Below are 72089 nucleotides of genomic sequence, written 5' to 3'. Positions count from 1 at the left end.
TATGGCTCTAAAGCAGCTCTGCTGACCTGGTTCTCTGACTCTAGAGCAGCTCTGCTGACCTGTTTCTCTCCCTCTTAAGCAGCTCTGCTGACCTAGTTTCTTTGGCTCTAGAGCAGCTCTGCTGACCTGGTTCTCTGACTCTACAGCAGCTCTACAGACCTGGCTCTCTGGCTCTAAAGCAGATCTGCTGACCTGGTTCTATGGCTCTAAAGCAGCTCTGGTGACCTGGTTCTCTGGCTCTAAAGCGCTCTGCTGACCTGGTTCTATGGCTCTAAAGCAGCTCTGCTGACCTGGTTCTCTGGCTCTAGAGCAGCTCTGCTGACCTGGTTCTCTGGCGCTAAAACAGCTCTGCTGACCTGGTTCTCTCCATCTAAATCAGCTCTACTGACCTGGTTCTCTGCCTCTAGAGCAGCTCTGCTGACCTGCTTCTATGGCTCTAAAGCAGCTCTGCTGACCTGGTTCTCTCTCTCTAAAGCAGCTCTGCTGACCTGGTTTCTCTGGCTCTAGAGCAGCTCTGCTGACCTGGTTCTCTGGCTCTAAAGCAGCTCTGCTGACCTGGTTCTCTCCCTCTAAAGCAGTGCTGCTGACCTGGTTCTCTGCCTCTAGAGCAGCTCTACAGACCTGGTTCTCTGGCTCTAAAGCAGATCTGCTGACCTGGTTCTATGGCTCTAAAGCAGCTCTGGTGACCTGGTTCTCTGGCTCTAAAGCAGCTCTGCTGACCTGGTTCTCTCCCTCTAAAGCAGCTCTGCTGACCTGGTTTCTCTGGCTGTACAGCAGCTCTTCTGACCATGTTCTCAGCCTCTAAAGCAGCTCTGCTGAACTGGGTCTCTGGCTCTAGAGCAGCTCTGCTGACCTGGGTCTCTGGTTCTAGAGCAGCTCTGCTGACCTGCTTCTTAGGCTCTAGAACAGCTCTGCGGACCTGGTTCTCTGGTTCTACAACGGCTCTGCTGACCGGGTTTCTCTGGCTCTACAGCAGCTCTGCTGACCTGGTTCTCAGCCTCTAAAGCAGCTCTGCTGAACTGGGTCTCTGGCTCTAGAGCAGCTCTGCTGACCTGGGTCTCTGGTTCTAGAGCAGCTCTGCTGACCTGCTTCTTAGGCTCTAGAGCAGCTCTGCTGACCTGGTTCTCTGGCTCTACAACGGCTCTGCTGACCGGGTTTCTCTGCCTCTACAGCAGCTCTGCTGACCTGGTTCTCTGCACTCACGATGCACGTACCCAACTTCGCGAAAATATATTTAAAAATAATACACGTTTATTATAAGTACAAATATATTATTTTTATGAATATCTTAGATAATCTCTTGCCCTAATATGTATATTAAAGACACATACATATAATTTTGGAACATAATTTATTTTTGTGGTAGTCGCGCACCAAGCACGCCCCAGCACGTATATGACATCACGCGGGACCCGCAACCGCGCAAGCATCTCATACTGTAATGCGCATGTGTCGCGAATGCACGGGAGCAGGAGTCACGGACTGGTCGCATACCAATCGCGCACATCACGTAATATTAAATGTATATGATGTAACTGAAAAACTTGCAGCCGTCACACACCGTACGCGGATCCTTTACGACTTTTCAAAAATGGCGGCTAGAATGCGCGCACCCACTGTGATGTGTACGCTTTGAGTGCGCGACTCCGAAAAAAAATGTAATTTTTCTTTTTTTTTAAAGAAAATAATATAAATATATTAAAATAAAAAATGAAAAGAAGAACATGAATCAATATTTCAGTTTGAATTTTTTTTGTTGTTGCAGTTTTCAGAAAAATATATAATGTTATTTAATGAATAAAATATTTATAAATAAACAGTTAAAAAAACTGTAGTAGAAAATCAGTAAAAAAAAATAGGTATAACTACTATCACACTTAAAAATTTGTATTTAAAAAAGCTTTGAAATTCACTGAAAAAAAACATAGGTTTCAGAGACGTTATAGTTAGAAATTAGCATTTAAAAAAGCTTTGAAATTCACTGAAAAAACCGTAGGTTTCAGAGACGTTATAGTTAGAAATTAGCATTTAAAAAACCTTAGAAATTCACAGAAAAAAACATAGGTTTCAGGGGTGTTATAGTTAGCTGGCTATTTCACTCGTACAAAACCATAGAAATTCCTCCGTTATAGTTAGTTCTGCTAACTATAACTTGCGTGCCCGCAATGCACTGCTGATGATGTCACATATTGCATCATTCATGACATGGTCAGTGACATCACTGATGGCATCTCAAATGACGTCACTGATGACATCACTGATGACATCATTCAGTGAATGTGGTTCACGTGATCAAGCTCCCTGGGAGGAGCGAAACGCTTCATGGCAGGCACTGGTCCTGTGAATTTCATGGTTTGAATTCGTCAATGAATCGTCACTGCTTCACCCACCTCCGTGTTGTGGGATTCCGTAATTTATCTCTGGAGTTGGGAGGTCCGTGCCTGTGGTTCCGCTGAAAGAAGAGGGCGGACAGGACTATATATATATATACATATATATATATTCAGCATAAGGTTAAGGTCGATTTCAACAGCAACCACACTGCACTCCCAGGGGATTGTTTCATTCGGCTTTTCTTTATTGATGATATATATATATATATATATATATATATATCTATTTTATCTACTGGCGGTCGCCAGTAGATAGTTATAGTTAGGACCGTGTTTCCATAGGAAATCTGAAAATTCTATTTTGAATAACTTTGGCGCCGGTTGCGGAATCCTCGCGAATTTTTCAAAATAGGTGGGGCGCTCCGCTCCTACCCTGAAAGTCTCGGGGTGATTAGTCAAGCAGGGGCCGAGAAAAAATGGGGGTCCCAAATCGCGTTTTCCCCATGCATTTTTCCATAGGGACCTTTAGTCCAAGGTACAGCCCGAACGGCTGAACAGAATTACTTGGCAGAGAGGTAGTCCTCAGGTCAGGGATGTGCCTTTTGAATATCTGGAGTCAATCTGTTCAGTAGTTCCTGAGAAAATTTCTGTTAAAAGTACATATATATCTATAGACGCGCACCGTGCTCGCACGGTGCACGCACGGTGACGTGCGCGAGCGCAATTCTGGTTGGTTGTTAGATGTCAGTAAACATTCGAATCAGTCAAAATCAGGAAGTGTCGGCCGCCATTTTGTCTCTCGCAGTCTGAGGCAGTGAAAAACAAAGGTGGAAAACGTGAAAAGGGAGCAGGGTGGACAGTTCCTGACCCCCTAGCCTTTGTCAGGGGATCACTGAAGGACCCCCAAGGGTGAAAAAAACATTTATTTTTTTGACGAAAAAGTGCGGGGTGCGCGCACGGCACGCACAACGCATCGAGTGCCCACAGCGCGCGCACGGTGAAAAACCTGAAAAAAAAATATTAATAAATACATAACTTAACATTTAAAAAACCGTACAAATTCACTTAAAAAGCCATAGGTTTCACACACGTTATAGTTAGCAATTAGCATTTAAAAAACCTTGCAAATTCACTTAAAAAGCCATAGGTTTCACGCATGTTATAGTTAGCTGGACATTTCCCTTGTAAAAAACCAATGAAATTCCCCCGTTATAGTTAGTGCAGGCAACTATAACTCACGCGACCGCAATCCTCTGCTGATGACGTCAGATATTACATCACTGTATTTAGACACCTATTTACCCATGTCTTCTTCCATTAATCTTTAGCTATACATATATTACAAATATTTATTTTTCAGAAAGACACATATGTAATCAGTGATGTAATATCTGACGTCATCAGCAGAGGATTGCGGTCGCGTGAGTTATAGTTGCCTGCACTAACTATAACGGGGGAATTTCATTGGTTTTTTACGAGGGAAATGTCCAGCTAACTATAACATGTGTGAAACCTATGGTTTTTTAAGTGAATTTGCAAGGTTTTTTAAATGCTAATTCCTAACTATAACGTGTGTGAAACCTATGGTTTTTTAAGTGAATATATATATATATATATATATATATATATATATATATATATATATATATATATATATATATATATATATATATATAATGATCCTGACTCTCTGCACTTCCAAGCAACTGGCGAAGAGAGACACAAACCCAGCGATGTGAGCCCAGATGATAATTTGCTCACAAGTCATTTGAAACACGTAAGTCGCCATTTTTAAATGCAAAACAGTGTTCAAGTGCCAACACCATGTGATTAAACAACATGGAAAAATACTACTAAGCTGTTGTAAGGCATTCGCGTGTCTGTTTTTCAAACATTACATAAAACAGCCGACAAAGAATTCATAGTCTGACAAAAGACATACAATTGCTGCTTGAATGCATAAAATATAATGTTAAAAGTAATGCAGTTTCTTTTCCAGGAAATAAATATATATTTTAAATGTATAAATACATGTATAAATAAAATATATATATAAAAACATATATACCTGAGCCATAATAAATGCTTAAAAAATCCACATTATAAAAGTGCCAATAAAGCAAACAGGAATCATGTACCCCATATTTAAATCTCAATAGAGACATGAAGCTCCTTATTTTTCATACAAATTATGGCTATGCAAAAAGCTACAATTGTTGTGTAAACATTATATTTAATATCCTCGTATTGCAATTTTGTATAGACCTGAGTTATCTTCAAATTGCAGCTTAAATGCTGGATAATGCCAAGTCTAATAATAGGGCTGGAATGTGCAAAACTCACAAAAGTAGTGCCTAAGTATTCTAAAGTGCAAAGAAAAGATCCTAATAGATCCCCAGAAAGTACTGGTGCTTATAACTATATGTTAAAATGTGTTGCGGCTAAAAACACGTAAGTAAAAAAGGTTAAAACCCTATTCAACAAAGTTAAAAACATGGCTAAAGCCATAAAAACTAAAGGTGTTTTTAATTCAGTCCTAATTCAAGAAACACAATCTAGCCATTCATATCTTAGGTGGTTCCTATGTCCATAAGAATGTTTTATAGGAAATGATACAGATCCTCTGTGTTATTGAGGCCATTCTGCGTTTTACTGTCCAGCTCTAAAATCATTCTAGAGTCTAACTTTCTCAACATCTTTTCCCTATTCCCTCCCCGACGGGGTTTGGGAATGGCTGCCACGACAAAATATTGCAAGCAACTGAGATCATTGTTGTGCATAGATTTGAAATGCCGGGCCACTGGATACGTGGAATCGTTATTAACAATGGCCCGCAAATGCTGCAAAATGATGACGTGCACCTGCAGCTTGGTAATACCCACATATCTTAAGCCACAGGTGCACGTCAGAACATAAACCGCAAACTCAGTTTTGCAATTGAAACTGCCCCGAATCATAACCAAGTCTGGACTGAAAGGAGTGGAATATGAGGCAGTATTGACACCGAACCAGCATGCTCTGCAGGAGGAACCCTTAGTGAACCCCTGCTTTGGTTGTAACCATTTTCTTGCTGTAGCAAGTTCGGGAAAGGTCTTCACAATTTGTGTTGTCATGGAAGGTCCCTTCCTATGTGTGATCGTGGGTTGAGATGGTAGAATAGAAGCCAGAACTCCATCTGTCATGATGATGGGCCAATTACGTCTGACAATAGATCTGATTTTTCTCTCCTGTTTATTAAAGGCAGTAATGAGTCTTTGTGTACTAATAGTGGTATCACTCTGTTCCACTTGGTCATATATATATATATATATATATAGTAGGTAGTTATAGTTAGAACCTAGTTTCCATAGTAAAAGCTTTTTTTGATTTGCCAATAACTTTGGCACCGTTTGACGAATCTTCACAAAATTTTCAAAACTAATTGTTCACTCAGGTCAGCTCCTGTCTTGATAGTTTTGGGGTGATTCATCAAGGGGGGGCCTAGAAAAAGGAGGGTCTCAAAACCTGTTTTCTCCATGTTAATTTCCATAGGAAACTTTAGACACAGCTACAGCCTGAACTGCTGAACGGAATTACAAAAAATTTGGCACAGAGATAGCTCTTGGTCCAGAATGCACGCTTCTTGTTAATGGTGTAAATCCGTTCAGTAGTTTTTGAGTTATTTAAAGATTTACAGATATATATATATTTGAGAATTCTGAGATCTGATTGGCTGAGCCCTTCAAAGCACGAGCTTGGCTCTGATTGGCTGCCAACACTTCAAACCAGGAAGTGTTGGCAGCCATCTTATACCTCGTACCGCGTGAGAGGGGAAAAAGGTTAGAGAAACGATAAAAAACAAAAGAAGGGGCAGGGTAGGAACACCATAACCCCCCACGCCTGCTCAGGGGGTCCCACAGGGAGCCCCAGGCCCAAAAAAAGCATTTTTAAAAAAATATTTTCAGCCGGGTTGCACTGGGTGCGCAAACCCCGTTGAAAATGAAAAAAAAACAAAGCGCGGACTCCCGTGCTTTGCTTTTTAAAGCCCCCGGGTGGGCCAGGTCCTGGGGGCATTCCTTAATTGTGAAGCAGGGGCCCACGTGGGCCCCTGTAGCCCCGGGGATGGCCGCCTCCTGGGGCTTTATAATATATGCGCAGGGGGCACACCCCCCCGCTGCCCCGGGGACTGCCACCTCCCCGGAGCAATGTTTATTAATGTACGGTGGCCTCGCGGGCCCCCCAAGCCCCGGGGACATCAGTGATGTCATTTGAGATGTCATCCGTGATGTCACTGAGCATGCCATGAGTGATGTAATATGTGATGTCATCAGCAGTGCATTGCGGGGGCGCGAGTTATATTTATCTCTACTAACTATAACAGCTGAATTTCTCTGGTTTTGTACGAGTGAAATGTCCAACTAACTATAACTTTCCTGCAACCTATGTCTTTTGTGTGAATTTTTAAGTTTTTTTAAATGCTAATTTCTAACTATAATGCCCCTGAAACTTATGTTTTTTTCAGTGAATATATATATATATATATATATATTCACTGAAAAAACCATAGGTTTCAGGCACGTTATAGTTAGGAATTAGCATTTAAAAAACCTTAGAAATTCACTGAAAAAACCATAGGTTTCAGGGGCGTTATAGTTAGCTGGACTTTTCACTTGTACAAAACCATTGAAATTCCCCCGTTATAGTTAGTTCAGCTAACAAAACTGGCGCGCCCGCAACGCACTGCTGATGACGTCACATATTACATCACTCATGACATGATTAGTGACATCACTCATGACATCACTGATGACATCTCAAATGACATCACTGATGACATCACTGATGACATCATCCAGTGAATGTGTGTTTTTCTGAAAATTACATATGTTTTATATATGTATATCTCAAGGTCGATGGAAGAATAAATGGGTATATAAGTGTCTAAATGGATGATTTGATTTTGAAAAATTGATTGTATAACTGACTGATTAAGTGTATCTTAGTGAATACATGGCTCAGTGAGTAATGTTTAAATATGTAAATATCTGTATCAGTCTCTCACTTTGTATATAAGTGGCCGCATGGGTTGGTGAGTAGCTACATGAGTGTCTATATAGGTTATTAGTTGTTTTTTTGAGTATCAGTATGAGTGTCTGAGTGTCTGTAGGGCTCGGTGGGGGGTATTACGTAGTGCATAGGTGCATGAATGAGTGACTCACTGTTTGTATGTGTTGAAGACAGCATGTGTGCAGGACTGTATGGGTGGATGAGTGTGTGCATGGGTGTGTTAGTGAGTAAATGACTGTCTCAATAGTGTCTTTATGAGTAACTACATATGTTTTAAACTAGTATATGTGACTATTGGTGTATATAAGTAAGTATATGTGAGAGTGAGAGATTGAAAGAGTTCCTGTATGAATAAGTATGTGTTTCTATAAGTGATTGTTTAAAAGACTAAGTATGTGTAAGTTTCTGTAGAAGTAAGTGTGGTGGTGTGTGTATAACTGTATATGCAAGTAAATGGATGTTTGATTCCTTATTAGCATGAGTGACTATGTGTGTGAGTAACTCTATGGATGAGTGGCGATGTAAAACAGGATGTATAGGTGTATGAGTACATATGATGAGTGAGTACATGTATGAGTGACTGTATAGGACTGTTGGTGAATGAGTGGATGTGTATGTGGATCTTAGAATTACTGAATAGGTTGTTGTAACTGGTATTGGTATGTCCATTGTTTTGAAAATTTTAGTTTCTATTTTTGAATGTGTGTATCAAAGGTTATATTAGGGGGAGAGGAGGTCTGCCACTCTATCACAAGGATGATGTCATGAGTGATGAAACTGACCATGTCATGAGTGATGTAATATGTGACGTCATCATCAGTGCATTGCGGGCGCGCGAGTTATAGTTAGCTGAACTAACTATAACGGGGGAATTTCAATGGTTTTGTACAAGTGAAAAGTCCAGCTAACTATAACGCCCCTGAAACCTATGGTTTTTTCAGTGAATTTCTAAGGTTTTTTAAATGCTGATTTCTAACTATGTCTACAGAGATAGGACATGTGAAGAAAGACAAAAAAGCACACAGAAAGAAAAAAAAGAAATGCAGAAAGAAGCAACAGAAGTCCTCAAAGACGAAGAAAAGTGCAGTAAGAAGGATAACGTGCAGAAAGAACAAACAGAAGAGCAGAAAGAAGCCTTGTTGCAAAATCATCCTGTACCCTCAACTTTTTCAGACGGATACTGGTGGTAACTGAGTCTGACTAACCAGTCCTAGAGCCAGTGCTATGTTAAAAGACACTCAGAATACAGTGAAAACACCTACATACACTAGGGAACACTATGCGTTGGGGTCCCCCTGTGATTAGCATGACCTCCTCTGTAAGCCCCTAGTATATAATAGGGCAGGGGATTAAAGCTACCTCTTAAAATGCGCCACAGGGCGTGTTTGCACACGTCACCTCCGGCCCCGTCCCCTCCCTTCCCCACTGTGTAAACACGCCCTGTGGCCATTTTAAGTTGGGAGATTAAGTCCTGTTGGATCCTGAGGGTCCCTAGGGTCCAACTAGACCACTAGGTACCTCCAGTAAGCGCCACAGAGCTGCGTTGCAGAGAGATGTAAAAAGGGGCACGGCCTAGACCACCTCTCTGCAGCGCCGCGCAGTGGCACTTACTGGAAGCACCTAGTGGGCTAGTTGGCCCCCAGGGTCCCTCAGGATTGAAGGGGAATTATTTCCCCAACTTAAAACGCACCACAGGGCTTGTTTGCACATGTTAACTGAGGCCCCGTCCCCTCCCTGCACCACTGTGTAAACATGCCCTGTGGCCGTATTTAGTTGGGAGATTAAGTTCATTTGAATCCTGAGGGTCCCTAGGGTCCAACTAGCCCACTGGGTACCTCCAGTCAGTGCCATAGAGCTGCGTTGCAGAGAGGTGTAAAAAGTGGCACGGCCTGGACCACCTTTCTGCAACGCAGCTCAGTGGCGCTTACTGGAAGCACCTGGTGGGCTAGTTAGCCCCCAGGGGCCCTCAGGATTGAAGGGGAATTATTTCCCCAACTTAAAACGTGCCATAGGGTGTGTTTGCACACGTCACCTCAAGCCCCGTCCCCTTCCATTCCCCACTGTGTAAACATGCCCTGTGGCCGTTTTTTAAGTTGGGAGATTAAGTACCCTTGAATCCTGAGGGTCCCTAGGGTCAAACTAGCCCACTAGGTACCTCCAGTAAGTGCCACAGAGCTGCGTTGCATAGAGGTGTAAGAAGGGGCGTGGCCTCAGAACACCTGTCTGCAACGCAGCTCCCTGGTGCATACTGGAGATACCTGTTGGGCTAGTTGACCCTCAGTATTGAAGGGGAATTAATTCCCCAACTTACAACTGGCCAGGGGGCGCATTTGCAGAGTGCTGCAAGGAGGGGACGTGGCCTCCGGCGCGATGCCGGTCTTTTATTTATTTTATTTTTTTAAGAAGGAGGGCTGTGTGGCCCCCTTCTTTTTCTAATTTATTGGCCCTGGGATGCCATCCCCCAGGGCCTGCACCCTAATTTGTTTTGTTGAAAAAAATTAATTTGGCCCTCCCAAGGCCTTAATCGGCCCCGGGGACCCCAACCCCCGGGTCATGGGCTTTTTTTTTTTTAATACTTTAGGAGGGGGGCTGCATTGCCCCCCTCCTCAGGCCACTTATGGCCCCGGGGACCCCATCCCCAGGGGCCGGCCTTTGTTTTTTTTTATTTAAAAAAAATATATATATTTATAGAAACACCTAGGACATGCTGGACAAACCGTATGTACCTATCACCATGACGATTTGCGTGATATTCATTAATAGGCGACTATGCATACAATGAATCCACGTGGAATGTATTTACACCGCTAGTGAAGCTCTGACGTGTCTGACACCCTACCATGCCTAATCCCGGGGCCCCCGCCGATGGGTACTCTCCAAGTAGACACCTTTGTTGTTAATTTATAAAAACATGGGTAGCTATTGACGGGCACATTTAATACACACGCACGTCAAGCCATTCAAAGGAGATTCTACAAAAATTTGACCAAACTACGCAAGAAACCCCCCTCATGGTTAATAAAGCACACATCCACCGCCGGATGTGTAATACTTTTTATTTTACTCTCTGGAAAGGAGACGAACCTCACTTGAGAGTCACAGCGTGCTCCTAGCTGAGCCCAATGCTGTGCTACACCCACCAGTGCCCGCCGAGTGCCACACACCTCTGTGTTGTATTCCACCAGCTAGTGTGTATGCTATGACACTCTCTAGCCCATGTGCACTGTAACACCACCCCGTGAATATGTCATGCTACACTTGCCTTCACACGGGTTATATTGCCCCATCTAACGTGCCTTCTTCGATGCCTATGTTATAACGCACAGCGCTATGCCATACATATTACAATCTGGGATCCATATCTTTGTCACAGTGCATCTGCAACGTTACACTCCCCAGCACATATTTTATATTACAACTTTAGAGACTAGTTAGGTTACACAACACTGCCCTGTGCATATTACACTCCAAGGCGCATATTGCATAGCACACGCTAGTGCCTGTGCTATCTCGCGCTCTCCAATGAATCTGTCATTGCGTACAATGTATTGCATATTATATTTCACGCCCGGTTTATCTTATATCACACTTTTTGGTGCATAGTTTATACCATATACTATATCTAGTTTTCATTTTCAATCGTGCTCTCAGGACTATGTTCTATATAACACTGCGTCAACCTACCCTTTTCATGGGCATTACATTTTGCGATGGGGGGTGGAGGGTCAGGGGGTGTTTCTGCCAAGTGAGCCCGGAGTCACAGTCACAAACATCCTCTTCTTCCTGAATAAAAGTGAGATTATGCTGCATACTTGTTCATATTTTAAGTAGTTCGCACAGACACACATTTTAAAAACAATAAAGTTCCTAATACTCACCTTCTCTGAACAGTTAGCTTGCTGCCCCATCCACCTCCTCCCTATCCTCTGTTGTCTAAATCCATGGACTAGCCTCCTCCCTCCTGCCATGCATGGTCTGATGTGCTGCCACTGCCCTCCATTTAGCATGATGTACCAGTCCACTCTTCCTGCCCTCCATTGCCCAATTCTATGGCCCATCATTGACCGCCTGCTTAGCCTCTGTGCTTAGCTTGCTGCCCCTATTCTCCTTCCCCCTGCCCTCCGATGTCTTTGTGCATGCCCCTGCTCCATCCTTTTTGCCCACCATGTTCCATGGACCTGCCACTCCTATCTACTCTGAGTGTTCTGTTGAGCTGCCACTCCCCTCCCACCTGCCTAGCATTGACTGTAACGTGTCCCTGCCACCTCCACCCTGCCTGTCCACATGCCATGCCCCTATCCCCTTCCTCCTGTCCTCCATGGTCCATTTTACTGCCATAACCCTTCTGCCCTCCCTGGTCTGTTGTGCTGCAACTGCTCCTCCTGCATGCCCCGCACGGTCTGTTGTGAGGCCCCTTCCCCTGAACTCTCTTGTCTGTGCCCAGGTCCTGACCCTCCCTTCTATCCTCCATGGTCCTTTGTGCATGCCCCTGCACCCTCCTTCTTGCCCATCATAGCCATTGTGCTGCCACTAACCCTCCCGCTTGCCATGCATGGTCTTCTGTGCTGCCATGGCCCCTCCCACCTTCCCTGTCTGGTCAGCTAGCTGCCCCTGACCCCCTCCCACCTTCCCGGCATGGTCTGTGTGTATGCCATCATAGTCTCATTGTTGTTCTCCATGGTGTGTCTTGTTTCTAGTGCCCATCCTGCCTGACCTCCATGGTCATCTAGCTGCTCCTGCCCTGCCCCCTCTGTTTCCATGTGCAGACCCCTATACCCTCCCTCCTGGCTTGTCTGTTCCATTGTAATGCCCCTTATCCGTCCCTCCTGCCCTTTATGGTCTGTTATGCTGCAGCTTTCTCTCCTGTCTGTCCATTATGGTCAGCTAGCTACCATTGCCTCTTTTCCCTCTGTTCTCTGTTGTCCATGTGCATGGTCCTGTCCCCTCCCTATTGCTTTCTATGGATTGTTGTGCTGCACTCCCGTCCCGCATGCCCTGTGTGGTGTATTGTGCTGCTGCAAACCCTGATGCCTGCCCTGTAGGGTCAGTTTGGTGCACCTCTCCATGTCCCTCCTGTCCTCTGTTATCCGAGTCCATGTCCCTACCCCAATTCCTCCTACCTACCATGATCCAATGTACCATATTTGCGAACATTTTGAACTTGGTAAGAGGGAGATTTTGGAAAAAAACTGGGGTATTGATTTTCCGCTTTGAGTTACATTGAAAAAGAGGACATTGTAGACAGGAGACAGATCAAATAAAGCCCATTTGAGCTTAAAAACATTGGACGTTTTCTGGCTGAAACGGGTCTGTTGGCATGTATGGTTGTACTACCACTACCTCTTTCTTCTGCCCACAATGGTCTATTATATTGCCACAGCCTCTCTTGCCAGTCCTGTATTGTTGGTTTGTTGCCCCTGCCCCCCCTTTCCACTGCCCTCCATAGTCTGTTGTGCTGCCACTGCCCTTCCTGCCTGCCCAGTGTGGTCAAATTGTTGCCTCTGCACTCTCCTACCTTCCTTCAATTTTCAGAGTCCGCGCCCCTGGCCTCTGCCTCTCAACAGATCCCAATGAACAACTAGATTGCTAACATTCTATATTTATTACAAAAGTGTGGAACGCCTGACGTCATCTTGATGTAAGCAAAACTGTAATACCTAGAGCATTTCCTTTAGAAATTACATATATGAGAGGGTCTTATTTGCATCAAAATTATGGTTAGTGGTCTAAAAAACTAAAATGAGGACATATTTTCTGAGTTTTCAAATAGCGCCAAAGAACTTTTAAATTATTTGTAATCTTTATGTTTTTTTATCCAGTTGACCACTTGATTAAATGTTGCACCTAGGGGAGAGGATGTGGTGTTACTTCCAGAGCTGCAGACTTTGCAACTGGGGAACCAGGTTGGAGTTTCTGCTTCAGCTCAACATTCTGTGATTCTGGTCAAATCACTTAATCTCCCCATGTCTACAACTAAAATGAATTTGATCTTGTGTGATGTAACCAATGCTCATGTAAAGCACTCCAAAACCTGACAAGTCTGCACTATATAAAACTGCAAATACACAAAAAATAAGTGTTTTGCACACTTCTGTCGTTGGGCTACATGTGGGCTACATCTGGGTGATATTTGTGCTGCATTTGGGCTCTTTTGTCTCTGGTGGCCATCTTGGGAGATTTATTTGTTATGAAGTTTCCTAATTTCCTCATTTACTGCAGTCTCCTCCGTAGGAAATACTTTCAGTTTTTTATTTTGGTTCCATCAAGAAGGCATTCAGATGTGTCACATATTTGCCATAAATTCTGAATGTTAGCACTCTAGTTGCTCATTAGATCACTGTAGTAAAGCTACTGCTCACCAGGGAAGTCTGCTGCTGGTATTCAAAGTGCATGTTTCAGTCTGCATGTCAGAATTTTTTTATGAAATAGAAGAGGATTTGAGAAGTCAAAATGTGCCCTAATTTTTCTTTCTGGAGCACTAATCATAATTTCTATGGCAAAATGAACCCCCTCATTTTGTTCCTTTGTAAATTAAATGTTTTAAGTGTTACCACTTTATTCCAATCAAGATGGCTTCAGGTGTGCCATACTTTTGTCATAAGTAAGACTGTTAGCGCTCTAGTTGTTCGTTAGAACACTCTGGGACATTCTGTCATTGGGCTATACTTGGGCTACATCTGGGTGATATTTGGGCTATATCTGGGCTCTTTGGTCTCTGGTGGCCATCTTGGGAGATTTATTTTGTTATGAAGTTTCCTAATTTCCTCATTTACTGCAGTCTCCTCAGTAGGAAATACTTTCAGTTTTAGCTATTTTGACCTGCATTTGCGTAATGTCTCTACCTTCTCTTACAGCTTCAATTAGTTCTGTCTCTACTGTACTTAACACTGCCAAGCGCTCGTAAATTTGTTGCTGGGCTGCTTTTCGACGGAAGAAGGAAAAACTCCTGGTCTCACCCCTCATGGCCTCCTTGAATGAGTCCCACACCGCATTCTCAGAGGCTGTGCCAACATTAAAATCAAAGAATTCGCTGATCCAGCACTTCATATGATCTATATAGGCCTGTTCTGTCAGCAGTTTCCTTTCGAACGTCCAAGCCCTAAATTCTAGTGCCCTCTGTGGCAGAGTATATTCTACAATAAGAAAATTGTGATCAGATAATACCCTTGGATGCAGTGCAATGGACCATGACATAACCAGCTGTTCGGACATAAAAAAATAATCTAGCCGGGACATTTTATTATGTGGGACCGAATAATATGTAAATCCGTCTAATAATTGATTATGGAACTGCCAACAATCTAGCAAGAAATGCTCTTGTACCAAAGCTTGTAATGCCCGAAACACCCTGGGCTTTTTCCCAAGATAAGATTCGTCCGTAAATAAATTAACACTAACCGCTAAATTGATATTGAAATCTCCACAGAGAAAGGTAGGATTTGGATACAAAGCTAATTCGGTATTCAGGTGGTGCAGGACTGCCGGGTCATCTAAATTTGCCCCATATACTGTACAAATTGTATAAGACCTAAGATTTATAATTACCTCCACAATCGCCCGCCTGCCTGCACTATCTTGGCTGGACCTTCTACAAGTACAAAGACCTCGTCGTGCCAAGACCGCCACCCCCCTGATCTTAGAAGTTTGACGAGAGCAACCAATTAGTTCAAATCCAGGTATCCGTAGCATACCTCGCTCATTCCAGGCAATGTGGGTCTCTTGAATACAGATCAGATCCAGCCGTAAGACTGCCAGCAACTTTGAAAACAGAGCCCTTTTCCTCCCATTATTTAGCCCACAGATATTCCAGGAAGCTATCCTAATTTTTGCTTGCGCCATTCAATGTATATACAAATACCTGCACTATGATAATGGACATCTGACTTTACACGACTGCCAACAAATATCTTTTCTGTATCAAATCCATCATAAAATACTGAACTACACATAATTAAGTTGAACCACAAGCTTTTTTTAATACTCTATATGACCCCCCTCCACCCAAAACACCCCCCCACCCCACCACCCCCACCCTGACCAACCCCTGCAAAGGGCAACAGGGCCTAAGCCCTTGCGATGGAAGAGCCGGCAAGACTCATGCTCCTGAAAGCCATCGCCACACTATATAAAGAAAAATACCCCTATAGTTTACTTTCTCCTGGCTTCCACGACAACATTTCAAAGCCAGTGAAAGCCAGTAATAGGCCAAATAAGAAAAGCAATCAGAAACATTATCGGGCTTTTAAATGAGGGTTCGAGAAGGGGAGACAGATAGAAAGACAAGTGTTGTTCAGATTATAATGTGCACCAGCTGAAAATCACCCCAAATCAAACCATGCTTTTCCCTTATAATGAATCCAAATAATCCTTAGCTTTCACTTCGGATTGGAAAAATTTAACTTGGCCCTTAAAAATGACCTTAAGCTTTGAAGGGAAAAGCAAAAACGCCTGAACCCCCTTTGACTGAAAGGAGGTGATTAGTTGGCGGAGGTGTCACCTTCGCTCAACGGTAGCAGGGCAGAAATCGGGGCGCACAAAAAATTGACACCCCTTAGCAGACCTTTTTCTATTTGGCCGCGCCAAGTCAAAAAGTTTCTCTCTGGCCAAGAAGTTATTTAAACAAATGAGGATAGCTCTCGGCTTATCCAAAGCTTGGTTAGAGACCCCATTCTGCTTAAATGGAGAACGATGAGCACGTAGCACCTCTGTCCCCCAATCCCACTGCTGAATCTCTGGGAATGCTTCTGTGAATAGTTCCCCAATGAATTTCCGAGTGTCTGATCCTTCTATCCCTTCAGGAACACCAAGGACCCAGAGGTTGTTCCGACGTGCCCTATTTTCAAGGTCCGTAAGTTTCCATATAATGTCATCCCTTTGTGACTGGATAGTCGCGGTTAATTTCTTTTGTGAGCTTAAATCGTCCTCCAGCGTAGAAATTCTCTCTTCGGCCTCGCCTACTCGCGTGGCGATTTCGGTGCAGGTTTTTGCGACCCGCCGTATGGAGTTCTGGAGACGACGACAAGCCCCTTGTGTCCGAGCGCTTTCCTGCCTTGACTCTTCCCTGTGATCCATAATAGATTGATAGATCACTGCCAATGTAATTTCCGTTGAGGGGGAGCCTGAGACTGATCCACGGTTAACAACGTCTATAGAAGGCAGCCCAGGCACAGGAGGATCTTCAAAGGGGGTCTGTCCAGAGAACGAGTAATCCCAGGTTAGGGAGCCTGCTTCCGGGCGCTCCTGATCTGGGGCTCTTACAAATTTCCGAACTGTTCCACTAACTGTATGTACAGGTTCGCTACTGTCCCAATCCCCCGGGTCGCTGGCCTCAGACCACTCCTTGCCTTCTAAAGGATCATCCTCCGAGGACATAGTATGGTCCGAAAGAGAATAGAATTTATCTGCTGCATCGGCATCGTTCCTTACAGCCTGGGGTACATATTGTGAAGGTCCATCCAAGTTTGAGATTACCTCCCCAGTACCGCTGGCCGAAATGCCATCCGCTGGAACTACAACACCCAGAATGCCTTCTGGTTGAGTGGGTCCCGCTGAAACCAGAGCTGGAGCAGAACTAGCCGCTGAAATAGCCACAACTAAATGATTAGAAACTATATCCTCTGGGGCTGAAGAGACCACGGGGGCAATAGAAGCATTAGGACCATTTGCGGTGGATTTCTTAGTGGTTTTAGTGATCAGCGCTGTTGCCGCCATAGCAGCTGCTCTCTCCCGTCTCCCCCCAACAGTTTGCGGTGTTTTTGACTGCTCGCCCGCCTTGCAGAACATAATGGGAATCGTCTGACCTGTTTTCCGAGTGCTGGTGCTGTCAGTAGAAGCTGCACCCGCCCCTGCTCCCTCAGCCGAAAGATCACCTCCGGCTGCGTCTGATAACTCCGAGGCTCCGTCAGCTACAGGCACCGGCATAGGCATCTTTGTGGTACGGGTTGCTGCTCCGCGACCAGCGCCACCTCCCGCGAGTGAGGTGGAGGCCAGGGCAGTCCGAGCCTGTGCCTGTGTCCTTGGGGCTTTCGGGGGCATTCCTGACGATCTCCGCACGAAAATCCCACCAAATGGAGAGACAGAGCAGCGCACCAGGGACGCAAGGTGAAGCAGCTAACAAAAGCGTCTATCAAAAAACGTCAGGAGCCGCCACAGCATACCGTTGCAACACAAAAGGGATCCGAGTCGATATACGCTGCAAAATGGGTAAGTTACAGCAAAAATTCAGGTAAACATCCCAGTGTGGCGAAGCTCAACAGGAGAGAATCTTAGCCCAGCTCAGCTGGCCATAGACATCTCTGCTGCAGTATTTTGGTCAGGATCTAGCCGCTAAATTCTGGCAATATCGCTCCGAGATGTTCAAAATGGGAGAGCGGTCAGGCAGGGTTCTGGCAAAGAGACTTCAGCAGAAGGGGCTGGCCAATTATGTCACCAAGATACAGAACTCACATGGTCAGCTTCTTGAAACTCCAGAAGGGATCCTTGAGGTATTTCAGCAGTTTTATAAAAACGTATACAATGAAGCCAGTAATGGCGTCGTAAACTCAGACCAGCACGCTGCAACCTTCTTGGCAAGTATCCCAACTACCCAACCTACCGATCAACAGAAAAGTGCTCTTTCGGCCCCCCATTGAATGGGAGGAGGTTGAGACAGCAATCGGAGCATTGGCCAATGGCAGGGCAGCAGGTCCTGATGCAGTCCCATTAGAGTTTTATAAAGTGTTTACTCAGGAGACCCGTCGGGTTCTTCTCTCAGTTCTTAGGGCTGCACAATTGGGAAGCATTCCTGAGTCCTGGACCCTGACCAATATTATTCTTTTTAAGAAAAAAGACAAACCCGAATTGAATCCTGCCTCATTTAGGCCTATTTCACTCATAAATTCTGATAATAAAATCTTTGCCAAGATCTTGTCATCTAGATTAGCAGCTGTAATCACCCCTTTGGTCTCGCTACGCCAGCATGGTTTTATCCCAGGCAGAGATACAGCAAATCATGTATCTCGAGTAGTGGCTTTATTGGACTGGGTCCAGGCAACATCATCACCTATAGGGGCGATCCTGCTGGACGCTGAAAAAGCGTTCGACAGGGTCGCCTGGCCATTTCTCTGGGCGGTTCTTGGTTGGAAGGGCCTTGGCCCTGAATTTATCCACGCAGTCCAATCTTTGTATATTACCCCTAAAGCCACTGTCTCGGTTTCTGGGCTAGTTTCTAAGCCATTTACAGTAGGAAGGGGCACTCGTCAGGGTTGCCCGTGTTCCCCTCTGCTCTTTGCGCTGTATATATTTATTTATTTATTTATGGTTTTTTATAGAGCGCAACACTCATCCCATGGGATATCACGCCGCTATATACCAAAGAAACTACCGCTGACGTGTGCTGAGATCATTGAGGGTTGGGGAAGAGATAGGTTTTTAATTTTCTTCGAAACTGGAGATAGTTAGTGGTATGTCTTAGGTCAGAAGGTAGTTCGTTCCATCTTTTTGCCGCTAGATATGAAAAGGAGCGACCACCTGTTCTGACCTTGTAGATACGTTTCGTTTTAGCCAGGGCCAATTGGCAGGAGCGTAAGTTCCTGTTGGGTACGTAGAATTCAATTTTTCCATGAAGAATTGAGGGGCCGATCTTGTGTAAGGTCCGATAGGCATGGTTAAGCAGCTTAAAAGCAGCCCGCTGACGCATCGGAAGCCAATGAAGTTTGATTAGGCATTCTGATGCTGAGTCGCGATAGCCTTTATTGCAGATGAGTTTAGCCGCCAGATTCTGCAGAACCTGTAGACGGGAGAATAGGAATTCGTTCATCCCTACGAACAGCGCATTGCCATAGTCCAGACGACTAACCAATAGGGCTTGTGTCACTGAACGTCTGCAATCTAGGGGTATCCAGGGAAATATCCTAGCAAGGAGTTTTAATATGGCAAAGCCCTTGCCAAAAAGGGATCGAACGTGGTCTTTCATGGATAGTGTGTCGTCCATGATAATACCTAGGTTCCTAGCATGTTGTTTAGGAATGGGGGCCACCCCCAATGAGGGTGGCCACCAGGTATCATCCCACATACGTTTGGCGCCTCCGAACAAAAGAATCTCTGTTTTGCCTGCATTCAGCTTTAAACAGTGATCGTGCATCCATCGTGCCATTTCAGAGAGACAGTCGTGTAAATTGCTTTTGCAGGTTTCTGGTCTCTCATCCATCGTCACCATCAACTGCGTATCATCCGCATAAGAGCAGATTCCAATACCCCACTTCCTTCCAATGTCCGCAAGAGATGATATATAGACATTGAAAAGGGTGGGGCTCAGTGAGAACCCTTCTTATATTTAATTGAGAAAGCGCAGGACATTTATCCAGTTACGATCCATTCAACGGATTATAAGGTTCTAGCTTATGCCGATGACATTGTCGTTCTGACTTCAGATGTCTCGTCTGCCTATACGGCTGTTAAAATCATAGCAGATCAGTATGGAGCCTATTCTGGCTACAAACTTAATGCCGCTAAGACCCAAGTTATTCAATCTGCAGCTATGGGTCCCTCGGATGCCCCGATAGTGCAGTCTGCAAAATATCTGGGTGTATATATTACATCACATGTTAGTACTATCCCAGACCTAAACATTTTGCCTATAATTAATTCGGTAAAAACAATATTGGCAAGGTTGGACAATCTCCATCTTTCGCTTTACGATAGATGCAATGTCCTTAAAATATTGATTCTGCCTAAATTCCTATATATATTTAGAACAGTACCCTTAGAGGTGCCTCAATCCAGCTTAGCTTTGGCAGATAGAATTTGCAGCAGGTTTCTTTGGGGTTATAAGCAACCCAGAAGGGCGGCTAAATGGATGTTCCAGCCTCGCTCACGTGGTGGCTGGGGGGTCCCCAGCTTATTATTCTATTTTTGGTCTTCAATGATTCAATACTTTGGCCTACCACTGTTGGGAGACGCCGCCGGCCCCTCTTTGGCCTCTAGGCCCTCAATTTTTGAAATTGGGCTGGGTGAAGATGTTAAACGAGTCTTAGTCCGGGTGTTAGAACCTAGTTACTTTAAAAGAACTAGGTTTAAGGTTATCTGGTCCATGTTTTCGGTATGGCGTAAGGTCTGTCGTAAATTTTTAGTTCCCAACATTAACTTCTATACACCCTTTTCTGCAGCCCGGCTTTTGCCAGCAGTCTTCCAGGATCAAGTCACCTTTAACTGGTCAGCTCTAGGAATAAATGTACTTGGCAACTTAGGACATGAAGGGAGGCTTGCCTCTTTTGTATGCCTTAAGGAGAGGTATCTGCTCAATACATTTGATTTCTTTAAATATTTACAGCTACGTAGTTTTATAGAGAGAAGCAAACTGAAGTCCGAAGCACTATTTGGGAAGATAATTTTGTTTGAACTTATTGCTAAGTGTTCTAAAATCGGGGTTATCTATCGCCATTTACTTACAAGGCTTCCTGATGATATTACTGCCTCTACGATAAAACTAGAAGCCAAATTTGGTGTAACAGGAATAGATATAGTTACTTCCCTGGAACTAGCAGGTAGGGTCCTCATTTCTGGTAGTTTACGATCTCAGTGCTACATGGCTCTATTTGACCTATATTATACCCCAGCCAAGATATCTAAGGGGGCGGGTTGTGGGGGGCATAGCTGCCCAAGGTGTGGGTTAATGGCGGGTGATGATGTCCACATGTTTTTCGGATGTCACAAGCTGAAGCCTTTTTTGAAGGAAGTAGAGCAGTTCCTCAATGTCAATCTTGCGATCTCCGCTGTTCTCTCCCCTGAGTTAGTTATTTGTGGGTATCAAAGTAATAGTGAGCATATTCGGCCTCGTTATTCTTCAGCTTTTTTGTTAATAGCTATGGCCATGGTTCGCCTTTGTATCACCTCAGAGTGGATAAGTCCTGTGTCACCTACCTTTTTTGACTGGAGAGGGAGTATTTTAGCATTATATAACCTGGAGTCTGCAGTCTGGGCTAGGTGGGGTAGAGTCAGGCGTGACTTTGGTAAAAAGATCTGGGCTCCACTTGAAGCATGGATAGGTCAATAGCTGCTGCCCTATTTAGTTTAAGCAGTTGGCCTCTTAGTATTATTGCAAAATGTTATATAATGTCTCCTATCGACAGATTGTACTGTAATTACTGATTATGGAAGCATTCTTATTTATTTGTTTTTGTCAATTCATATTGTGTCGAGAATTGTTTAGTAAGTTTTGTGATAGGAATGCATACGCTTACACTCAACTTTTAATTTCTTACTGTCTTGAACTAAAGTCTGCTTTTTTTTTCTTCTTTCTTTGTTGTAATCACAAGCATAAGAAAAAATAATTTAAAAAAAAAAGGAAATACTTTCAGTTTTTTACTTTGGTTCCATCAAGAAGGCATTCAGATGTGTCACACATTTGCCATAAATTCAGAATGTTAGCACTCTTTTTACTCATTAGATCACTGTAGTAAAGCTACTGCTTACCAGGGAAAACTGCTGCTGGTATTGAAAGTGCATGTTTCAGTCTGCATGTCAGAATTTTTTAATGAAATAGAAGAGGATTTGAGAAGTCACTCAAAATGTGCCCTAATTTTTCTTTCTGCAGCACTAATTATACTTTTTATGGAAAAATTAACCCCCTCATTTTGTTCCTTTTTAAATTAAATGTTTTAAGAGTTGCCACTTTAATCCAAGCAAGATGGCTTCAGGTGTGCCATACGTTTATCATAAGTAGGACTGTTAGCGCTCTAGTTGTTCTTTGGAACACTCTGGGAAGCTGCAGTAGAACACAAAGGAATCAACTGACAGTCTCTGCCCTTGTTGGATGTACATGTTTTACTGAGAATGTCAGACTTCATTCTCACATGACTGAGAAAGATAATGTGAATTTACAGAAAATAAGCTCTCAGTTTAGCTTATAGATCACCTTCCAAACCTCTGTGGGAAAAGCATGAGAAAATATTTTTCTCTCAACCATGATATCCCAGCAGAAGGCTTTTTCACATGGTGAAATCCCCTTAGAACATACCACAATTCCTAAAATGAGTATGGTACCATCAACAAATGATTTATAATGTAACTAAAGTCTTAAAACCTTCTATTAACTGCAATGCTTTTTAATGAGGTGCTATCATGTATATTGGTCCCAAGATGGCTGCCAACACTTCTTGGATGAAGTGCTGACAGCCAATCAGATCTCAGGATGAGATGTTTGGTTAGGCTCCGCCCACATATATATATGATTTTACTTTTGATTTTCTCAGGAACTACTGAACAGATTGACACCAGACCTGCAAAAGGCACATCCCTGACCTGAGGACTACCTCTCTGCCAAATTTCAAGTAATTCTGTTCAGCCGTTCGGGCTGTACCTTGGACTAAAGGTCCCTATGGAAAATTGCCTTGGGAAAACGCGTTTTGGGACCCCCCTTTTTTCTCAGCCCCCGCTTGACGAATCCCCCCGAGACTTTCAGGGTAGGAGCGGAGCGGAGCGCCCCACCTATTTTGAAAATTTCGCGAGGATTCGTCAACCGGCGCCAAAGTTATCCCAAATAGAATGTTGCGGATTTCCTATGGAAACACGGTCCTAACTATAACTATCTACTGGCGACCGCCAGTAGATAATATATATATATATATATCTATATAAAATGCTAATGCTAGACCTATGCTATATTATGCAGGTGTAGCAAAACAATAGACTAAGCATATGCTGATATCTATTTCGCCTCACATCCTCATGAAACCTCCTGAATTTTTCCCATTATTTTTTTCTGGTTCTTGTCCCAGTCCTGTGACAGTGATGTTCCTTACGCACCCTTGTGGACCTATCCCATAATGTTTATAGAAGCTCCTAGAAAATGTCTGCATTTGTAGTCTCCTCTTGGTGTGCTGCTTGCCTGAAGTGCCTGGCAACAGGGCCACAGTTAGAAGGTAGGGCAGTGCAACCCTGGATCAGGGGGACTGAATGCATCCCTGGGCCAAGAGAATGCAACACCCTGCAGAAAATGAGCTTGGGTCTGACCTTATCCCGCAGTAAGCTTCACTCTGATGCCAGTGGATACCAGTCTTAACCTTTTTTGTACAACCTTGGGAAGAGTAAACTGAACACATTCTGAAACAAAACATTACTTCAAAGACTGCAAGCAACCAAAAAGAAGCGCACGTACAAAATGACCTTTTGAGACTCTGAATATGAGCTTGTTAGAAATGGGGGTCTCTAGTTGGCAGAGTTAGGCATCTTTGTCCAAGTAGGGACCTTTGCTTCTAGTCAGGTTAAGGGGGGGATACACACTCTAGATAACCCCTTCTCACACCCTTGGTATCTCAAAGGCAATGTGTAAAGTATTTGTACCAACACTCACATTAACATAGTGAAAACACCACACCAGTTTAGAAAAATAAGGTATAATTATCTAAACCTAACAAGACCAAAACAACAAAAATCCAACTTACATGTAATAAGAATATGACTTTAAAAAGGTTTCAAGCAACTTAGTCCATAGGAAACTATGGATGTGTAATTTTCCACAAAGTACCTATCGATGCGTCAAAATTCACAAGCCCAAACAGCTGCAGAGTAGGGAAGCATTGAGAAACAAAGGAATGCGTCAGTTCCTGAGTCCTTGGGGAGGCGATGTGACTGTTCTACTGCACGCTAGAGAAGGGATGTGTCGAATCCAGACTGTAGGGGCAAGTGATGCGTTGATTCCAAGACGGTTCTGGTCTGTGGGTGATGTGCCAGGACAACTTGCTGCACAGGTGCTATACGTGGAAATCCGATGCCCTGACAATCGATGCGCCACTGTGTCGGTTTTCTTCAGCCATGATCCCACAATGCGTTAGTTCTTGAAGTTGCAGGCGCTGCATCGTCTGTGTAGCGGTGTGGTGGCGGTGCATGGAGATTCTTCCTGCACAGTGGTGCTGAGTGGGAAAAACAGCTGCAAGAAGGGCGATGCATTGTTTTTCTTAGTTTCTTACAGCAGTAACAACCTCCAGAGGCCCCAAAACTGGAACAGGCACCTCCTGGCAGGTCAGAGCTCTCAACAGTAGAGTTCAGGGGAGCTGAGGGTGAAGTCTCCGTGTCCCTGAGACTTCAGAACAGGAGGACAGCACACACAGGCCCTTGGAGATTCTTCTTCAAGCAGGTTCACAGCAAAGTTCCATTCTTTGTCCTTCCCTCGGCAGAAACAGCAACTACAGGTCAACCTCACAAAGCAAAGGGGCAGTACTCCTCCTCACAGCTCTCTAGCTCTTCACCTTGGCAAAGGTTCCTCTTCAGTCCAGAAGGGATCTAAAGTTCTGGGGTTTAAGGCCACTACTTATACCCCATTGTGTCCTTGTTCTTATTTGTGCAAAGGGTTTCTGAGCCCAGTCCAAACCAGTTCTGTCCTCACTGGTGCAGTGTGGCCACAGGGGGTGGAGACAGCATTGTGCAAGGGAGACAGGTCCTATTCAGGTACAAGGAAAACTCCTCCCACTACTCTAAATGCAGCCAGGGTCTATTCAGTTCAGCTCTGAGTCTTCCAGGAAGGGTCAGGCACACCTCCCCCCCTCCCCCCCCAGTGGCTGTCTACAATGAATGAACATTCCCAGACTCTGTCACTCCAAAACTGTATAGTCAATACACAAACAGGCAGAGGCACACATAGTCAATACACAAACAGGCAGAGGCACACAGAGTGGTTAGGCAAGAAAATGCCTACTTTTTAAAAGTGGCGTTTTCAAACACACAATTTAAAAAAAACATCTTTACTAAAAGATGTGTTATGAAACTCTGATTTAAGAGAGCCTAAACTTCATTTCTTTATCTTGTCTCAATGGGAAGTTATACTTGTAAGATGTTACAAAGTATCTCACATGCTAGCCAATGGGACAGATAGTCTTTCAATAGTGAAAAACAAAATTGTCAGTTTTTGACTATCAGGACTTGTCACACACACCAGTACATGTCCTATCTTTTACATACACTGCACCCTGCCCAGGGGGGTACCTTGGCCCTACCTGAGGGGTGTCTTAAATGTATGAAAAGGGAATGTTAGGGCCTAGCAAGTGGGTGCACTTGCCAGATCGACATGGCAGTTTAAAACTGCTCACAGACACTGCAGTGGCAGGTCCAAGATACCTTTTCAGGACTACCCACGTGGGTGGCACAATCAGTGCTGCAGACCCACTAGTAGCGTTTGATATACAGGCTCTGGCACACTCAGTGCACTTTACTAGGGGCTTACCAGTAAATCAAAGAAGCCAATCATGGATAGCCAATTATGTTCACAATTTACAAAGAGAGCATATGCAATTTAGCACTGATTAGCAGTGGTAAAGTGCCCACAGTCCTAAAGAGGATGAAGCAAAACGTTTTGGGCTAAGCCTGCAAAAAGGGCCAAGTCCAACAGAGCTATTATAACAACTGATGTTGATAGTGTAACACAAAATGATAGGACCTCCTTGCAGAATGTGACGAGGGTCCCCTTGGTTTTACGTGTCACAGATATTAATTGGCTTTCGGCTCAATGCAGGCCCCCTGAAGAGTTAGAGGCCCCCTTAAGGGTTGGAGGTCCCCTGAATAGTTACGGTGTTGGGGTCTACATAGCACTAATGACTAATGTTAGTGGTTAATTAATCAGATCATAGCTCAGCTAGGCACCTGAAGGCCAGGCATTCTTCTTTAAAGATGACCCGGTCCTGACTTGGAAGCCAGCAAAAAACTCAATAAATATCATCTAAATGCAGAAAGCTTTAGAAAATTTGAGTTACGGTGGTCATGCCTACCATTCACCCGTCACATTTAGATGTAGAGGGATATCATTCATAGTTTGCAGGAGGTTTGACTTTGGCATAGATTCCCTACACTGGGACCTGCTTTTTAGAGAACCATTAGTAGCTATAGTCATGAACATCCATGGTCCCTACACAGACAATCATTTATTTTAAGAGCAACGTATGTTTATTTTTTTTAATTATCTTTATTGGTCTCTATATTCATGACACACCATTCCTATAATAGTACTATTAGTTATGTATACGTTGCAGTCTGAGCATAGATATGTATATGAAGTTTATCAAGCTTTTTTTATATGTAACATGAAAGTTACAACCATGAGTGGGGTCTTAGCAGATTACAACTATGCATGCTCACCATTACTTTTAAGATTTAATATTTTCAAGCAGTTATATAGTGCAGTATTGACTAAGGGTGCATTGCTTTCGGTTACATATTTGGCATGCCACAAACAAGGCCCAGATTCCAACCCTATTTACTCAGTTTCCACCTATTACTGCAGCTCTATAAGTTTGAATCTGCAATGATCCTCTCATTATTTGTTGTGTGAGTACATCAGTGTTTCCTGTTGACATCACTGCTATCATGGTGTCCTATCCTACAAATCTCACATCCCCCTTTCATTAGCTGCTCGGCCTCCCCTTCCTTCACTTTGGGTTAAAAATATAATTACCACTTCGGTCAATTTATAAGTATCAACTGATAAGCATCTGATGCTGGTATCTTTGTATGATCTCCAAATAAGTTGCTGGCTAGTGCTTTGCCAACATCAAAGTGTGGTCATTAAACCTCTATCTTACTTTGTCATTCCTGTTACTATTCATTAACCAAACGTTTGGCTTTAGTAAGTTCAGCTTCCTAGCCAATGTACCCAACACTCTGTTACCTGATCCCAATCTGCCCAAATTTTGGGGGGCAGATATAGTCTATCCAGAGAACTGTAATGTAATATTTTGAACCTAATGTTTCTAGAGACCGTATCCAGATGGTAGAGAATGTTGCACCTTTCTAGTTCAGTTGTTTCCTTATTGATATTCCTCATCCAGATTTCTTGGATTTTAACCAAGTCAGTTTTGGTCATATGTAATAGTGAGCAATATAGCTGAGTTGTCAATTTATTGTTGCCCCAATAGTAAGCAATACATGTAATATATCATTGGTGGGTGGCTTAATTACTGAGCAGAAAGAAAGGAGTTGCCCTCTCTGCACCCCATATGTTTCTGCTAAGTGTGTGAAGAGTCTCAAGTTGCCATTGTTGAATCAATCACCTATGTGTGGCATCCTGGCTACTGTCTGGGCTGTCTTACTCAGGGTCTTAGTGACTTACACTGATTTTTGGAACATAACATAGTCCTAATTTGGGACAATGTGCTATATGAGACTCCTTTTGAATAAAGGATATTATTTTCATTCTTGAGATGACAGTATCGAAAATTAGGTCCTGTTAGCAGAGGTAGGCATCCTCATTTTGAATATGTGTCTACGTTTTTCACCGGGGACGATGAGGTAACCTACCCCATTACTTCTTCTCCCACCCTAAGTTGTTGCAGTTCTGCTCTTTCCAGTTCACACAATGCAAAGCAGCAACTTTTCTTGCTGCCGTTTGTTGTGTCAACTCTCTGTACACCAGGGCCTTAATATTCTGTGTACAGGATGATTTTCCTTTGTGGCTGCTTCTTCCTTCTATTTGCTGTGGGTTAGGGGATCAAGGCTTGTTTGGAATGGCAGCACATTCATGTCCCAAGTGTAGAGTGTATGAAAACTGAATTATATCCAATTAACTGTGTTTATGAACAAACAGCTATTCAACACTTAACTATTGGGTGTGGTCCTGGCGTGCTGCATACTGAACTGCAGTCTAGTGTGTGCTCGACCTGTATGAGGTTTAGTGACCTGAGTGATGAGTGAGGCGACAAGAAAACCATCAGTAACGCTGCATGCAAAAATGTTTCTAATTGGCTGTTTAATGTACAAGGTGTCAGTCTCTCTTGCTGCTCTGTTCTTCTTCATATGATGGTCCGCTTGTGTGTAGCTTAGTTTACTTGTTAAATTATAGATTTTAACCTCTTCTGTGCCCATGACGAGATAGTCTCGTCATGGAGCACGGTCGCGCTGTGCCCATGACGAGACTATCTCGTCATGAAACCCACCCGCGTGGGAAACGCCCGGCACAGGAGGAGGAAAGGGTTAAAGAGTGTTTATTGCCAAATATTAAGGAACATATAGTACGGAAGGAATTAAATAGAGTTCTGGTCTTCTGATTTTAGAACATGGGGCGTCATTATGATGGCAGTCAGACTAGAGTCCGCCCGCCATCGTAGCGGTGACTGGGACCCCCGCCTGTAGAAGGTGGCTCCGCACCATGGATTACGATGCAACCGCCACCATGGCGGTCACATCCAGTCCGTTTAACATTGTGACAGGTGCTGCTGGCTGAAGCACCCGCCGCAATGCTAAACAGCCATGTTGTGCATTTCTCTGCACTACGTAGCAGGCACCATGCGGTGCCTGCCACTTAGTGCAGGGAAATGTAGGGGGGTACCCATGGTACCCCCCAGTACACCACCACCACCCCCCAACACAAGGGGGGCCTGCAACGGGCCCCCAAAGCCAATACCCGCCAGCCTTTCCATGGCAGTTTCACCGTCATGGAAAGGCAGGCTTGAGCCAGGATTGTAATGTGGCGGACGGTGCCTGCTAGGCACCACCACCATTTTCCACATGCAGGCCGGTCTGCCAGGCAATCGGAACGATTGCCTGTGGAGGAACTGTGGCGGGCGGTCTTTGCGCTCGCCACGGTACCAGAACGATTCTCCAGCCATCGTAATATGGCGGGGGGAAAATTGCTGTCCGATGGCTGAGGGCTCGCCACCGCACGGCTGGCGGTGGCGGATCCTCCGCCATCGTAATCCCCTCCATGGTCAATTTAATTTTTGGTAACATGTTGGGCATTGTCATAAATATTTGTGACGATTTTAAGTAATCATACAATGAATTATTCATTCATTCATTTATTCTAGTGAAAGTGTCTGTTGGTCTAGGTGAACATGAAGTTGAACGTGCATCATTGAAAAGGGGGAGGTATATGTGTTATTTGTGACGTGAGGGAGTGGTGTGAAATTTGTGCTCTTGTGTTGATTTGAAGGAGGTAATAAGACTAGTATTGTTGTCATGGCCCAAAGAGAAGATGTTGAGTGTGAAATTGTAGTGGTTCTGATTAACTATCTCTGGGGGATGGGCAGAGGTGATAATTTAATTCCTACCACTTGTTTTAGAAAAATGATTTTGGAGACAGCATACTGGGGCCACCTTACAACCAAGCAACATTTCAGGAACAGGTTTTGGTGGCCTGTATTGGTTATTGAAATGGAGAATTTGGAGAAAAAATGTAGAGGGTGCAGCCTGAGTGAAAAAACATTTGATTATGGCTACTCCTTCTGCTGTTCCTGTTCTGTGTCCTTCGAGAGTCTGACAAAAAATACTAGTTGATTTACCCGGCCCTTTTCACATACTTCCCACATACCGAAGATACACGATTGTTAATTGATCATCTTTCTTGCTGAGTGGAAGTCAGAGGAAACACACAAAATATAATAAGTGTTTTTCGGGATATATTTTCAAGAAAAGAAGAACTTAATGAAATTCTCATGGAAAATGTAGTGCTGTTCATTTCTTCAACCATGAAGGAGTTTCTGGACAGATGTTGAATCAAACAACTGCGCATGCCTCTTTACCATCCATTGAAAGGTTGTGATTGAATGTACAAAGTGCTTACAAGTCTAATGCTGATTGTGTTGATGCTGTCAGAGGCATGTTATGGTCCTAAAGAACAACTCTGTACTCTGTTACTGGCAAAACACCCTTTAAACTAATGTGGTGGCATCACGTGATGTCCTCATTGTTCATTTTACTAACACAGCTATAGACATTAATGCCACACGCCCAACAAGTTCCCCAGAAAATACCTCAGTACTCACCTGCAAAAGAGCTCTAATTTAACTAGGACCAATGTACAATGTTTAATTAACAGGGATACACTTACAACCAGAAAGACTAATCAAAGTTAACACTTTCCTTTATGTCCAAAAGTATCCGTCCACATTTGTTTCAATATAATGAAGTCCAGTTTTAAACACCAAACTGTTCTGTGTTCAAAAGACCAAAAAATATTTTCAATTCTTTTAAATAAAACATGTGCTGAGTCAACACATTTTGTTCCCTAAAACAAGGAACTTCTTGAGGGCTGTAAATCATACACAATATAAAATTAAAAATCTTATTTAAAATAAAATCAACAAGTATATGTATAGACACAGATTTCACAGTCACATCCATTCATCTATGTACAGAAGAATGCCAAGAAAATAATTATTAGATATAAAATTGCCTTATATAATTTAATATTTCAGTTTGGCTAACATCTATACTGCATTTCAGACTTCGACTGCTGAGGGCCTCCCTGATAGGGCCATGGAAGAAGCGATATGGTCGCTGAATCATAAGAATTTTTGAGACATTCACTCTAATTGACACCCAGAGCTTTGAGTCACTACTTGACTCTATGAAATCATGATCTACTTCTGACCCTGCTCCCCTGTGGATACTCAAATTTGGTTGCGGGTCTCTTTCTTCTATCTAGATTGATTTGCTCAACACATCATTGACACAATCTCTGTTGCTATCATGCTGAGAAAAAACTATGGTGGTACCTTTGTTAAAAAAAATCTACCTTAGATACTGCAAAACCTGAAAACTATTGCCCCATCACACTCCTCCCAGCTTTTACTAAAATATTGTAAAAACATGTTAATTGCCAACTGTCATCTTATCTGGAATCTAACCTTTTACTTCATGGCTTGCAATTTGGCTTTTGCCCAGACGACAGTAAGGAGTTGGCTTTGTTAGGGGTTACTGAGCACCTCAGAGCAATACTTGATTCTGGAGGCACTGCTGCTGTGATACTTCTTGATCTCAGTGCAGCATTCAACACAGTGTCCCACGCGGTCCTTCTCCAGCAGCTGGCCAACTGCGGCATTAGGAGTCATGTCCTACACTGGTTTCGCTCTTTGTTGCAGGTACGAACCTTTCAAGTGGTCTTGATTTCCTCTTCAGTTTGCAAGGTGCTTTATGGCGCTCGTCAAGGCTCTTCCCTGAGCCCTGTGCTTTTCAATGTATATGTTCGAGCCCTGGCAGATCTTGCTCAGGCTTTTGGCATTACTTTGTTTTCCTATGCCAACAATACCCAAATAGTTTTCTCTTCATCCTCTACTGTCCAGCGGCAGTGGCACTCTGGATGGAAAACAATTGCCTAAAACTGAATAGAAATAAAACTGAGGCCCTGGTGGTGGGTAATCCCCCTCAGCTTTAGTACTCACTGGACTGGCCTGAAGCCTAAGCAGGTGGTGAAGGATCTCTGTGTTTATTTAGATTTATTTAGATTGGAATCTCAGGATGGACCCTCAAATTAACGGGCTGCCGCCATGTGTTTTGGGTTCCTTAAAAGCCTGCAAAGAATTGTGGGGCTCCTGCCTGTCCCTGCACAGAGAACTGTGGTGCAGGCGTTAAATACATCTTGGTTGGACTACAGCAACGTACTGTACTTGGGTATCTTGAACAGATTGCAAATAGTGCAAAATGAGGCTGCTGGGTTACTTTATCATATTCCTTGTAGTACTTCAGCTTCCACACACCTGCGTAAGATACAGTTGTTACCCGTTCAAAAACGGATTCTGTTTAAGGCACTGTGTATTATGTAGAAAGCAGTAGCCCAGAAGGATCCTGATCTCATCAACAAGCTAAACTCCCACTGGGCTCTCAAGCGTGCTTTACACTCATGTAACCTGAGCCTTGCAGTTATTATTCGGGTAAAGCTGGTTGGGCAAGGAGTTCAGTGTTTTAGATATCTTGGCCCTAGGGTCCTGGAATCTGCATTTCCCCAACGTTCAAACTGCCACCTCTCTCAAGGGTTTTTGCAAGAAACTCAAGACTTGGCTCTTCTAACTACTATAGGCGCCTCTATCCTCTCTCCTTCGGTGCTGCGATGCCCTATAGGCCACCATGCATATTACAAATTCAATAATAATATTAAAACTAAGTCAAAGTTGGAATCCATAACAACATACATTTCTGGGGCCGATTCCGATCCTGGAGAAACTGGGTACGAACCGTCGGTCAGAGCGTTTTCTCCATCTGACTCGTACCCAGTAAAAACACCATACAAACTTGCAAGTACGATTCGTACAAAACACAGACCGACACAAAAACACATACAAATGTGATCCGGGACGGCGCGTACGCGACATGCGGACGGAGTCAGGCAGCTTTTTACGTACCAGCAAGTACGATTCGTACTGACAGCACTCCAGACGGCTATATTTTTACGGCACACAAAAAGTGCCGGAAAAGCTAAGTACGCCGCGAAGCTTGAGGAAAAGGGGGCCCGGTACGTGCGAACACCCCCCCAGCCCCCCTGTATGTCTGCGACGTACCCCCAGCCCCCCGTATGTCCGCGATGTACCTGCACCCCACCCGTGTATGTACGGTGTGAACCCCCACCCTGTATGTACGGTGTGAACCCCCACCTACGCGCTGGGGGTCCGCACCATACATACGGGGGTGGGGGTTCGCACCGTACATACGGGGGTGGGGGTTCGCACCGTACATACGGGGGTGGGGGTTCGTACCTTACATACGGGGGTGGGGGTTTGCACCGTACATACGGAGGTGGGGTTGGGGTTCGCACAGGACATATGGGGGTGGGGTGCAGGTACGTCGCGGACATACACGGGTGGGGTGCGGGTACGTCGCGGACATACGGGGGGGCTGGGGGTACGGCGCGGACATGGGGGGGCTGGGGGTACGGCGCGGACATGGGGGGGTGTTCGGCGCGTATGCGGGCACATGTTTGGACGTCTCCATGGTTGCTATGGAGGTTCGCTCCGTACTGTGTTTTTACCATACGGTTGTGGATTCGGACGGACGGGACGGATCGTACTTGCGCGTTCGGACGTCGGTTTACCGAGTCGTACGTAAAACCGTCTGGGGACGTGTCGGACACTTTTTCCGACCCGAGGACGTGTCGGGGTATATTCCCAATGCGATTCGTATGGTGTTTTTTACATACGAATCGTACTTGCCAGTTTGTACGGGACTTGTACGATTCATACGTAAAAAAATCCAGATACGATTCGTACGGGGAATATTTCTCCAGGATCGGAATCGGCCCCTATGTGTCTCTAGTGTATCTTTATCCAACACATTGTAATTAAGTTTTTGCTTGCCAAGTGTCTTAGAGTGTCCTACACTTGTACAAGTTGTAAATTCCAACATTAGACCATAAACATCAAAAGAATTTCCTCATCTCTTAATTCAAAGAGTATATACAATGTATGAGAGGGCCAGAAAATATCTATAACTCTACAAACAGTGGATGGTAGTTTTGTCATCTAATAATTGTTAAACTGTGGTAATTAATTCATTCATCTAGTTGAAAGAGCACATACCAAATTAGTAAATTTACTACATATATCAATATTTCTTTTGTTCAATAAATCATCCTCACAATGTATTCCATATCAACAACATTTCATCATCCTTGTTAAAATTTTGAATGTTATCCTTGGATGTAAAAAACCCTGATGTTACATGCCCGCAGGTTTTCTTCACAGATATGTGATATCTTGGGTAGGCCTATACATAAATATGCATATATAATCAATTGCCTATCCTCATTAAATGTTTATATTAATTACAACTACACATGTTTTTTATCACTAAAACATATACCGACACAGTAAGATAAAGTTCTGTGATCATTAAAGTATATTTATAAAATACAATCAGTAACAATATTGCTGACTTTTCATTTCCCATCTTCTAAAATAATATTTATGGTTAAATTCACTAGTATTTAATGTGTCTATATATGGAGTTTCACGTTGCAGAAGAGAAATAAAATTATGTTCAGAAACAAGTGACCACCATATTGTAATATAGATTTCCTAATTGCATTGGTCATTATATGGGATTATATTCCTTTAAAAGCTAAAAAAAGGCATATCCATTTTCAGTGGTTACCTCAAACAATTTCTAATCATGCATGAAACAAGCGAGTACCAAAAGAGCACCATTGTTCTATTCACAATGTATTTAGATAAATTTAATTTTCAGTGGTTGCAGTAAATCATTAATGCCCATGTATGAAACGTGTGCATACCATACAGGTACCATCTTCTATCCACAATTTCTTCACCACTCCAGTATGTAATGCTATAACATGTAAACACAATTTGCAATATTATTTAAATTAAATGCATAGTCTAAATCCAGGTAACCCATACTGAAAATGCATTAATATCCTTCTCAGAAACACTTAGGGGTCCATTAGTATGTCAGGCGGATAGCCACCGCCCGCATGGCGGTGGAGATCCGCCCGATATATTCTCCCACCCGCATGCAAATTTCCTCCCGCCACATTACCATGGCGGGGGGGGAGACCCCGGCGGACAGAAATAGCGTCCGACAGTTTTCCGACCGGTCGATGAGTCGACCAGGCAGAAAAGCTGTTAATATGGTGGCGGTGTCTGGTAGACACCGCCATCCATATTAGAATACATATGGGGACATGCCTTTCTGTGGCGGCGTTGGCATGCGGTTCTCAACATTGGGGGCCCGTAGCGGGCACCCAGGCATTCTGGGGGGTGGGGGTGCACATGGGGGTACCAATGGTACCCCACTGCATTTGACAGTACAACGTGGCAGGCACCGTTCGGTGCCTGTCACGTTCTACTGTCAAATGCACAACTTGCATTTCTGGCATTGAGGCGGGCGGTGATGCAGGATGCGCCCGCCAGTGTGGCGGGCGCATCCTAATGGGATGTGCAGGACCGCCGCATGCATTGTGGGCGGTCCCATTTCCCGGGGGTATGGCGGGCCGCCCGCCATACTAATGACCCTCTTATTCTCCCTAAACTCCCTATATCGGCGTCCAATGTCAGCAGTATTTTGTTTGTCTCCACATGACGTAGGGTGTTCAAAACAGGTGCAATCTTTGTGTACCTAATATATACACTGCATTAGAATGCAATAATATAACTTTTTAGTATGGTTTGTGACTTTCAGTAGAACATGACCACCATCCTAAAATATCAATTTCGGAATTTGTTCCTGTCCAGAGAGCTATTCTTTTTCAAAGGTAAATTGCACCCCATATTCATAACAGTTTATCAACTATAATATATACAAAAGGGGGGGGGGGCATACCAAATAGGCGCCTCCTTTTATAATGTTAATATTTTCATAGCATGACTACATTACAGAACAATATCTTAACTTTAATTGCCACATTAGTGGCAAGTGGCTACCATATTGGAACATAAACGTTGCTATCAAATAATACTCAGGCAATCTTTTTTTTCCTCTGAAATGTCAAAGTATTACTCATTTAATTGTAATATTAAAATATTTTATTCATATATGGGTAGAACAAGGGATGCCATTATATTTTACACTCGTGGCATAGGCGTACTCACCGCTGCCACTACATTATCCAGAGTTCTATGGGGCTATTTGCTGGTATGACGAGCAGTGTGCGACCTACTTCGTATTTGTATTTAAAGCTCATTCGAGCGACTTTGGGCTGACGAGCCTGGGTTCCGCACCTGCGCGCCGTGAGAGGTACTATACCTTTAATATTTTGGCAGTCTACTTGGCACCCCACATACTTACCTGCTCCCTGCTGATGAGAGGCAATTACCTCGAAACACGTGTCCAGGGATGGCATTATATTTTACACTTGTGGCATAGGCGTACTCACCGCTACCACTACATTATCCAGAGTTCTATGGGGCTATTTGCTAGTATGACGAGCAGTGTGCGACCTACTCCGTATTTGTATGGGTAGAACAATGTTTAAAATAAATAATATTATTGCTTTCACCGCATTATTCTATAGCCTACTGAACAAGGATTCTTAAAAGTTCTTTATTTGAGAGCTTGATATATTAATAATTTCTTCAAGTCACTATAGTATTCTACTAAGTATATTGATCTCACATCATATTCGTCCCTTCTGATAAACACTAGTACTCTCAGAACTATATACCATTTAGATGACATTACTTTCTTTTTTTTTTAAATAATGATTATTAAGTTCCTCTTTGTGGCCTTCGCTTCTGGCTCTTGGGTGGCAAATCAATTTTGCTTCCATCTGTCCTTATTGCAATTCTCTACTGCATTCTTTTCTAATTGTGCTAATATAATCAATACTCTGAGACCTAAATTCACAAGTCTACATATGTTTGTCCATATAGGGTATCATATGCAAATAATTGACAGACTGATTTTATATTTGTGTCCAGGGTTGTGAAAAAAACCTCTGACCTTATTTAGACTTTGGCGGAGGTTGATAATCCACCGATTACTCCCACCATTCAGAAGCTCCGCTGTCTACCAAATTTAGAGTTGTCGACCTGCCCAGCAGACTTTGCTTAACATTGGCTTGTACTGAGATGATGGCAGTTCCTGCTAATGTATTATACGTTTGACGGAGGCTACAGTCATAATGACAGCACCATTCATCAAGCTTTTGTTTTTGTATTTACAAAACCAAAATGCCAAAGTGGGATTTTGTTTTTGAAAAGAAACCAATGATTCCCACACCATGGGAGTTGTCTGCCACGGTGTGGGGGTAAGTTTCCAATTTTCACTAACCTCACCACCAGGTTTCTCCTGGCACTAAGGTGCAGTGGAAACTGGCCATTCAACTGCCCACTCTACATAGGGTGGGAGGACGAAATTGGCAATCCTCCAACAGTCCTTAGACCGTTGGGCAGTCGGAGGAATATGTCAGCAGCCAAGATGGAGTAGTTTTGGTTGCTGACATACTTAAGTTCCACTCATCTGTAAATCAGGTGTGTGTACCTTAAGGTTGATGGAAAGGGTACCCCGTTGCTGTGAGGGGGTACCCTCTCCTCTAAACTCTAAATCAGGCTTTCTGTCTTTTTGTTGATCCCTATGGAACCCACATTGTGTTCCTTGCATGCAAAGAAACTGGTTTTGATTTATCAGGCAAACTACTGATCTTTGTTTTAACTGATAGCAAATAAATAGGACCAAGGAGTTTCGAATGTGTTTTCCTCTTTGATAAGTCAGCTTTTTATTTTTTTGATTTATTAGGTCGGTTAAGTCTGGTTCAGCAGTGACCAATGTCCAATTATAAAGGCATATTTGATTACTGGGTTAATTGTAATTGGTAATAAATGGCATATGTATTTACCCTCTATGTTTTTTTCTGTCACATTAGTGTCTCAGATCTGTTCTACCTTTATTTTAAATGAAAGATCTGTTGTATCCTTTAACCTGTTGACAATTTGTAGGCATTATGTTCAATTCAAATAAATCATTCTCTCTACATTTGTTTGTGCTCACACCGTTTCTCCATATGGAATATTATTCATCACAGATGCTGGATGAAAACAAATGCAGGTAAAATGCAGTTTCTTGCTGTCAATTTCCATACAGTATACTTTGAAATTTGCCATTAGTCACATAGAATTCTAGTTCTAAAAAATCCATCCTACTCAAAGTCAGAGTGACATCACGGATTATCAATCAAATACTCAAAGTATTAAATGATCTGCTCTGGTGGGTCTGTCCATATCAGATTTTTTTTATTGCTGGAATGTTTTGTAATACTCTTCATCTTCTAGTTCTCAATTCAGGGATAATACTTTCCGCACCACATATTTGATTTGAAGTCCATGCAATACAAGGTGAGGATTTTAAGTTATAATTTGATCTTCCATTCTATTTTCTGAGGCACTTGTGCAAATATATTTTTTAGGGTTTGTGTCTTGTGTTTTTGGTGTTTGAATTTGTCTTCCCTGTTACTGTTGGAACCTCAAACACTCCTTTTCATGTTTTGACTTGAGGTGTTGTGTCAGTGTAATGCATTGTAATTACATGTACATAGCCCTTACTACCACTGTCAAAGTGTTTAAGTGCTTTAAGTTGGTCTGGAGGCAGCTCCAGAGATCCCGACTTGGAGGCCAGTCAGTCCATAGTTTGTTGACCATTATTGGCTGCTGAGATTAATCTTGGGCTCTCGAGGGAATCATCCAATACATTTAGTCCAGTTTCTTTGTGGTAGATTAGGTTAATAAGAGTTAGGTGTGATTATTGGTAAGGGGTATGAAAGTTCACGCAGATCGTTGGTACCATTAATAAATGAGCTAGAGGGGAGGCAGGAGATTTACTTAAACAGGAGTTTGTTGGAATCATAAAAATGAGGTTGGGCAATTTACAGAACTACGATAATAGAGATGAAGGCAATTACAAGTCACACAACAGGCTGTGTTCAGAGAGAGTAGGCATGGATGGAAATTAGGAGAGTGTAATTTGAAGGAAAAAAGGACAGGCAACGATCAAAGGTTTTAAACCAAGGCAAGTTTTCCATGCAAAGTTTTAGGAATGTAGAGAAGGATCTTTGATGGCTTGCAATATGATGAAGCGAAACTGTAGAAAGAACCAACATGTGAGATATTGGTCTCCTAGATAGTTTTCATCGGCACTTGATTCAGGTGACCTGTCTTCATGACAACAGCAGCTGATAGACTGAGGAGTTGGAAGTGTAATGGCTGGATGCATATGTTGGGAAATATCAAGAGATTTATGTAGCGCTCAAGGGAAGACATATTCTTGTGATGATAGCAGCATGAGAGCGTACCTGGGATAAATAATGTAAACATTGAAAAGGAGAGTCTGCAAATGATGGGGCAGTTGCTTTCTGCTGATCACCCTTAAAGTATGTCCCGCCGTATTAATCATCAAAGCAGAGTAGATGTATGCCTCTTTTTAGCGTGGCACAAGAAGGAGAGGAGAGCCTCAACCAAACAGTAAAAATGTATTACTGTCATTCCTGTGAGCCCTCCGCCATCAGACAGCAATTTTCCACCGCCATGGTAATGTCGCAAACGTTCCACCACAGGCAATCGTACCGATTGCCTGGCAGATCAGTCATCATGCCTAAAATGATGGTGGCCTAGCAGGCACCATCCGCCAAATTACGATGCTGGCTGTAGCCAGCCTTTCCATGGAGGCAAAACAGCCATGGAAAGGCTGGCGGGGATTGGTTTCGGGGGCCCGTTGCGAACCCCCCTTGTGTTGGGGGAGTGGTGGTGCACTGCAGCCAGAAGCACCCGCCGCAATGTTAAATTGCTGAATGCGACTGCTATGGTGGCGGTCACATCGTAATGTGGAGTGTGGGACCACCGCACGACTGGCAGGCGGTCCCAATCCCCGCTACGATGGCGGACGGACTCAAGTCGTAATCCCCCCCTAAGACACTGAATGGAAGAGATGGGTTCAATGATAGAATATCAATGCCCAAAATATCCCATACAGAAATATTGATGCAAAAATATTGATGTCAAAAATATCGACATCCTATATTTAAAATTGTAAGTACACAAATATCAAAATTAAAATATCGATGTTAAAAACATAGATGTACAAAATATTTATTTTATATTCAAATTAAAATAAATTAATGCTAAATATGTTAAATGATAAAATGAACTTTTTTTTGTTATAATACATTGTAACAAATATAATAAAATAAATTTAATTTAAAAAATATTCAAACATACATATAAAATGTAATGTATATATAACTATTTCCTTTAAAACAATGTATAAAATATTAATTTCTATTTATTTTATAATGTTATAAATATAGAACATTTTACAAATATATATATATATTTAAATACACTTATAAAAAATAATAAAAAAACATTATTTTATGAATTAAAACATTAAAATATTTAATAGCCTTTAAAATAAAAATGTGCACTCCATGATGGGTAAAACTTACTATTCCCACTCCAGTGGGTGCGACAGTAGGGAAAGGATTGGATAGCGGAGAGGCAAAAATTACTATTCCCACTCCAGTTTGTGCAACAGTAGGGAAAGTGTTGGATAGCTGAGGAAAAATTAACCAACAATGGTGAAAAACTAAAGCCTGACACCGAATTGAGTGTTATCATGCTTTGCATTTACCATGATGCATCGGGGCAAACTGAGTGCTGGGATGTGAGGCAGTGTGCGCCCACCCTCCTTCTGTTTGAAAAGGCTCCCTTGAGCTAATGAGCAGACGAGCTCTGGTTGATGCACCTGCGCCCAGCGAGTGGTACAGAGACCTGAGAAGACTTTGGGCAGCATTTCCAGCACCCCAAAAAAGAATGTGTTCCTCTCTACTGAAGAAGGAAAACTATCCTGAAACACGTGTCTAGAGCTACACAGCACTGGCTGCACCAACAAGGGTGAAAAACTAAAGCCTGACACCGACTTAAGGGGCTTATTAGAATGGCGGGCGGATTTGATCCCCCGCCACCGTAGCGATGATTGGGTCCAACTGCCATGCGTGCAGCGGTCCGACCCATTCAAGTATGATGGGACGGCCACCACTGCGGTTGGATTCTGCACCCTTAACATTGCGGCGGTGGCTGCTGACAGCAGCACCGCCGCTATGTAAAAAGAGCATGTTGTGCATTTCACTGCACTACGTGGCAGGCACTACACTGTGCCTGCCACTTGGTGCAGTGAAATGTAGGGGGGTACACCCAGTGCACCCACACCTCCCCCCAACACCAGGGGGGCCTGCAACAGCCCCGGCAGACATTCTCCGCCAGCCTTTCCATGGCGGTTCAATTTTACAAAACATAGAAACAGATTAGAATGTTAAAAAGATCTAACAAATACCTAGAATGGTTATTTTAACAAATTCAAAAATAATGTAAAAACTATTTTTTAATATTACATTTTTATAAACAAAAACAGTATTTATTAAATAAATGTAATATTTTTTATTTCCTACCTTATAACACCACACAATTCACAACCCACATTTAAATTTGAAAAAAAGTACCTCCATAATTAACAGAATTAATTATCAATTAAACAAATATTATTAATTTATTTATTTTTAAAACAAATAAAAATTAATTTACTCCCTAAACGTTACCCCTATAAAACCAATACACACACACAAAATAACAATAAACACTTACCATAAATATTTATCAATTGATCAATTAATATTAATAATAAACTAATTTTTAATTAATTAAACATAAATTACTTTACACCCTCTACCCCAATAAACACCACAACCCACACCTAAAAACTCATTACACAATTTTCATAAATAATTTTACATCAACAAATTATTATCAATTAACAACGTATTAATTAATTTAAAATAATTTACTTCCCACCCTTTACCACTACAAACTCCACAACTTACATTAATAATGAATTACACAATTGCCATATATTCTAATTTTAATTAATTAATTAGCATTAATTAACAAACAATTATTAATTAATTATAAATAAATGTCTTCCCACCCTATTCTCCTATAAACCCCCACCACCCTCTACTAAAAAAATAACACAAGTAACATAATTAATTGCCAATTAATTAATTGATAATAATTAACAACCAATTAATAAATATGTAATAATAAAATAACTCCTACAATTAACACGATAAAATATTAATTAAATAAATAATAATAAATACAACATATTATACATTTATTATAATTAAATTGCTTCCCACCCTATTCCCCTATAAACAAACCGCTCCTAACAAAATGACACAATTAACATAATTGGCAATTAATGAATTAATAATAATTATCAGCCAATTAATACATAATTAATAATAAATCAATTCCCACACTTAACACTATAATATCTAAATTAAATAAATATTAATACAGAAAAATGTATCATTAATTTATTATGATTACATTACTTCCAACCCTATTCCCCTATAAACCCACAACCGCTCCTAGAAAATGACACAATTAACAATTAATTAATTAAAAATAATGAACAACCAGTCAATAAATAATTATTAATACTTAATTCCCACAATTAACACTATAAAATCTAAATTAAATAAATACTAATACATATAAAACAATCATTAATTTATTATAATTAAATTACTTCCCACACTAATCCCCTATAAACCCACAAACAGCTGCAGAACTTAAAAATGCAAAAATGTAATGAAGATTAAATTAATAACTACTAAAAATGTAACACATATTAAAACAACAAAACAAATTCTCATACAAAACACAGATCACATACTTTTTTATCACGATATTTAAAACTCGGTATTTGTGTTTGTCGACATTCGATATTCTCTCCGTGCACCGAAGAGATGGAGATAATCTGCCTACAGAAACTTTATGAAGACTGTGAGCAGACGGCTGCTGACTAATTCTTCCTGAGTTTTTCCATTTGATTGATGTTAGGGGTGAGGTTGGGGCTGTAGTTTCTATTGTTGAAGGTGAGGGAATTAATTGGCCAGGCCTGTTCTTTTGTCTGTACCTCAGTGATGTTTCAGGAAGCTTTTAAGTGTAGAGATTTCACACTTCAGTTCACCCATGTTGTAGGTGCTCCTGCTTGGAGCCAGCACCAGTGCGGCTCGAAGTTCCAAAGGAGTACAGACTTCTGCTCTCTGCCTACTTTTTGGTCACAGAGCTTTCAGTTGACCCCTCCTTCCATTCTCAATCATTCAATCAATCAACTTGGATTTTTAGAGAGTGTCTAATTACCTGTGACGGTATCCAGGCACTGAGTTCTTGCTGGGATTAGTCGAAGAGCCAGGTCTCGAGTTCTTTTCTGAATTGAGGGAGAAAGGATGATGTTCGGGGGTGCAGGGGGAAGTCGTTCCAGGACTTGGTGGAGAGATAGGAGAAGGAGCTTCCACTACTGTTGCTTCGGCGGATGCGGGGAGTGTGAGCGACGGAGGCGGAGCACAGGTGTCTAAGGGTTCATGGAAGTTTAGGCAGTGGTTGATGTTTGCTGGTCCCTGGTCATGAAGGGCCTTGTAGGCCTGTGTCAGCATCTTCGATTGGCATGTTTTCTGGATGGGGAGCCAGTGGAGGTTCCTGAGCTGGGGAGTGATGTGGGTCTGTTTGGGGAGTTTGAAGATGAGTCTGGATGGCTCAATTTTTTATTGTATGCTGTTCTCTGTCTTTTATGCTGGAGAATGAGGGGAAATCTCCTACATGATGGAATCCTTAGAGTATTTCTCTGACTCCACATTCTCCCCAGAAAAAATCACTTATTCCTCTGGAGCAGCAGGTAATGATCCTGGAATCTCATCTTTTGTTCTCCCTGCCATGTCCAAGTTAGTAATGCAGTAGTAATGGTCAGTGGTACCTTCAAAGCTCACTTGTTCATACATGAAGAGGCAGACAATCAAAACCTAAGGATGGCCTTCAACTTGACAAAAAGTGACCGGACTTAATTCCAAGTCCATGGACCTTAGAGAAAATCCTGCTCTCACTGCTAGACATGCTGGGCATGCAGACGTCAGGTCGAATCTGCAGACTCCGTGCATTTTTTTTTAAAACTTTCAGTTCCTTAGGAATGCATACCCTAAAACACAGTTTGTCCTCAGCCCCCAACTAAAGCCAATTAAAAAAAGTCAGACTGCATTTTTAAATGGTGCTCAAAGGTGTCTAAAGTTTGCGTCGAGTTACGGTTTTGATGGTGCGGTTACAAGTTACTGGAAAATGTCACTGGTTCTGTTACACTGAATAAAAATTCAGTATATGAAGAAAGCATTATTTAGACTTAAACACGAAGGCCCCTTATTCAGGAAAAATATCCAGGGGAGATTTACACCTTCACTTGAATATACTTTTATGTTTCTTTTCAATTCACAAACATTGCCAGAGGTAGGCATTGACACCTGCCCCAGTTGCATGTTTCCAGGCGTGCTAGTGGAAATGTCATGTGACCTCTCCCGCGGGCTCCTGTTCCTCCTTTGTGGAAATCTACATTGTGATGATTTAGGCACAGTGAAAATTGGACCAGCTGTGTAAATGTTCAATTTTTTCTTTTTTTTTTCTCAGCAGGGAAATGTTTTTGTCCTTGAAGAAAGCCCTTCCCTTACACCACAACAAAAAGCAGAATGTAGTATTTATACTCAATGTTTACATTTGTTAATGAAAGACAGCAAGAAAATGTAACCATCACGCACCGACTCAAAATGTATCTGAATGTTTCTTACATGTGTGTTTTCTTCGCGGCAATGTCAGCGCCAAAATGCGGCGTCTGCTTGAAATACTCCTTTCTACTTTGGCAATCTGATAAGGCAGCTTTACGCTTGCTACATACACTCCTAAAAAATGCTGACGTCGGGAAAATGCATAGAATCTTGATTTTGTCCATGTGGCAGCATTTTGAGAAGCTGATTGAATTGTGAGAAATGAACAAAAACAATAAAATATGACTAAACACAAAGGTGCCGATTACGATCCGGTAAAAACCGTGTACGAACCGTCGGTCGGAGCGAATTCCCCGTCCGACTCGTACCCGGTCGTAAAACTTTACAAACATGGAATTACGATTCGCACGGAAACACCATTTCCGTACGAATCGTAAAAAACACCGACCGACGAAAATATACATACGAATGTGATCCGGGAATGCTGCGACGTGACGTCGGGACGCTTTCAGGCAGCGTTTCACGATCCAGGAATTACGATTCGAACCGACAGCAGTCCGGACGGCAATATTTTCACGGCACCCAAAAAGTGCCGCAAAAGCGAAGTACGGCGCGAAATGACCAGAGTAGGTGGCCCGGTACGTGCCGTACCCCCCCCCAGCCCCCATAGGTACGCGCCGACCCCCCCCAGCCCCCGTAGGTACGCGCCGACCCCCCCCCAGCCCCCGTAGGTACGCGCCGACCCCCCCCAGCCCCCGTAGGTACGCGCCGACCTCCCCCCCAGCCCCCATAGGTACGCGCTGACCCCCCCTGTGTGTACACCCGTGTACGTGTCGAACCCCCCGTGTACGTTCGAGTCGTACCCCCCGTGTACGTTCGAGTCGTACCCCCCCGTGTACGTTCGAGTCGTACCCCCCCGTGTACGTTCGAGTCGAACCCCCCGTGTACGTTCGAGTCGTACCCCCACCCGTGTATGTACGGTGCGTACCCCCCGTGTACGTTCGAGTCGAACCCCCCGTGTACGTTCGAGTCGTACCCCCACCCGTGTATGTACGGTGCGTACCCCCAGCGCGTAGCGCTGGGGGTACGCACCGTACATACACGGGTGGGGGTTCGACTCGAACGTACACGGGGGGTTCGACTCAAACGTACACGGGGGGTTCGACTCGAACGTACACGGGGGGTTCGACTCGAACGTACACGGGGGGGTTCGACTCGAACGTACACGGGGGGTACGCACCGTACATACACGGGTGGGGGTTCGACTCGAACGTACACGGGGGGTTCAACTCGAACGTACACGGGGGGTACGCACCGTACATACACGGGTGGGGGTTCGACTCGAACGTACACGGGGGGGGGTTCGACTCGAACGTACACGGGGGGTTCGACACGTACACGGGTGTACACACAGGGGGGGTCGGCGCGTACCTACGGGGGCCGGGGGGGGGGTCGGCGCGTACCTACGGGGGCTGGGGGGGGGTCGGCGAGTACCTACGGGGGCTGGGGGGGGTACGGCACGTACATGCGGGGGCTGGGGGGGGTACGGCACGTACCGGGCACCTGTTTGGACGTCTCCATGGTTGTTATGGGAGTTCGGTGCGGACGGTCTTTTAACCATACGGTTGTACATTCGGACGCCCGGGATGGATCATGATTCCTCGGTCGGACTTCACCTTTCACGTTTGTACGGTGAATCGTACGAGGACGTGTCGGACACATTTTCCGACCCGAGGACGTGTGGGGAATGATTCCCAATGCGGTTCGTATGGACTTTTTACCATGCGAATCGTGATTGCCAGTTCGTACGGCACTTGTACGATTCGTACGGTAAAAAGACCGGATACGAGTCGCACGGGGATATTTTTTACCGGATCGTGATCGGCACCAAAATCTTTTGAACTATATTCTCATTATATATGATACATAAAAAATAAATACAAAATTTGATAAACAAGGAATTTTATTTCATTCAAGATAGCGATGCCACAGCACAAGTGAATGGGAAGCTGAACCTCGACGGGGGATATTAGATCAGGTCCTAGTAGGTTACTAATGTGTTGTTTGTGGAGAGGTGTGGCGCAGCGGCCAGGGAAGCTGACTTCTTAGCACAGGGCTCACAGTCAGATCCCCGGCTCCCTCGGCAGCTCAGCTCAGCACCATGTGACTCTGGGCAATAGCTCACTTAATTTCCACGCCCCCATCGCCTTGAGACCCCTGGGGTGAGTAGTTCGCGCTTTACAAATACCGGATTTATTTTAGTTTGTCAGAGCATGGTGCTGCTGCAACTGAGAAATGTTTGGAAAACTTATTTTGAGATATCGTTTTATAACACTAGAAGTACAAGTGTGCTATATGGCGTTAGACTTATTACATAAGATACACCATTCTGCTAAACCTCCAATGCCTCCTATAACATTATAGGTGTAGTATACTTACTTATTGGGCCTTTCAGCTAGCCCCCTTTACCCATTGGTCTGTTTATTGTGCCATTCACCTTTGTTTTACACACTACAGCATAGTGGACGGCCCAGGGGCGTAGGAGACACTAAAATTCTGGGGGGGACAGGGACAACCTTGTGCACTTTCCAGTGACCCTATACAAATCACCGCCCGTTAAACAAATACAATTGCATACTTTCGAAGTGAAATATTGAGAAAAGCAGGCATGTAGTCACAGTTTGCATGTATGCTTTATTGTTATTTACATTCATATAGTAATGAGACCAAATGTTTAAAAAAAACATATATATGAATCTTGCATCTTAATGCACAAAGCAAACAAAGGCCGCTGACTTAGGGTAGGGGCGTCGTGTTTGCAAGTGCATTATGGTTTGAAAAGTACCTGCTGCTGCATTCCTGGTCTCCAGCAATTTTCAGGCAACAATAAAAATGTGAAGATAACTTTGGTGATTAATGTTCTTTTTTTGAGAGAGATCGAAGGCTTGTCTAGTGAAAGTTTCAATTCAAAAGGTCAGTGAGTTACTGCTTTTTTCTGAGATATTCTTTTGGTATTTGAAGTTTATAAGTTAGAATCCTAACATTGAACAGTGAGCTATTAACCGTCATCAAAGAGCTGCATAAAAACTTCAATGTATAGATTAGAACGTTATGATTTTTCCCCAGTCTTTCCCTATCCTAATGTTGGAAAATGGGTTCATTAGGATAGAAATCAATTCTGATTATTGAAGAGAACCCCCCAACCATGGTGTTATGTTTTACATTCTGAGTTTGTGTTTCTCTAGTGTTGCAAAGCTGCCCTGGGCACTCCCCAACTTTTTGCTGACTGGTACTGGTGGTACCTGACTGACTGACCCTGGCCTCTGCCTAAACAGCCAGTGCTATTCTGAAAGAGGCACTTAAAAATTAGCCCTGTGTTATAGGGCTGCTTTTAAAATGCAAATTGTGCCCAAACTCGACTTTTGGGTTTGGGGAACTTACAAATTGATCAACTACAATGTCGGGGCAAAATTAAGTGGAAAAATGTTTTCCACTTAACTATGGCTGTATCATATTTGCCACATAATACATCATCTGCTGCATAATCTAACGATTTCCTCCAAAACAATTTTGTAGCTCAAACGGATCCCAAATTACTAAAAGAAATGTGACTTGTGTTGCTGTGAAGTTTAGGGCCCTTTGCAAAGGTTAGTAAAGAAAACAATTCCTAAGAAAACAATTGGTCCCAGACACTCCTAATGACATGTCTGGGGGCCAGGGGTAAAGGGGCCTGCTACGGGCCCCCAATGTCCCTTTCGCCGGCATTTTCATGGAAGGTGAACCGCCATTGATAAGCTGGCGGGTAAGGGACATCGTAATCCCTGCTGCGGTGCATGGTAGGCACCACCAGCATTGTAGGAACCACGAGCCCCTCCACCACACCGGCGGGCTCCAGAAGCCCGTCGGGTGCGTGGTGGTTGGTCTTTCCGACCGCCAGGTAACCACCCGCCATTGAAATATTGCGGGCTGTGATGCAGTCACCAATGGCGGTGGGACCGCCACCGACGGGGTGACGTGGCAGTCCCACTGCCATTATAATCACCCCCTAAGTTTGGTGTGCATGCAAATCCTACATTGCCAACCCCTGGCAAGTTGCACTGCTAGTGCTGGAAAAAGGCCAAAGGAGGTACCAATGGGTGAGGTGGACTGGCCTCAAGGGTCTTGTGACCTCAGTGACAGATTCACTGTCGATCTAGGATGTGCTTCTTCATATGCCTGCCCGTAAGACTGGAAGTGAACTGCAGTATGGATTGTGGTGGACAGGTCCACCTGCGGGTGCTAAGACACCTGGGCTTCTAAGGTCTATCGGGCCTTCTAAGGTGTAGCATCGGAATAAGCTCTGTCAGGAGTGTGGTATGGTGAACTGGTCATGAAGGTCTGAACATGGTTCTCCAGTTCCAAATTCAGCAACTCTGGCCAGAGTGCCACATTCTCTCCCACACTGAACACCATACTGCCCCACTGAGAGAAACTCGCACTGCCTTCAGCACAACTCAATTGTGCTGCGACTAAATTCAAATTATGCACTAGACAACAGTAAAATGCTGCCTGAAAAAAATTAATAACACCCTGGAAAAAGCAAACACTCAAAGGGAATGCAAGAATAAGCAAAGCATGTGAACTGTAATCAGAAAAAAACATGGTTACCTTAACGGTTTTAAACTCATTATTCAGAAATCAGTAAGTGATTTTGCCTGAAAAGTTCAAGACATGGCTACAGGACCAGGAAGGGGCCCCTTTCAATGTCCATTGCTTATATCCTTTCAAAATGTATGCAGTTTGGTTTAAAAAAGACCACATCCCCAAACACAGAGCCGCATTTTATAAGCTAAAATAATTAAAAAGTTGAAAACGATCATATTAAACGTTTCCACTCTACCCATCAACCAGGTATTGCAGTCCCTTTAGGAATGGCGCACTTACCCACCCTGGGAAAACAATGTTGTTCAAAGAAAAAAGATAAAAAGATAGTAGCGCTTTCACTGGCAAACTCTGTAAAGTGGCGCTAATGTGTGTGGGTGTAAATAACAGTCTGGCCTGTCTGCTGTCCACTCTGTATTGCTTTATTTAGGTATTAAACTATTTTTTCTCTCCATTCCGAGGTTTATCTTTTCAATAGAAAACGGTCAGAAAATGAGGACATTTACATCCAAAGTGTTCCGCCTTTTTTGGATCAATTTCACAGGGGAACAAATAAAGAAAAGGAGAGGCAAGAGAGAGTACCTTAAGAGCTGCCTCTTGAAATCAGCACGTAAGCAGGAGCGAGACAGAGACAGAAAGAGATGGAGGAATAAAGAGAGGGGGGCAGCCGCCAGAGGCAGATCAGGAGTAGTGGACATGTCATGAAGGAAACGAGACAGCGTTTATTTTTTCTCCGTTCTCTGCCCTTCCCAGAACGGCTGAGCCTTCCTGCAGCAAAACAAATGGCAGAGGGCGGGTGGCCTCTGACTCCAGGCAGGTCAAGTGCAGGGCCATTAGGTAGCGCTTTCGCGTGCTAATGGCCCTGCGATAACAGAAGGGAGAGGGGAAATTCCTTTGTCCCCTCGTCCCCCCCACCCTTGTCCCCCGTGTCCCCCCCACTCCAAAATCTGGGGGGGATATATCCCCCGCGTCCCCCACACTTCCTACGCCCATGCTTGTGCCATCCCACTTCAGCCATTGGCTAACTTCACTGTAGGAGATGCAATTCTGCCCTTCCTCAAGGAAGCAACCATCAGGAAGTAGCTCTTCAGGGCCAGGGACTGCTACGGCAACACGGGCCTTCTGAGACCAAAGGAAAATTCTACTTTTAGCCATTTTTTATGTTGATGAGGGCCCAGCAGATTCCCCGACCATAATACTTTGAAGCATGAAAAAAGAAACAAGCCTTGACAAAGTCAAAAGGCTGGCAGGTAACGTTTGATCTAGTGGCTTTGCTAATGCTTGTTTCCTTCCTGTACCTTTGTCTACCTGTAAGCACTAAAGAGCAGGGCAGAAAAGGAACAGCTTTGCTCTAAGACACTGTGATCCCTTTATCTCTTGATATTAGTGCTGTGGGAACCAGATTTGTAGTGATAAGAAAGCAATGCTGTTTCTTTTATTTATCACCCCATCACAAACCTACAATTTACTTTCTTGAGGATGTCGTGATTGCATCAGGGTTTCTTCCTGCAAATGTTGGAGGGATTTCTCTTTGTAAATACATTTTCTCTGAGGCTGGGTTTAATACAGGAATGCGTGCAGCTTCCTATGAACTATTGCCCAAGGGCACCCCGGCCTTGAAACATGTTCAGATGCTTTGCCAGTGAGAAATATCAACAACACATCGTTAACGTAGCTTTACTAATAGGTGAAACTAAAGGTATTTGTTTTCCCTTATACTTGTCAGCTGAGTGTCACTCACTGTATTATAACCAATAAACCATTGTACAACATTTACAATTTAAAACAATTTCATTGTTGTTAAATGACAATTTATTTTATTAATGTTTTCCGGCCTAGTTCAACATAATTATTATGTTGAATGTTGGCACACTATTAATGGGTGCTATTTATTGATAAGCTTCTCGTAAAATAAAAACATCAAAGTAGCAGTATTGTGCACACATATTTATGGGCATCATTTTGCAAACAATAAAAGCGTAGTAAGTTGGCAATGGCATATTAGCTTCGACGCCTCGTCACGGGTAGTAAGCGCTATATAAATGCAATTACAATACAATACAATTAGATGACTGTAAATGTCATCATTTACTTTGTTTCAAAGTACAATTATATCTGTAAGTTTAACTTACGTTCGAAATGATGACTTTAATAATTCCATTGCAAAGGCAGTATCCAACACCAATGTTATTTTTCCGCACAGTGCTTTCTAACGTGATTTGGTATAATAGGGGCGTGACTCTTGTAATTTTCCTTTGACATTAATATGCGGGTGGGTGAATATAAATGACAAAAACATAACCTCATTTTTAGGTCTCGCCTGCGTTGCAGTGCATGCGCTGTTTTGCCTTGGCGAGATCTATTGTCATTGGTTTTGTGTTTTGTGGAAGCGGGGTTGGTGTCCGCCCTGTCTCCATTAGGCCCCGCCCACCGTGACTGGAGACTTGCTTGCACTTTTCAGGAAGCATTCTCAGCGTTAGTCTGCCTTTTGTTATCGTGCAGAAACCCTTCCTTTGTTGGAAAATGCGTACATTATTTGTTGTTTTTGAAGGTAACATGCATTTAAAGATACATGATACCAGGGGCTTTGTGAGCTGCCGCAGAGAACATATGTTCATTTTTCCTCCTTTCAATCCTTTTTTTCAGTTCTCTTCTTTTAGCTTTTTCGTTGCTCGCTATTTACCCCTACAGAGGATGTTGTATTTTAAAGAAAAGTGAGAAAGACTTTGTCCAAATAATTGTAAGTAGTGTTATTATAGAGGAAGAGGAGTTTATAAATAGTCCGGCCACAAAATATATGTCTCTGTCCTAAGTAGCATGGTTGTATGGATTGCTGTAAATCACACTTGGAGCTGTAAGCGTGATACCACAGTATAGATACTACATAAAACCTACACAATAACAAAAGAAATGAAACTTCCTGCTGTTCCAAAATGTATATGCTAACGGCGGCTATAAACAAAACAATGAGGTTGGGTATAACGGTGGGGACAAAATAAATCGTTACGTTTATGTACGATGGCTTTATGTTTGTTTTAAGCAAGAGCAATGGAAAGCACCAATGGAAGGTAATATTTAAAATTAGCAAGTGTGCCCTGCGTTTGTTGTTTGTATTGTGCAGGGTTCTAAAATAATGTTTTCGCATAGATATAGTAATACTTTTGCATATCCTCCTCATAACAACATTATGGCGCACTCCGCATAACATCAGAGACACAGTAGCCTTTTTTGTAACAGATTTCGCACAGCAAAACATAGGGACAAAACACTACAAAGGCATTCTACATATAGAAAAAAATGAGGCGTAATGACTAGAGCTGTTCAGTGGTAATTTGGGGGACAAGGTTTGAGTCATGGCGTTAGCTTACTATCGCTCCTTTGACAGGCTAATTGATATGTGTAATCAATAACACCTGTAGGTACTTAAATAAAAAAATTAACCGTATACTGTTTTACGTGTTTTAGGCAAGGCAAATAAATGATGCATACCCTCCTCTTACAGCAACATTATGACGCGTCAAGCAGAACATCAGAGACACAGTAGCCTTTTTTACATCTTATACTGTTTTACGTGTACTAGGCAATGCAATACAATGGTTGCATATATTTATAATACAACAACATTATGGTGCACTGCGCAGAACGTCATAATACAGTTGCCTTATTTGCAACAGATTGAAAACAACGGAACATAGGGACAAAACACAACAGAGGCACCCTTTGTCTAGATAAAAAAAAATGTGGCGCAATGATTAGAGCTGCGAAGCGGTAATTTTGGGGCTGATGTTTGGGTGTTGGCTTACTATTGCGCCATTAATGGGCTAATTTATATGTATAATAGATAACAGCTGCAGGTATTTCAATATAAAAAAAAAAGTTTTATACCGTTTTATGTGTATTAGATAATGCAAATATATGTTTGCATACCCTTCTCCCATAACAACATCTTTCGTACTGCGCAGAACATTAGAGACACAATAGCCTTCTTTTAAACCTTATACCGTTTACTATTAGGTAATGCTAATAAATGTTTGCATACCCTCCTGCCACAACAACATTATGGCATTCTGTGCAGAACATCAGAGACACAGTAGCCTTGTTTGCAACAGAACAACAAAACATATGAACAAAATACAACAAAGGAATCCTTCGTATAGAAAGAAATGTAACGTAATGACTAGAGCTGATGATATGGCGCTGCCTATTATTGCGCCATTGTGGGCAAATTAAATAATTTGTTGTGCTTTCTACAAGGCTATGTGTGTTTTGTATAAATGTGTACATGTGTAATAATTTAGTTAGTTGTAAGGCTGTTTACTACACAGTTTAGTTTATGCTACATAAAACTGCAAACATCAACCAAGCTACCCCGTGTAGCAAGAGCATACTACACTGGCTGATTTTGGGCATGTACAGCAATAAGGTTTGGGGTGTGCTATTACATATACTCCTAGACAATTCGTCTATTTCATAGTGTGCATGTTAAAGGAGGGATGTAAAGGGGTGACAACCTTAATCCTATTGCTTAGTTTTATAGTAGCTGCAAGACACAGCTCTGGCAATGCAAAGATGCCTTTGTGGCAAGCAGACAGCTTTAAGCATTTCCTCTGTAGACTTAGCAACATTTAACTGTTGTTAGCAGCCTTAAGTGGAATGACCGTACTTTTGTTTTAATTACTTATAAGCTTGTCTACTGAGCCAGCATTACCATGGCTAAGGGTAGTTGGAACCTTGAATTATTGTAAATATAACAGATGTTAGCAGCGATACTAACAGCCTTAAACACTGCATGCTAATTTGCAATAAGGTGTTTCCTGTATTTTTTGTTTTTTGTTTGTATGGCACGTATATATGGGATGCTAATATTGTTATTAGCTAACATGGTTAATGTAAAAGTATGCTGTTTACAGGCAGCTGTGGGTAAAGCCCTACGCAATATTGTATTATATATTAACTGTAAATATTGGTTGCTGTTTACATTTGATGTATTGCAAAGGTGCAAAAAGACATACAGTGAACTATGATGTACTGTTGTTGAATACAATGTAAGTAGGAAGGATATTTTAATAGCCCCCTAGTAGAAAATACAGTAAAAATGTTTCTAAAAAGGTATTGCTACAAGGTGTAATCTGCTGTAGTAACAAAAATAGTATAGTGTTTTGCTAAAGTGAAATGACTCTGTATGAATCATAGAGCTAAGAGGGTGGGGATTGGGATAGTGCACGCAAAACAATAGGGTGTGGGCTGTCTTATTGCCAAAGACCCTTTAGCAGTGGATTAATTTTATATTGCTTATGTTAAAGGAGGGGTAATAGGGTGTAACTCCAACATTTTGATAGTTTAGTTTGATCATTGCTTCAAGACACTGCGCATGTTAAAGGAGATGTGGAAGGGGGTGACTCCCACAATTGGTTTGCTTAGTTTTATGATTGCTCCATATTCAATGTGAAACTCACGCTACATAAACGTATTGCCACCAACACTAAAGACTGAAGGTATAATACACATTCTTACTCCACAGATACATACAAAACTGTAGTTAGCTAACACATTCAGTACACAAAACAGCAAACAAATCTAGCAAAATATAAACAATGCCAAAATCTTTAACTCTAACTAATGGGAGACCTGTTGCATTGCAAATGCTTGTTGAAAGTGCTGTTACATCACTAAATTGTATGCGCTGGTACCTCAATAAAATGTGGTCTTTTTGGGGTATTGGGCAGGGACATGTAACTAAGTGGCAATGGTCAGTTGGTGCTATGTGCTAAGTCTAGAATGGGAATAAGACATTCAGGAAGAGGAGGCTGGGGAGAATATATAGGATAGGTCAGTGAGAGGGGTCAATTAGGTAGAGAAAAGCGAGTTTGTTAATTTCGTTATTTAACAATGTGGACTTTTTATGCAGCACAATATTCTCAAGGCTGGAATGCTTCATGGAGGAGTCACAAGATACACAGGTGCATGCCAGAGTTGCCTTGAACGGATGAGTATTTGTGAAACAGAGACCCCGGTATAGATGGCCTTCCTGCCCAGTAATGCATAGCATTGCAAGGTCCATATTGAACTCTGACATTTCTGCTCAATTAGCCTCATCAAGCATAGCATTCTGTAGGGCGAATAGTTCAACGTTTTCCAGGTAGGGGCAGAAAAAGAATTACCTTGAAAAGGATAAATAAAAAAGACACATATGGTTGGGTTTGTCTCTCAACAAAGGCATACCCTCTCTGAATCAGAGTGAGGGTACAATGGGGAGGTAGGAATCACCTTTCCTTAACAGCATTGATTGACAGATGCGCCTTGGGTTTTACTACTGAATATTGACACTAATAATATTGTGGTACAAGAATATCATGGACAGAATATCAAAAGGTACATGCATGTAGGGAAGTATAGATGTACTATTCCTAAACCCACATCTAGAAACCATAAGAGATATGTAACACATAGGTATAGAAATCTAGGATTCCTTACCTGCTGATATTTAAAAAATATATATTTTTCCCTTGATATTCTACCCCGCCCTCCCTTCCTCCCCCCCTGGTATTGTGGGTATGATATTCAGGGTGCACACTCTTGCCTGGACCGTATTTTGTCTGGCATGATCCACAACAGAAATGGCGTTTGTTACCATTTTGGATTAAATGGCTGTGGGCTGAGGATGAAATCATATGCTTCCGCAAACAGCCTCCAGATTCTTTACAATGCTTCAGGGATATTTTGGTATTACAGAAGCGGCCCCAGACACTTGTGCAGCCCCTTCTATAACACAAAATGCGCAAGTGGACACACAGTGTATAGTGTGTGTCACTCATCTGCATGGGATTTCATCACATCAAAGGGAACGGTGCTCATGCAGCAAAATGTCGGTGTTGTTAAAAAATGTAGAATATGTGTGAAACTGCCTGCACGCTAGGTGCATATGTTCATCTACCATCATGTTACTCTGGATTGGTGGAAAGAAATCAACGTGGAATACATTTAATTTTAAGAAAAAACGCAACTTTGTCACCTAAAGTGATTCCGTTCTATGATACAGTTTATTGGTCTTTGGCAGAACTTGTCTTTGACTGCAAAGAGGTTGGTCTCATGGTGACAAGAAAGTCTACTGTGAAACAGGAAATCTGCCCTGGAACTCCAAATTGATGGACAACTTTTGGATATGGCCAATCTTGGCCAGATAGTGTTTTATTCACACTTGAAGAGCAAATTCATCAACTTAATATCGAAAACATTTCTGTAACTATACAATTACTAAAGTCTTTGGATCTTATTAATATTGCTGTTTTTATAGCTCAATTGTATATATGGATATGCTGACCCTTTGTTATCTTTGAGACTTCCATATTGTACAGTTATTCATTTGCCTTGGGCTGAAAGGGGACCCATGAAAGTTTTGGGGGCCACTCAAAGGTTGGGGGCCCCCCTGCACATAAGGTCCAATGATGGAGAGCCAGACATCTCAAAACAGGGTACATGGCAGAACATGGACCCAGAGATTCCCTTTTCATCAAACACTTTCTGCTCCCCTCTTGTTAATGTTGATTCAAGTGCGCACAGTCGTCAGTGGACTACTACAATTCAGTCTCAGAGAACTGGGGTGTCTGGTCACTGTAACTCAGAGTCCTGGCCACCTACCAGGAGCAGTGCTGATATGAATATTGGCATGCACAACCTTTCATTCTATGATTCCGTTTTATCATACAGTTTGATATCCAATAGTGTATTTTTTTTTAATTGTTTTTATTTACGTTTAGAGTAACAAAAAGGCAAAAAACAACCAAACAAAAAGCAACAGATGTGCCCCCGTACTTTCTTTGCATATAGAGTCAATCAAGTTACAATTGGTGGGATCATGGAGTTAATAACTTTACACTTCACTGTTTCCAGGTCGCTCCCCCGGGTTGCCCCCTCATGGTGACTATTACACCCCTCCCACGGTTTATTCCTGTTCCAAGACTCCGGACTCCACATCCACCCGCTCCTGTGAAATCAGTTGCATAATGTCTGTGTCCTCATCATTGAGCTCTAGCCCATAATATTGCAGCAATGGTTGCCAAATCTTCCGAAATGTCTTGGGGCATCCCCTTGCCTGGTAAACTGTCCTCTCTGCCCCCATGTACATATCCATGCCAGCCCTTCAATCTTTCATGGTTGGGGGGTCTGCTCTTCCCCAGTTCCTATCTATGTCTTATTTTGCTACTATAAGTCCAAGGTTACTTAACAAAAGTTTATATCTGGGCAAGTCCACGTCTGTAGATATGCCCAGCAGGACATATTTAGGGTCTAGCAGGATTTGCGTCTCAAGTATATTAGTTAGTTCTTGTAGCACCCGCGTCCAATAGCAGTGAATTTATTGGCAATCCCATAGCGTATGGATGTAAGAGCCCCTCTCGATTTTACATCGTAGGCATTCGGCTGTTTCAGCACGGCCCATTGCGCGGAGTCTCGCTCTATCATAGTACACTCTATGCAGTATTTTAAATTGAATCAGTCATAGCCTGAGTTTTATTGCCACTTTTCTAGGGTGCATTAGGGCCATCTCCCAATCTATGTCCTCAACTACCCCTTTTGTGGCCTATTATTGATTAGGGTCTTATATGTCCACGAAACTGCCTTCTCAAAAATCTCCTCCTGGAGCAACCTGCCTTCCAATGGAGCGTATTTGGGAAGATCGGCAATATCGGGTTTGTGTGCCACCCATGCGTGCCGGAGCTGAATGTATTTATAATATTGCCTACCTGACAAGTTATACTCTTCCCGCAGCTGGCAGAAGGTCATCAAATCCCCTTGTCTAACAATATCCCCCAGGCTAGTTATCCCGATAGTATCCCATCCTCTGAACCCCCTCAATTTCGCAATCTCCTGTAAACATCTACCCTTCCACAAAGGTGTGGCCCTAGTCAACCGTTTATCCCATTTCATTTGGCGTTCTGCTTCTTTCCATGCTTCTATCACTCTCCTTGTTGCTGGCAGTAGGCCCTGTACTCCTCCCCCTCCGTATATGTAAAGTAGGTGTGAATGTTTTTGAAATTGGAGTCTCTCCAATGCATACGTGGGTGTATATGATGAAATAGGCTCCTGAATTCCCCAGCTAAGGGCAAAAAAACTTGTTATGCTGAGGTCCATAGCTGTCATCCAAGGTATTGCTTCCCGATTGGGAGCGAATCCTTTTGAAGCCTTGCTTAAAAGGTATGGCTCTAAAAGCATTGCAATAGCATTGTATGGGTCTGCGATTTGGGGATATAAATCCGCAATGGTACTTCCGCTAGTTGAAAATAAATTTATGAGATATCTCCTGGCGGTCCCCAACTCTACCTCTACTTTTGCTACTCACCAAGAGCTGGGCAGTTGCTTTGTTGAGGATCAAATTGGCATTTGTCCTATGATTTGTTAGCTAAAGACATGGATTAATCCCGAACTGGGACTGAATAGAGAAATCCTGAGGGACTGCTTAGCGGTGGACAACGTGGGTAAAATCCAACGGTTACAATACGTCAAGTCAATGCTTGGAAAATTGGGGCGACCGGAACTCTTTGCTACTCCGGAAAAAATAGTGAAAGAGGATGTGGCATGGGTTCAAGCTCAATTCTTAAATATGTTGTCTGCCGAGAGAGAGGCATTGGAGATTGTCAAACCCACGGTGAGAGCACATTTGCTGTTAAAGACAGTCCCACAGATCTTTTAGCAGGTGTGCAGGGCTGGAGCAGGGTAAAAGACCTAGGTCCCTGCACATGTGATAATTTTTTCTTGCAGGACACCATGCAATTTACAATGTTTTGTGAACATTTTAGCTCTATGAGGAGAAAGTTTTTAACACCTATTTTTAAGGGGAAGGGATTTGTGCAAGTCAGACCAGCCCTGCTATATCTGCAGTTGTTAAACAACCCATGGGAGATTTTTAATATTACGAATTTCTTGGTGGCGGCAGTCAGACATAGGAAGAAATGGGGCTAAATATTTTAAAAGGCAGATTGATTTCATACATAGATATAATTGCTTTTACTGCATCATTTCTTTTTATTGGCATTATTGTATTGTTTGTATGTGGTATATTGTAAGGAACACTAAATGTATTAATATGTTTTTAATCAGTTCTTTATATTGATCACTGTGGTGTACTTTTATGGCTTTGGTAAGCTGAATAAAGTGGTTTGACTTGCATATGTGGGGTGATCTCCGAGTGCATGCCCCGATTCGTTAATAACGGTGAGGTGAGCAGCCCTATGGTAGGCCCGTATGTCCAGTAGCCCTATTACCCCATTATATTGGCTGCGCTGCAGTGTCTAGAGTGCAACTTGAGGGTGGCCTCCATCCCACAACAATGTGTGGACTTGATCATATATAGCCCTGAAAACTGACTCCGGAATCTTGTGGAACGTAATCTGAAGAATACAGAGGAGCTTCGGGAGGGTAATCATTTTGTACATGTCGGCCCGTCCAAGCAGCGTCAGTGGGAGGTGCCGCCATCTGGCCTCCAATAGTGTATTTTAAGGCACTTTCACCTCTACATACTGTGAAACATTGCAGTCTGTACTTCGCCCAACTCCAATGCACAGTAAACTAAACAATGGTTTCCTTGTGGTAAGCTAATGGGCAAACAATCACAAAGTGGTCAAGTCAAACATCATATGTTTATAAGTGTATATATATATTCACTTAAAAAACCATAGGTTTCACACGTTATAGTTAGGTGGATATTTCACTCGTAAAAAACCAATGAAATTCCCCCGTTATAGTTAGTTCAGCTAACTATAACTCGCGCGCCCGCAATCCACTGCTGATGACGTCACATATTACATCACTCATGACATGGTCAGTGGCATCACTGATGACATCACTGATGACATCATCCTTGTGATAGAGTGGCGGCCGCGCGAGTTATAGTTATCTGAACTAACTATAACGGGGGAATTTCATTGGTTTTTTACGAGTGAAATATCCACCTAACTATAACATGTGTGAAACCTATGGTTTTTTAAGTGAATTTGCAAGGTTTTTTAAATACTAATTCCTAACTATAACGTGTGTGAAACCTATGGTTTTTTCAGTGAATTTGTACGATTTTTGAAATGCTAAGTTATGTATGTATTATTATTTTTTTATATATTTATTTTACAATAAACTACTAAAATGTTTTTTTCTGCCTTCGGGGTCCTTCAGGGACCCCCTGACAAAGGCTAGGGGGTCAGGAACTCTCTACCCTGCCCCCTTTTCACGTTCGCCACCTTCCTTTTTCACTCTCGCACTGAAAACAAACAAAATGGCGGACGACACTTCCTGATTTCGACCGATTCGAACGTTGACTAACATGTAACCACCAATCAGAATTACGCTCGCGCACGTTAGGGTGCTCGCACGGTGTGCGCACGGTGCTCGCACGGTGCGCGGCTATAGATATGTATGTGCTTTTAACTGCAATTTTCTCAGGAACTACTGAACAGATTGACTCCATATATGCAAAAGGCACATCCCTGAGCTGAGGACTACCTCTCTGCCAAATTTCAAGTAATTCTGTTCAGCCGTTCGGGCTGTACCTTGGACTAAAGGTCCCTATGGAAAATTGCATGGTGAAAACCCGTTTTGGGACCCCCCTTTTTTCTCAGCCCCCGCTTGACGAATCCCCCCGAGACTTTCGGGGTAGGAGCGGAGCGGAGCGCCCCACCTATTTTGAAAATTTCGCGAGGATTCGTCAACCGGCGCCAAAGTTATTCCAAATAGAATGTTGCGGATTTCCTATGGAAACACGGTCCTAACTATAACTATCTACGGGCGACCGCCAGTAGATAATATATATATATGTATATATATATATTTATACACACACACACACACACATACATATATACATTGATGGTATCTCAATCGGAATATGTACATCTGTACAGAGAACACATATATGCTCCAACTGAGCGGCGCAGTGAAAGTGATGAGTGGAAATTTGTGATCAAATGTGCGCAACATTACATTAAACAACACAATGTTGACTTCAAAACATAAGAATTTGTAGGAATATGGGCTCAATATGTATATATACATGTTGACCTTTCGACCCCTAAACGAAAAATTGGCTCAGGGTCTTCAAGAGGACCATACTGGTAGACACCTTACAAAGAAGGTCAAGTATATAGGCTTCATGGTATATACTTGTATTTCTGTGAATCCGCCGACTGATATAGCCAAATAATAGCTTCCTTAAGATACAGAATAAATGCACAGCAGCCGTCTCGTGCTAAATCCCAGGACGCGGTCATTTAGGGGTAAGAATGTGCTATTGGGTGATTGGCTATCGTGATGCTGTGGCAGATGGGAACACGCAGACATGTCTGTGCACATGCAGGGGCATGAAGGCTGCAGCCCCTGGTGGGTTTGTACGATGTGTGGAAAGAGAGATTGCTTTTCCCTTGCTCCAGCCCCCAGAGTCTAATCCATCTCCTGCTTCTTCCTTGCTGTCTCTGTTGCCTCCTTTTGCATTGCACTCTTTTTTCATGGCTTAGCAAGTGCTTTCTCCTCTTGAGTTAGGGGAGTATTTACAAAGGCATTTGGAGTATGTAGAACCATACTTTTATAGTTCTCTTTTACATGCTCTTATAATCATCTTTGTGCTAGTCCCAGAACTTCTAAAATGGCTATATTCAGGGAATATTCATGTACAACTAGTGTACATAGAAGGTACTAAGAGCTCTTTGGACTATTGCCAATAAGGGGATTCGAAAAGAATATACATGACTATATGTTTACGTCCTCCAGGTTGTGTTTGTGAAGAGGCCCTGATTATTATTATTCATTCATATGGAGCTAGCTCCGGTATCACAGGAGGCAGCGTTGAGTTGTCATGCCATACATGACAACTCAACGCTGACAGCCAGTTTCTGTTTTTACATAAATGAGGCATTGTGGCCTCCCTGTTCTACTTATATACTTGATTGTCTCATGAGAGTGTACTTCTTAAGGATACTGACAGACCATCGTGATGGCAAATAAGATATTGTAAATATCTTCTATGGTTACAATCAATAATCACTCAGAAAATAACGTTAAATCAACAGTCTTACAGAGTAAACTTTATATATGGCAGCACCATGCTTATTGCACAATCATGATTAAAGACAGTAACCCTCACTGTATGTAAACTGGAAGGGCCGGACAGGCCTTTTATTCCAGCGGGCGTTTCTCCGGTGGGCCGGAGCTCTAGGGCTGGTATTAAAAGCAGGGAGCTGCTTTTGGTGCCTTTGACACTTTCCCAGCTCACTGAGATTAATTGCAGAAGGTACATGGAGTATTAGAAAGAAAGGAAAGAGATTAGAGTGGGAGAAAAGAGAAAGGAGAGAGAAGGAGAAAGAACGGATGGAAAGAGAGATGGTGTGAGAAGACGAAAAGAGCAGAGTCGGTTTGAGAATTTTTGCCAGGGCTGCTTTTCATTCCCCAGTCCCGGCCTGCAAACTGGAAATACAGAAAGTTAGAGGCGTTTAAAGTTGTAAACTGTATGCAACTTTATTTGCTTTGCATAGTGTGTAGCTGGCAAATAAAAATAAAAAAAGGGTAACACGAATGAGCCCAGTAAAACCATGGAAATATGTCCCTAGTGATGCTCAGGAACTAAATCAGCCCCACCACTGCTCTCCACTGTCTGGTTGGCTGGCACCAATACGTGCTTAGGGCAGGCCCAGCTTTCAGCGTGGGGCTTTCAGTGAGTGGGACATGTATGCTTGTGTCCTGTGCCCCCACTGCCATGCAGGGCTTAAGGGCGGCTATCAGTGACAGGAGAGAAGGTTGGAGACAGCCCCTCGCAGTCTGCTAGATAAAATATCTGATATATTACAGCTCAAGTAAAAAACTCACACATTAATAGCTTTAACCAGTGCTTTAAATGGGCTGGTACTCACTGGTACTGAGTACCGGCACTTTTTCATTTTCTCGCATCAAGTACCAGCACTTTTCCTTGAATAAGAAGAGTACCGGTACTCACGAGGGCCTGGCTTCGATGCAGGGGTCGCTCTGTCCATCAGTCACCTCGTACCTCGGCAGCACCTTCCACTCAATCACAGAGGAAGCCTGGGCTGGGCTCCTACAAGAGAACAGCTTCTCTTGTAACCATTACACAGTGATCTGCATGTACTGCTCTGAAAGCCATCAGAGGAGAGGAGAGGTGCGGCTGCAGGGAGGTTAGTTGCAAAGAGGTTCGTTTAGCCTTTGTTTTTACACAGCGGGGGCAGCGAGGTGGCTATTAAACCTAATGGGCGAGGGTGTGAGAGGGATGGGTGTGAGAGGGATTGTTCAGGGTAAAACAATGCTGCGATGGCGCTTCTGTCAGAAATAGCTATATGTAAACTGCTGCCATTAGACTTTTTAACATAAATTCGCCAGTACGTCTATCACAAGACAAGATGTTGAGCACTATGTAAAAGCCCAATACTTGATATTGTGCATCTACAAGACACATACAAGCATTTTTTCCAGTTACTGTTGCCTGTGGTGGGTATTTTCAATATTCCTGGACAGAACAAAAAGTTTGTGCTTACTTTCGCTATCCCTAATCATCGTTTCACAACTAAATTGCCTATTTGCATGTGTAAATATAATAGGATCTCGGTACCAAACTCACGGATCCCTGTGAAAAATGCGATATGCTCTTTGAACAGAGATGTTTGCAGCCAGAGCTAGACCATCTGGGCTTACATACCACAAGGAAGTATACAGCTGTATTTTAATCAAAAGCCAATATATATAATGCACGACTAGGGAAGTGAATGTAACTATTGCACACTGTGATTGAATGTCAAAAGCAGGAAAACTGAAATGCTTCATCTATTTTGCACCCCCAGGAGGTCATTGGTACAAGTTATTTGAGTACAAGCACAGAAAACATATTTTATTTGTAATAAGTCTCATCTCCTGACTGGGACTTCATGTCAGTTGCCATATTTCGATTCAGACAGAACCTCTTGCCATTTGCAACGTTATGTGAATGTCTGTTGCTTTTTCTTATATTTATTTCATCGACAGTTAAAAATGCAAGAATACATTTGACATTTACAATATTAAGTATATGAGGCATATAATATGCTATTATCATAAATTAATATACGTGGGATTGCAATAAATACTGCAAAGTAACGTCAACAAAAGATTTGAAAGCAATTCAAATTATCCAACAGAGACGTTTTTTCAACATGTGTGCTGTGTTACATATATGGGTGTATATTTTAATTACACAGAGGGGGATATTCACAAGGATCTATCTCCGATTTAACGGCACTTTAGCGCAGCCAAAGTCGTGATAAATTTACCACCCCATTCACAAGCCGGTGCAAACAGCCGACAGCACCACTTTTCCCGCGTTAGCATACGCAACAAACATCGCCACGGATGACCCCGGCAACTATCGCTAATGAAATGCAGAGTAGGCGTTCCTGAGCAAAAAGCAGCAACAACATCATTCCGCAACATTCTCAACGACCAGACAGATCTGCGATAGGAACACAAAACAGGCGATAAGGCGCGTTAGCACCAGGAAATTAACACCTGCTCAGACCTGGTGCAAATTCAGACCACAACCTGCACCAGACAAGGGAGCACAGCCCAATAGCCACACATAAAGAACAACTGATGCCCCGAGCAACTGAACATGCAGCACGGACACCCAAGAGGGCCACAACACCAACCGACACCACCCCCAGGCCCGTAACACACCTCCGCCCCCCCCCACAACACCGGACAAAGAAACTGAACACCAACAACACGAATCCCAAAACAAATATTTAGCCTGATGTCGCACAAGCAGGAAAATCAACATACATGCGTGGCCAGAAAATGGAGAATCAATCAAACAGCAATGCAATCACCAACAAAAAACAAAATTCAAACAAAAGCCAAAACAACCATTAGGATGAGTCCTAGCGGGTCCTAACTGGACAATCTGTAGGACACAGCCTTGGAGACAAAATCCAAGTGAAGAAGGTGTGCCATGCGCCCAACAAAGGAAAGAGAGAGAGAGAGCGAGGAAGAGAGACGGAGTGAGATTACACAAGCAGCGCAAGGCCTCTTGGGCACCTGGCTCCACAAGCCAACATGTGTGTGTGTCGCCATCCGTACACCATGAGCCCAAGGCATTGTCCCAATCCCAGCGCCAAAGCCACATCACATTCCAAAAAAGCAAGTAGCAGTCAGACAAACATCAGGGATAAGACCTCCATTGTTCCAATGCAGAAGGTGGGAGGACACCTGCACCTCCGACCTTGGTCCAGAACGCGGCTGGAACACCCTGAGAGAGATGCCATGGCAGATGGGGACGACTCCCACACCACGCATTGTGCCAATGAACTATCCAACTTATCCACACCCCACACACAGAAGCCCCTGCCTGAGGTACCCCCGCATGGGATGCCCTTGACACTCACGGAAACAGCCACCCATTCTCCCCAACATTGCACACACATTCAAATCATTGCTCAGAGCTGTGGCATATCCTCCACACAACTGCCGCAGTCCAGAAGAGTGCCGGTTCCATGATTCGCACCAACGCAATGGCAGGCCATCCCGGGCACATGCACAACCCCCGTCATGTGGAACAGTACCGTGCACGTATGCTGCATTTACTGGGTGCACTGCCACTGGCAGTGCAGTGGATCAGTTACCAGCTGAGCTTCCGCCTGGCTAAGTCACCTGTGTCCAGCCTTGGTTCCACTGCCGAACATGCACTTTCGAGTGTCCCATGGATGTCTACCTATCCAACACAACCGTAGATTAATTGGATTATGACTTTTGTCTGCGCCACCTGTTGGATCACGAACAGGAGTGTAACCGAGACAGACGTGCATGGGATGCCTTGACATACTGTGTATGTATTGGTAGTTGCGCATGGGAGATTGCACAATTTCTTGTGTGCAGTGACCACATCGTGGCGCTCCCCTATTGGGCTGTGTTGCGGATTGGTGAAACGGAGTGGGCTGAGCACACCTGCCCGGACCAGCTAATGGATTGGCTCACCCTGGTGTTCCTTGAACATGACAACGACGTACTATTGGAACATATTGCACATGAAGCTGCACGGGCATTCATGAACGAGTAACTACGTTCCTGCAGCCACATCGGATTGTCACCCATAGCACAGGTCCCAACAAAAGGAGAGAGAAGGAGAAAGAACGGATGGAAAGAGAGATGGTGTGAGAAGACGAAAAGAGCAGAGTCGGTTTGAGAATTTTTGCCAGGGCTGCTTTTCATTCCCCAGTCCCGGCCTGCAAACTGGAAATACAGAAAGTTAGAGGCGTTTAAAGTTGTAAACTGTATGCAACTTTATTTGCTTTGCATAGTGTGTAGCTGGCAAATAAAAATAAAAAAAGGGTAACACGAATGAGCCCAGTAAAACCATGGAAATATGTCCCTAGTGATGCTCAGGAACTAAATCAGCCCCACCACTGCTCTCCACTGTCTGGTTGGCTGGCACCAATACGTGCTTAGGGCAGGCCCAGCTTTCAGCGTGGGGCTTTCAGTGAGTGGGACATGTATGCTTGTGTCCTGTGCCCCCACTGCCATGCAGGGCTTAAGGGCGGCTATCAGTGACAGGAGAGAAGGTTGGAGACAGCCCCTCGCAGTCTGCTAGATAAAATATCTGATATATTACAGCTCAAGTAAAAAACTCACACATTAATAGCTTTAACCAGTGCTTTAAATGGGCTGGTACTCACTGGTACTGAGTACCGGCACTTTTTCATTTTCTCGCATCAAGTACCAGCACTTTTCCTTGAATAAGAAGAGTACCGGTACTCACGAGGGCCTGGCTTCGATGCAGGGGTCGCTCTGTCCATCAGTCACCTCGTACCTCGGCAGCACCTTCCACTCAATCACAGAGGAAGCCTGGGCTGGGCTCCTACAAGAGAACAGCTTCTCTTGTAACCATTACACAGTGATCTGCATGTACTGCTCTGAAAGCCATCAGAGGAGAGGAGAGGTGCGGCTGCAGGGAGGTTAGTTGCAAAGAGGTTCGTTTAGCCTTTGTTTTTACACAGCGGGGGCAGCGAGGTGGTCTCATCTCCTGACTGGGACTTCATGTCAGTTGCCATATTTCGATTCAGACAGAACCTCTTGCCATTTGCAACGTTATGTGAATGTCTGTTGCTTTTTCTTATATTTATTTCATCGACAGTTAAAAATGCAAGAATACATTTGACATTTACAATATTAAGTATATGAGGCATATAATATGCTATTATCATAAATTAATATACGTGGGATTGCAATAAATACTGCAAAGTAACGTCAACAAAAGATTTGAAAGCAATTCAAATTATCCAACAGAGACGTTTTTTCAACATGTGTGCTGTGTTACATATATGGGTGTATATTTTAATTACACAGAGGGGGATATTCACAAGGATCTATCTCCGATTTAACGGCACTTTAGCGCAGCCAAAGTCGTGATAAATTTACCACCCCATTCACAAGCCGGTGCAAACAGCCGACAGCACCACTTTTCCCGCGTTAGCATACGCAACAAACATCGCCACGGATGACCCCGGCAACTATCGCTAATGAAATGCAGAGTAGGCGTTCCTGAGCAAAAAGCAGCAACAACATCATTCCGCAACATTCTCAACGACCAGACAGATCTGCGATAGGAACACAAAACAGGCGATAAGGCGCGTTAGCACCAGGAAATTAACACCTGCTCAGACCTGGTGCAAATTCAGACCACAACCTGCACCAGACAAGGGAGCACAGCCCAATAGCCACACATAAAGAACAACTGATGCCCCGAGCAACTGAACATGCAGCACGGACACCCAAGAGGGCCACAACACCAACCGACACCACCCCCAGGCCCGTAACACACCTCCGCCCCCCCCCACAACACCGGACAAAGAAACTGAACACCAACAACACGAATCCCAAAACAAATATTTAGCCTGATGTCGCACAAGCAGGAAAATCAACATACATGCGTGGCCAGAAAATGGAGAATCAATCAAACAGCAATGCAATCACCAACAAAAAACAAAATTCAAACAAAAGCCAAAACAACCATTAGGATGAGTCCTAGCGGGTCCTAACTGGACAATCTGTAGGACACAGCCTTGGAGACAAAATCCAAGTGAAGAAGGTGTGCCATGCGCCCAACAAAGGAAAGAGAGAGAGAGAGCGAGGAAGAGAGACGGAGTGAGATTACACAAGCAGCGCAAGGCCTCTTGGGCACCTGGCTCCACAAGCCAACATGTGTGTGTGTCGCCATCCGTACACCATGAGCCCAAGGCATTGTCCCAATCCCAGCGCCAAAGCCACATCACATTCCAAAAAAGCAAGTAGCAGTCAGACAAACATCAGGGATAAGACCTCCATTGTTCCAATGCAGAAGGTGGGAGGACACCTGCACCTCCGACCTTGGTCCAGAACGCGGCTGGAACACCCTGAGAGAGATGCCATGGCAGATGGGGACGACTCCCACACCACGCATTGTGCCAATGAACTATCCAACTTATCCACACCCCACACACAGAAGCCCCTGCCTGAGGTACCCCCGCATGGGATGCCCTTGACACTCACGGAAACAGCCACCCATTCTCCCCAACATTGCACACACATTCAAATCATTGCTCAGAGCTGTGGCATATCCTCCACACAACTGCCGCAGTCCAGAAGAGTGCCGGTTCCATGATTCGCACCAACGCAATGGCAGGCCATCCCGGGCACATGCACAACCCCCGTCATGTGGAACAGTACCGTGCACGTATGCTGCATTTACTGGGTGCACTGCCACTGGCAGTGCAGTGGATCAGTTACCAGCTGAGCTTCCGCCTGGCTAAGTCACCTGTGTCCAGCCTTGGTTCCACTGCCGAACATGCACTTTCGAGTGTCCCATGGATGTCTACCTATCCAACACAACCGTAGATTAATTGGATTATGACTTTTGTCTGCGCCACCTGTTGGATCACGAACAGGAGTGTAACCGAGACAGACGTGCATGGGATGCCTTGACATACTGTGTATGTATTGGTAGTTGCGCATGGGAGATTGCACAATTTCTTGTGTGCAGTGACCACATCGTGGCGCTCCCCTATTGGGCTGTGTTGCGGATTGGTGAAACGGAGTGGGCTGAGCACACCTGCCCGGACCAGCTAATGGATTGGCTCACCCTGGTGTTCCTTGAACATGACAACGACGTACTATTGGAACATATTGCACATGAAGCTGCACGGGCATTCATGAACGAGTAACTACGTTCCTGCAGCCACATCGGATTGTCACCCATAGCACAGGTCCCAACAACTTGTTGCATCGTGGGGAATGCTCACAAATCCTACCACAACAAAGGACATGTCTGCCTTCGTCAGGACTACGGATGCATGTGCGTGGAACTATGCGTGTATACATACACCTGTGCAAGGTAATGCAGGTCCATGGTCGGAGCAACACAGTGTCGTTTGGCAACGTTACCAATTCGGACACACTGCTGCGGGGAGTGTTCACACATGGCACTGCAGCAAGACATGTGAACCTGTTCGACCCCTACACCTGATCACTGTCAGCAGAGCAGACAATCTGCACCTCCGGTGGCAGAGCACTATGTAGATCCCATGTGAAGATCCCATGGGCAGTGAGTTGTGCCCCTTCACATGGGGCAATGGGCAGATGCCAAACAACACATGACTCGTCCAGAAAAGCAAGGTGGGCTGAGACCATTGCCATCCGTGATGATTGTTGCCCATTTTTGACTCACCATTTTCTGAAACTCGACATGTTCCCATGCTGCGTGTAAGTGTCTTAAGAATGTCCCTGCCTGTTGTGGCCGTAGCCTTGTCCGTACTGACACGCACATGCCAATAAATTCTATGCCACTCCACTGGTGTCTAACTGTGATGTGTGTTGATTAGATTGTCCACTCATGTGCCACAATGAGCATCGACCCTACACAGGGAGGAACTGACTGACACATGTGAAATGGGTGTGGCTCCCTTTTGCAAGCTCCACCTCTGTGACCCAGACATTGTTTTGGGATAGTTGCTGGCCGACCTGTGCACTTACGTGACTTCAGCAATGTGAGTATGGTGTCCAACCTCTGACCATGTGGAGCAATGTCATATATCATAACAGAATGTGTCCACACAGATGTGTGTGAGTAGGTATGTGACGTGAAGTTCTGTTGTCGCATGTGATGTAGGACACCACTCCTGGCCTGCTACCGATTTGGTCATTCCTACACACAGCCCTATTCAATACATAGACGTGTGCCTACGTTGGGGGGTTGTGAGATTGTTTTTTTTTTTTTTTTTTTGTTTCAAAAACCTTTATTGACAATATAGGAGGTACATAAGGCAGTTGCTCGCCGTACAATATACAAAGGCCGCGGGCATCCAAGCGGGCGGGTCCCCTTAAGAGCAATAACACAGCCATTCAGCCGACATCCCGGAGGACCGGCGGCATCGTGAACACCCAACCCATGACAAATGAGCGATCTCGCGCCTGACAGCGTACCGCCGCTGCGCTACTTCTGGCCCATGCCGTAGTCTGCATATGACTCCGGCCGTCGTAGGCCGTCTGCCGGTATCCGCGGAATCAACCACACACTCAATAACTCCAACTAAAACCCCAACTCCCCGCTCTCCCTCCCCCCCCTCGCGCGCACATCTTCTTATCTGGTCAGGTGACCTTGTCCAAGTGTGTCAGCTACCACTGCAGCCCAAGCCAGCCAGGCGCAGCACACCACCACTAGCAGACCGTCCGCCTCACTGCCCCGCACCACTGCTCTCCTAGGGCTTCCACTCCCCGGATCTCCCGGGGCATACCGAAGGCCCCCCCGCCCGCTCCCTGGACAATCGACCCCTCCAATTCACCATACAGCACCACACAACCACACCTTCACCCTGGGAGCGTGTCTGGGGCAGCTGCGCGCTCCACAGGAGCACGCGTATCTATGATCTCCCCCCGCGAGTCCCCTTCGTCAGTTGGGCCCGGAGCTGCAGAGGTGAGGTACGTTTTGTATAATTCCCAGAAATTCTTAGGGCGACTCCTCAGCGGCAGCAATTCACTGTAAATCTCAGCCTGTGTGCTGCAGTACAGCATGTCCCTAGCCCACCGTTTCATGGTGGGGAGGGGCCCTCTCATCCAACAAAGTGCGACAACTCGTCTAGCAATAAGCAATGCCATGTCAACCAAGCGTCGCTGAGCCACCGGAAGAGGCCTTGAGTACCCCAGCAACACCAGAGCGGGGTCGGGGGGAACCTCAGTGTCCAAGATCCGGCTTAACTCTGCAAAGACCTCCGTCCAGAACTTCGCCATTCCAGGGCAGAGCCAGGCCATATGCATAAAGTCGGCCACAGGATAGTGGCAACGCTCACACTCCGCTGACGGCCTGAGCCCATACCTATGCAGCCGTTCCGGGGTATAGTACACCCTCTGTAGGAACTTAAAATGCACCAACCTGTGCCGGCCGTTGAGCGAAATCTTCTTGGTGCTAGCACAGCAATATCTCCACATCTCGTCCGTGAGTTCCAGTTGTAGGTCCTCTTGCCAGGCTAGCCGCGCCACATCATACTGACGCGCCAAGTGCCTGTCTCCTATTCTTTTAAGATTCTAAATCAATTTTGGCGGGGCCACCGTTTTGATTACATAGGTAAGTTCCGGAACCACCGGGGGCTCCACCATGCCCGGGCTCAGCGCAGCCGAAAGAGCCCGACGGACCCTGTGGTACTGAAAACGCTGCAGGAGCGTGGGGGTGGACTGAGCCAGCTCAAGCTGGTCCCAAGTTCTGGCAACCCCATCCAAAAAGAAATCTTCCATCCGCACGATGCCCAACGCCTTCAACGCCTGAATCACTCCCCTCTCCCGCAGCGGCGGGAGCCAAGTTGCCCATTCCACCGGTAGCAGAGGTGAGTACAGCAATGTACAGCCATGCGCCCTCCTCAACTCCTGCCACGCATGCGTCGTGGCTGTGAGGGAGTCCAGGCTCCCGACCGAGCGGCCCGCAGGCTGGAAGATGACCGCAGGCAATGGGAGCGGGTCCGCAAACAGACGTTCCAGAATAACATGAGGGACATCCGCGCTGGCATGTATCCACGTGTGGAGGTGCGCCGCCTGCGCGACCCTGTAATATATTTCCATGTCCGTAGCACCCAGCCCCCCATGTCATACGGAAGGGTTAACACCTTCCACTGTACTCTAGGCTGTTTGACCCCCCACGCCAATGTGATCAGGGTGTGAGTCAGCTGCTTAAAAAAGGCCTTAGACAGTACTATGGGTATGTTGGTAAAGAGGAACAAAAATCTCGGTAAGATGACCATCTTCATGATGGC

Source organism: Triturus cristatus, chromosome 10 (genome assembly GCF_964204655.1).
Source record: "Triturus cristatus chromosome 10, aTriCri1.1, whole genome shotgun sequence".
In the NCBI taxonomy this organism is placed as follows: domain Eukaryota; kingdom Metazoa; phylum Chordata; class Amphibia; order Caudata; family Salamandridae; genus Triturus; species Triturus cristatus.
Note: the sequence above shows the minus strand (reverse complement) of the source record.